The sequence below is a fragment of the Nicotiana tomentosiformis genome, chromosome 9 (genome assembly GCF_000390325.3).
Source record: "Nicotiana tomentosiformis chromosome 9, ASM39032v3, whole genome shotgun sequence".
NCBI lineage: Eukaryota > Viridiplantae > Streptophyta > Magnoliopsida > Solanales > Solanaceae > Nicotiana > Nicotiana tomentosiformis.
This window is the reverse complement of record NC_090820.1, coordinates 22,728,373-22,800,461: the sequence shown is the minus strand read 5'-3', so window position 1 is coordinate 22,800,461 and position 72,089 is coordinate 22,728,373. Positions and strand designations below refer to the sequence as shown.

The window sequence follows — 72,089 nt, the reverse complement described above, 5'->3', positions numbered from 1 at the left end:
TCCAAGATACCGCTCCTCCACCAATAGTGAATACATATCCACTCGTGGACTTAGAATCAGTTGAACCGGTGATCCAATTTGCATCACAGTATCCCTCAATCACCGCAGGAAAATTACTGTAGTGCAATTCAAAGTTCTGGGTATGTTCTAAATATCCCAAAACTCGTTTCATTGCCATCCAATGAGATTGGCCTGGATTGCTCGTATATCGACTCAGTTTACTTATAGCACAAGCTATGTCTGGTCGTGTACAATTCATGATATACATTAAGCATCCCAATACACGAGCATAATCCAATTGTGATATGCTTTGGCCTTTGTTCTTTGCTAATGCAAGATTCACGTCAATTGGAGTCTTTGCAACTTTAAAGCCCAAGTGCTTGAATTTTTCAAGTACTGTCTTAATATAATGAGATTGTGACAATGCCAGACCTTGAGGAGTCTTATTGATCTTAATTCCCAGAATTAAATCAGCAACTCCCAAGTCTTTCATATCAAACTTGCTATTGAGCATACGCTTAGTAGCATTTATGTTGGCAATGTCATTACTCATTATCAACATATCATCCACATATAGGCAAACAATGACTATGTGATTTGGAACATTTTTAATGTACACGCATTTATCACATTCATTTATCTTAAAACCATTTGACAACATTGTTTGGTCAAATTTCGCATGCCATTGTTTGGGTGCTTGTTTTAGTCCGTAAAGAGACTTAACAAGTCTACATACCTTCTTTTCTTTACCTGGAACCACAAACCCTTCAGGTTGTTCCATGTAAATTTCTTCCTCCAACTCTCCATTTAAGAAGGCCGTCTTAACATCCATTTGATGAATTTCAAGACCATACACTGCAGCTAATGCTACTAACATCCGTATGGACGTAATTCTTGTAACTGGAGAGTATGTATCAAAGTAGTCTAGACCTTCTCGTTGTCTATACCCTTTGACTACGAGCCTTGCCTTGAATTTATCAATAGTGCCATCATCTTTGATTTTTCTCTTAAAAATCCATTTAGAACCCAAAGGTTTATTTCCAGGAGGAAGATCAACCAATTCCCATGTATGGTTGTTCAATATGGATTCTATTTCACTATTGACTGCCTCTTTCCAAAACAATGATTCCGAAGAAGTCATAGCTTCTTTAAATGTTTGAGGCTCATTCTCCAATAAGAAAGTCACAAAATCTGGTCCAAATGAAGTAGACGTTCTTTGACGTTTACTACGTCTTGGATTCTCCTGATTACATGTACTTTCTTTTGTTTCTTCCCGAGGTCATTTAGATCCTTCACCAAACGACTCACATTCCTTTTTATACGGATATATATTTTCAAAAAACTCAGCATTATCTGATTCTATAACCGTATTATTATGAATGTCGGGATTTTCTGATTTATGAACCAGAAATCGATATGCTTTACTATTTGTCGCATATCCTATGAAAACACAATCAACGGTTTTCGGTCCTATCTTTACCCTTTTGGGTTTAGGAACTTGCACTTTTGCCAAACACCCCCACACTTTAAAATAATTCAAGTTGGGCTTCCTTCCTTTCCATTGTTCATAAGGAATGGATTGTGTTTTGCTATGGGGCACTCGATTTAATATTCGATTAGCCGTAAGAATGGCTTCCCCCCACAAGTTCTGTGGCAAACCAGAACTTATCAACAACGCATTCATCATCTCCTTTAATGTGCGATTCTTTCTTTCCGCAATCCCATTAGATTGGGGCGTGTAAGGGGCTGTTGTTTGATGAATAATTCCATATTCTAAACATATTTCTTCAAAAGGAGATTCATATTCACCACCCCTATCACTTCTTATCATTTTTACTTTCTTGTTAAGTTGCGTTTCAACTTCATTTTTGTATTGCCTGAATGCGTCTATTGCTTCATCTTTACTATTCAGTAAGTAAATATAGCAATATCGAGTACCATCGTCAATAAAAGTTATGAAATACTTCTTTCCACCGCGAGATGGTATTGACTTCATGTCACAAATATCTGTGTGAATTAAGTCTAAAGGATTTGAATTCCTTTCAACTGACTTATAAGGATGTTTAACATACTTAGATTCCACACATATTTGACATTTTGATTTTTCGCATTCAAACTTGGGCAGTACTTCCAAGTTAATCATTTTCCGCAAGGTTTTATAATTGACATGACCCAAACGTACATGCCATAAATCATTTGACTCAAGTAAGTAAGAAGAAGCTGAAATATTATTATTATTTTCAACAACCATTACATTTAGGTTGAAAAGGCCCTCGGTGAGGTAACCTTTTCCCACAAATATTTCATTCTTACTAATTACAACCTTGTTGGATACAAAAACGCACTTAAAACCGTGCTTAACAAGAAGTCCAGTAGAGACTAAATTCTTTCTCATTTCGGGAACATGAAGGACATTGTTCAAAGTCATGACCTTGCCAGAAGTCATTTTTAGAAATACCTTCCCATATCCTTCAACTTTTGCTGTTGAAGCATTTCCCATATAAACTGTCTCTCCGGGTTCAGCAAGAGCATAGGTAGCAAAAGCCTCTCTAACTGCACAAACATGGCGAGTGGCTCCTGAATCAAACCACCACAGTTTAGGATTTCCCACCAAGTTACATTCAGAGAGCATGGCACACAAGTTATCAACATCATCATGGTTTACTACCATGTTTGCTTGACCCCTTTTCTTGTCTTTCTTCGGAGCACGACACTCCGTAGATTTGTGTCCGGTTTTCCCACAGTTGTAGCAGTTTCCACTGAACCGCTTCTTGCTTGGGTTGTATTTCGGACCAGAAGCCTTCTTCCTCTTTTTGTTAGCTTCAACAATATTTGCTCCCATTATTGTTGAATTTCCACGGCCTCTTCTTTCAGCAGCTTTATTGTCCTCTTCGATTCTCAACCGAACAATGAGATCTTCAAGGGACATTTCCTTTCGTTTGTGTTTCAAATAATTTTTGAAGTCCTTCCACAACGGAGGCAACTTCTCAATCATTGCTGCTACTTGGAATGCTTCGTTGATTACAAGACCTTCAGCAAGTAGATCATGAATAATCACTTGCAATTCCTGGACTTGAGTAATAACAGACTTGCTATCTATCATTTTGTAGTCCAGAAATTTTGCGGCAACGAATTTCTTCATCCCGGCATCTTCAGTCTTATATTTCTTTTCAAGCGCATTCCACAATTCTTTAGATGTCTCCATGCTACTGTATACATTATACAGATTATCATCCAGTCCGCTAAGAATATAATTCTTGCATAAAAAATCAGAATGCTTCCACGCTTCAATCACGAGAAAGCGTTCATTATCTGGAGTTTTATCCGGCAGATCAGGAACATCTTCCTTGATGAACTTCTGTAGACATAACGTAGTTAAGTAGAAGAACATCTTCTGCTGCCAGCGTTTGAAATCAATCCCGGAAAATTTTCCGGGTTTTTCTGCCGGTGCCAACGCCGGTGTTCGGCTTGTCGTTGCGTTGGCAGTCGCCATCGGAACAGCTTGGTTTTCGTTTTCAGTCATCATCTTTTCTGTAAAAGAATGACACAAACAAACGTTTAATACACGTTTTCAAACTGGAGTAAAAATCACGTAGATTTTAATATCCAACAAAACGCCACGAAGGCTTAACTCTCCAAAACGGGAGTACACAAACCACAAAGGTTTTAGTTTGCAGAATAATAAGAATAACACAAGTACAGAAATAAATATTAAATTCCTTAAGATTGTTATTCCCGGTCTATATTGCTGTATTTGTAAATATTAATTCTGCAAAATATAAGTTAATGTAATGAAATAATAATAATAAATTCGAGCCCACTGAATTCACAGTGTTTCCTTAAGGAATTTAATCCCCTCCTAGTACCCAAGGTAATGGATTATTTCCTCCCAGGATAGAACGAATAACACACTGGTGTAGCGGTACTTCAAACCCCAGTGTTTCGGCGAACACAAAGTTCGGTAGCAAATCACACTTACAGTTGCTTTGTTTGAAGTTAAAAACAATGCAGAACGAAGGAGTATATACTCAGAAAAACGTATGGAAGTTCTGAGAGGAAGGAATGCAATGTATAGCCAATTTGTTGAGCGAATTGTATGTTGAGTTTTTGGTATCTTTCTTCAACATTTGCTGCTCATATATATAGCAGCCAAGAAGGAGTGCAAGACCAAACGTCCACCCTTCATGGTGGAGCAAGCATTACATGTTTGTGGAGCAAGCACTTCATGTTTGTGGAGCAAGCACTTCATGGTGGGAAGACCATTATCCGGCTGCCAAATTATCAATACACGGATTGGAAAATATCCGTTTACAAATACGAAGCCGAAGCCGAGCGAGCGACGACGACGACGGCGCGAGGCTTGCTTTCTTCTTAACTCTTTAAGAGCTACAAGAAGAGCAATTATATATATACCCACCAAAAATGTCTTCCACTTCCAATATGGGACAATGTCTCATTGTTAAGAGGGAAAAACTTAAAATTTTACTCAAAATTTCATTTTCCCTCCATTTCCCATTCACCCTCATTTTAAGAATATTACATCTTAAAAAATAAAACCTCAACATATACTACCTCAGTTTCAGTTTATGTGAACTTATTTTCTTTTTGATCCGTTCCAAAAAGAATGATCCCTTTCTAAATTTTGAAACAATTTTGCTTAAACATACAATTCAACCATTAACGAGAAGCTTTTATAACCACACAAATACTCTGAACCCCTTTTTGAATTGTTTAGGACCACAAATTCCAAAAGTCTTCATTTTTTCTTAAATTTCGTGCTCAATTAAACATGTTCATATAAATTGAATCGGAGAAAGTATACGAAATTTTACTGTCACATGATAAGGACAAATATGCTAAGTGAAGTGTTTCAACAATAAATTCTCAAGCCTATTTGTAAAAGACATAAAAGAGAAGGAAAACCCAAAATATTGAATCAATCGATAACTAACATACATGATATATACTTTAATACCCACAGATAACATCGGGGGAAACTTTCCATCGTGACAACATGTTGTATACGATTGAAATAGATTTCGATCTTTGTACATGTGATCGAGTTCGAAGGATAATCGATCGAAGTGAGATTTCGAAATGAGTTTCGAAGATGGTACAAACAAGCTTCGAACCCGAGGGACCGAACAATGTCAAGTTCGATATCATTATCATGCTGTAATTAAATTTTTAAAAGGAATAAAAAGTAATTTAACTCTTGGTTTAAGGAATTACAACTTTTAATATAATATAGATAAATGGCAAGGATTTTCCTTTTTTTCTCTCTTTTGCCGATGTTGTACCCATTGCTTCTCAGGTTTTCACTTTTCACCAAGTTAAAATGACTGTTTTAACCTCCTTTGCATATCTTTTTTTATAATTAGAAAAACAATTCCTTCCCATATCTTCAAGAACATTCTTTGATATCTACCTCGGAACCTCCGAATTCTGATAATTTTCAAGTTCTTTTTTTCTTTTTCTTTTTCTTTGCTGCTGCTATTAAATTACTTGGGGACTCGTTCTTCGTTTTTGGTATTTGAGGTACAGTAACACTTTTGTGCTGAGAAATTATGAGTTAATTACCAAAATGTCTACATTGTGATTATATTTTATTTTCTTGAATTTATATTTCCATGTTTTGTATTGAATTTATCATTACTTTCTTGTACCATCTTTGTTTAATTAGTCCATGCAATCTTTTATTTTATGTTAAATGACTATTTGATGTTTTAGCTTCTGTGATAGGCAAAAAATGGTATTTGAAAAAAGAAAAGAAGAATAAGTTTCTAATCTTTTTCAGTTGGCTATTCAATTGAAGGCTGTTTTTTCAACAACATTGTTCCTTAACAGTGACTGTAGTATTGATTTGATTAAGAATGAATGGAAAATTAGTTTTGAGCTTCTTTTTATCATTTTCATGATTTTTAGTTCATGGACCATGAACTGAAATGGGGAAATGAAGAATTCATAAAACTAACCACAAGAAAAGTTAATTTATTTAATTACTCTACTTTCAAAGTGGAGGCAAAAGACACTAGGTTATTTCGTTCTATCTGTCTAAGCTTTGGTGGGCAGAGTTATCCGGTACTTGTGAGTGGAATAGTCGAGGTGCGCAAGCTTGGACAGACACCACTGTCATAAAAAAAGAAAAAATTGGTTAATTTATTTAAGGGGCTAGCCTGACCTGTGAGTTCTTTTGTTAGCTGTTTTTGTAGTCCTAAGTAGTTATCAGGAATCTTGGTGTGATTTTCAGTTGATTCTTTGTTTAGATAACCGCGGAAAGACAGAAATCCATGGCAGCAAAAATTTGTTAGTCTTGTATTTTCGCTTCGGTTTTCCGATTGGTTTGCTTGTTGTTGCCCCTTCCTTTTATCTTTCCTGAGCCGAGGGTCTATCGGTCTATCGGAAACAACCTTTTTGCTTTCTTAATAAGGTCGGCGTAGACAATACCCTCCCCAGACCTTACTTGTGAGATAACACTGGATTTTTTGTTGTTGTTGTTGTTTGCCTCTTTGAGCTGTTAGTCCAATTAGGATTTCTGCTCAACTACAATTGGCCACTTATCTCTCTTATCTAATTGAAACATAAGGATGGACTAGGTATGTAAGTTTTATCACCCTAAAGTTCTGGATTTCATGTCAACACATAGGTTTTATAGTGGTTTGTGTGGAATGCCTTTTGGATTTGAAAGAAACACAAGCTGCAGTTAAGACGTGGTTAAAGATTTTATGAAATTATCCAAGATCTCATGATTTTGAAATGATATTCATCCTACATTGGGGTAACAAGATTAACTATTGTCGACATACTCATTAATTAGGTTTTCTAATTTTGATTCAACCAACTAGTTCTAATTGCAACACAACCGCCTTGGTCGATTTAAAGATCTTTAATTGATATAACACACTCTTGATTCAACAACTCAATTTCCAAGCTCTCTTGATCTGAGTGGAGCCAAGATGGTAAGAATATCAGATTTACTGGGTCAGAGGGTGAGTTTATTTCTACGGAGTGCAGCATTAAGTAACCAGTTTTCCAATTGTTCATTGGGTTTGCGATGAACACTAATCAATTTTCACAATATAGCAAACTGCTGAACTATTATCCTACAATATGCTTTATAATCCTGTCTTACAATGTATAGAAGAAATTGATGTCACCTATCTTTTTGCAGTGGGTGAAATGGCAGCAGCATCAGCAACTACTCTCTCAGTTGGTTCAGCTACAACCTTTGGCTCCATACTGAGCTCAAAATCACAATCAAATACCTCTGCAGTGAAATACAATACTAGGAACTACCTTAGGAATTTCAGTGGCCTCAAGGCAGAGGCATTTGTACGATGTGAATCGGAGTCATCATTTTTGGGGAGGGAAAGCGCTGCAGCTCTTCGACAATCCATTACTCCCAATGCCCAAATAGGAAAGCAGAAATCTTGGAACCATGTTTGGCCTCAAGCATCTTATAAAGTGGCTATTCTGGGAGCCGCTGGTGGGATAGGCCAGTCTCTAGCGCTGCTGATTAAGATGTCACCGCTAGTTTCATCGTTGCACCTCTACGATATTGCAAATGTCAAAGGAGTTGCAGCAGATCTTAGCCATTGCAATACTCCTGCTCAGGTTGTTGACTTTACGGGAGCTTCTGAATTGGCTAATTGTTTGAAAGGTGTAGATGTAGTTGTCATACCAGCTGGCATTCCAAGAAAGCCTGGTATGACACGGGATGACTTGTTCAACATTAATGCCAATATTGTGAAAGGCTTAGTTGAGGCTGTTGCCGACAACTGCCCGGATGCCTTTATCCACATTATCAGCAATCCAGTCAACTCCACAGTGCCGATTGCTGCTGAGGTTCTTAAGCAAAAGGGTGTTTACGATCCTAAGAAACTCTTTGGTGTTACCACCCTAGACGTTGTCAGGGCAAACACATTTATCACCCAGAAGAAAAACCTGAGACTCATAGATGTTGATGTCCCTGTGGTTGGTGGGCATGCGGGGATAACAATTCTGCCTTTGCTGTCAAAGTCAAAACCATCAACTACTTTCACTGACGAAGAAGTGCAGGAACTAACAGTGAGGATCCAAAATGCGGGGACAGAGGTTGTCGAGGCAAAGGCCGGAGCAGGATCTGCAACACTGTCAATGGCATATGCAGCGGCTAGATTTGTTGAGTCATCACTTCGTGCTATCGATGGTGATGCTGATGTTTATGAGTGTACTTATGTCGAATCTAACTTGACAGAACTTCCATTCTTTGCATCGAGAGTTAAACTAGGAAGAAATGGCGTTGAGGCTTTGATTTCGTCTGATCTCAATGGATTAACCGAGTATGAACAAAAAGCTTTGGAAGCTCTAAAGCCAGAGTTGAAAGCTAGCATTGAGGAGGGGATAGCTTATGCTCAAAAAGGAATAGTGACTGCTTAGAATGTTAGTACTATATATCATGAAGCAATGAGAAGATCTTTTCAGATTGTTATTAGGGAAGATTCTCGGCATGCAGTTTTGTATAATTCAGTTATTAGGTCCATACTTTTATTTTTTTTTGGGTGTGAACTAGTGTAAGCTGTGTTGTATTTGCTACGGAAAAATGCATCAGCATTTCCAATTTTTTTGGGTTATTTCCTCGTCCATTTTATGGTGTTACATAGCTGTTTTAATGTATTGCCAAGAGCACATGATGGCGTGACCTAATTGTCAATGAAGTGGGTTGAGAATTCGAGGTGACCTAATTGTCAATGAAGTGGGTTGAGAATTCGAGGCAGGGTGCATATGAATAGTACTAAATAAGATATATTAGTAATGCGGAGATTAGTCATACTGAAATTAGTTATGATGATGAAATTATTTTTTATCGACTATATGATTTGGTGTATTAAAAATAACACGCGTTGCATAATTTTTTTAAAACTTGTTTATTTACAAATACCGTCCATATTCTTTAGCTTTGTATTTGAAAAAGGTTTTGAAAGGGTAGTTCTATCTTTATACGTGTTTATCCATGTATTAAAAATCATGATATTGCTAATGCCATGTGTTGCTATGTATAAAGATCGTACTGAATAAGGGGTATAATTAATACAAGTAGTAGTTGTACATATGTTGAAAAACACTACCAAACAAGGATTAATATTATCAAAACTAATACATGCATTACTTTCCCTAATACATCCTACCAAACGAGCCCTATGTGATTTCTTACCATCTGTCTAAATTTGGTGGATAAAGTTACAGATACCAATTGCTGGTGCGAAGTATCCATGGAATTAATCGAGGTATGCCCAAGTTGTCCCGGACACGACGAATATAAAAAATATTATTGTCAAAAGGTAGGTGTATGAGCCAAAAATTATCTTTGATATAAGTGAGACACGTCAGCATCAAGAAAGTCTTCATTGGCTAGCACATGTTATCAATACGACTTAAAGATGTGCCCGAGTTCGAGGTGGTCCTTTAAGAGATGAAGGGTGTGGTCGAAGAGTCAGTTAAGACCAAGGTCGAGAAGCCATCATAGATCAAGGTCGAGGTCGAACATCTTAGAGAGAGTTATAACAGCTAGTTTTAGGATAAGACACAAAAGAGAATATTCTAGTGGATATTTTCTGTTCCTGTACTATTAGGGTTTTTAGGTATGTGTTCCCTATAAATAAAAATAGACATAATGATAGGGGACACACGATATTCATTTGTAAGAAAAGACAATGATTTTATAAAGAGAATCTGGCCTTATTGCAAGCATACGAAAAAACCTTTTTATTAAGATTCTTGCCTAACATTTCGCCTTGATTCAAGAACAACCTGAATGTTCGAAGGCTCATCAATCATTCATCATTGTGAGAAAGAATATCCATAGATCTCTCCCCCTTTCCGGGAGACGCATATGCTCTTATTTACGTAAATGTCATTCATTGCTATTTATTGTTAGTTAATGATATCCTCCTCCTTTCGAGTCGTTGAATATTGTTAGCATTGTGCATATTTATTGTCATTTGGTCACACACGTATATTATTCTATTATAAAATCAGTTAATATATCTTTTGGATATTAATATTGGCTAAGAGTGACTCTATTTTTTTTTTTTTAAATCTAACTGGTTGAACCCGAATCTAAATTTTGGGTCAAGTGATGGCGCATAATATCCACTTGCTAGGCAAGCCGACGTGATATAGTTATTTAGTCAAATTTTAACAGTTTAAGGCAAAGTGATGATAAATAACAAGGGATGGGTACTCAAACGGATACAACACCAGCATAAGTTATGTAATAATATCCATTCCAAAGATCTGGAGTCACGAGTACACAAACTACTAGAAGTTCTACAAATAGAGTATGAAATAAATACAATTGTTTCGAATGAAATGAATAGTAAAAGAGGAAAGCGAAATGGGACTTCAGGGTCTGCGGACATCAGCAGATCTACCTCAAGTCTCCGAATGTGATAATCCAAGCTAGTGCACCTCACGTGCAGCTGGGACAAGTACCAAAATCTGCACAAAAAATGTAGAGTGTAGTATGAGTACAACCGACCCAATATATTTTCGTAAGTGTCGAGCCTAACCTCGACGAGATAGTGACGAGACTATGACAGGACACTCATGCAATTAAACTTGTACGAACATAGATATATGTACCAAACAACAACAAAATAGAGATTTAATATGTACAGTTGGGAGGGGACATGTGAAAGGGGAAAAAGATACGATAACTACAACAGGAAAGACAACACAAACAGTCAAATAAATCATCAACCAAAGAGGACAAATAACATACGATATGAAAATAGCACGGTATCACCCATCGTGCTTTTACTCTCATCCTTACCATGAAATGATGTCATAAGAGAAATGAAATGGCACGGCATCACTCTTCGTGCTTTTACTCTCGTTCTCACCATGTAACAATGAATAACTGATATAGATTAGCACGACATCACCCTTCGTGCTTTAATTCTCTTCCTCACCATGTATTAATCAGTAAATAAGAAAATGAAATGGCACGACATCACCCTTCGTGCTTTAACACTCTCCCTTACCATGTCATAATGAATACACAAATTCGGGAGATAAATAATGCAAGGGATGTACTTTACGTCAATTATGATTCTAAGATACCAAACCTCAACTTCCAGCATACTCAACCATTACTAATTAATCCATAAATACGGAAAGAACGATCAAATAACTAATAATCTAATCTAAGCATGAATGTCATAATTAAAGAGGCAATAAATCACAAGGAAACAAGTTTTACCCGCATGCTTTAACCCCAACAACAACGCATAAGTACTCGTCACCTCACATATACATTTTGTCCACACATTAAACACGTGGAAAATAGGAAAACAAGTCCTAATCCCTCAAGTCAAGGTTAACCACGACACGTACCTCACTCCGCAACCAATTCAAAGATCAACTACGGCCTTGCCTTTCGAATAAGCCTCTGAACCAACTAAATCTAGTAAATTATCAACCAAACGATTCAAAATAAGCCTTAGAAACTACCCACGAATGAAAGAGGTTCAATTTAGATCATTATTGAAAAAGTCAAAAAAAGTCAACCCCAAGCCCGCTTGGTCGAAACCCAAGGTTCGGACCAAAATCAGATCACCCATTAACCCCCGAGCCCAGTTGTGCAATTCAATTCGAAATCCGACCTCAATTCGAGGTCTAAATTGTAATTTTACAAAAATTCCTAATTTTACTCAAATCCTTAATTTCTACCATAAAAATCCTAGATTTGATGTTGAAATCTTATGAAATATAATGGGAAATTGAAATAAAGTAGATTAGAGTTACTTACCAATGAATTGAGGAAGAAAAAGTCTTGCAAAAATTGCCTTTAAGATGTTTAGAGTTGATAATTTGAGAGAATGAGCTAAAATTCCGCTTTTCACATAAAAATCTCTCAGAGAAAGACATTGACTGTGCACGCAAATCAAGGAAGGCAAAATGGAGCCATTCGGGATTTTGAAACATAGAATTGAGGGTTAAATTTATAAATGACCTATCGGGTCATCACATTCTCTACCTCTAAAACAAACATTCGTCCTCGAACGAATATAGAAAAGTACCTAGATTGGTGAAAAGGTATGGATATCTACTCCGCATGTCCGACTAGGACTCTGATTGCCTCGATTGACTGACCTTTTCACTACACTCGAACTGAAGGATAACTCTTAGACCTCAACTGTCGGACCTGCCGGGCTAGAATAGCCACCAACTCCTCCTCATAAATCAAATCCTTGTCCATTTGGACTGAGCTAAAATCTAACACATGGGACAGATCACCGTGATATATCCGGAGCATGAACACATGGAACACCGGATGGACTGTTGAAAAATTGGGTGGCAATGCGAGCTTGTAGGACACCTCACCCACTCTCTGAAGAATCTCAAAGGGTCCGATATACCTAGGGCTCAACTTGCCCCTCTTTCTGAACCTCATCATACCCTTCATATGTAAAACCCGAAGAAACACCCTCTCTCCGACCATGAATGCAACATCATGAACTCTATGGTCGGCATAACTCTTCTGCCTAGACTGAGTGGTGCGAAGTTGATCTTGAATAATCTTGGGCTTATCTTAGGCATCCCGTACCAAATCTGTACCCAACAACTGAGACTCCCCCGCCTCGAACCATCCAATTGGAGAACGGCACCGCCTCCCGTATAATGCCTTATAGGGAGTCATCTGAATGCTTGACTGGTAGCTGTTGTTGTAGGAAAACTCTGCAAGTGGAAAGAACTGGTCCCAAGAACCCCCGAAAATCCATAACACAAGCACGAAGCATGTCCTCCAATATCTGAATAGTGCGCTCGGACTGTCCATCTGTCTGGGGATGAAATGCTATGCTCAACTTAACCTGCGTGCCCAACTCATATTGTATGACCCTCCAGAAGTGCGAGGTGAAATGCGTACCTTGATAAAAAATGATAGACATGGGCACACCGTGAAGACGGACGATCTCGCGGATGTAGATCTCAGCTAACCACTCTGAAGAATATGCAACAATCACTAGAATTAAATGTTCCGACTTGGTCAGCTTGTCCACAATGACCTATACAGCGTCGAACATCCTCTGAGTCCGTGGGAGTCCAACAACAAAATCTATAATGATACGCTCCCACTTCCACTCAGGAATCTCTAACTTCTTAAGCAAACCACCAGGCCTCTGATGCCCGTACTTAACTTGCTGACAATTTAGACACCGGGCTACATATGCAACTATATCCTTCTTCATCCTCCTCCACCAATAATGCTGTCGCAAAGCCTGATACATCTTGGCAGCACCCGGATGAATAGAATACCAAAAACTGTGGGCCTCATCAAGGATCAACTAACGAAGCCCATCCATATTGGGCATACAAATATGGCCCCGCATCCTCAAAACCCCATCATATCCAACCGTAAGCTACTTGGCACAACCGTGCCGCATCGTGTCCTTAAGGACAAGCAAATGGGGATCATCATACTGACACTCTCTAATGCGCTCATACAAGGAAGACCGAGCGACTATGCAAGCTAAAACATGACTAGGCTCTCAAACATCTAACCTCACAAACTGATTGGCCAAAGGCTAGACATCTGTTGCAAGCGATCTCTCACCAACTGAGATATACGTAAGGCTACCCATGCTCATTGCCTTCCTACTCAAGGCATCGACCACCATATTGGCCTTCCTCGGATGATACAAAATGGTGATATCATAGTCTTTCAATAGATCCAACCATCTCATATGCCTCAAATTGAGATCCTATTATTTGAACAAATATTGCAGACTCTGATGATCCGTGAACCTCACACGGCACGCCATAAAGATAGTGCCTCCAAATCTTTAGCGCATGAACAATGGATGCCAACTCCAAGTCATGAACATGGTAATTATTCTCATGAACCTTCAACTGCCATGACGCATATGCAATCACCCTGCCATCCTGCATCAATACTGCACCGAGCCCAATACGAGATGCATCATAATACACCGTGTGCTGAACCGGTGGGTAACACCAACACTGGTGTTGTAGTCAAAGCAGTCTTGAGCTTCTGAAAGCTCAACTCACACTTGTCTGACCATCTGAATGGGGCAACCTCACGACCCAAAATTCCTCCGAATGAGTCGTGATGGCACCTAGTCTCTAGAACTAGATAAGCCTAACACATACCAAAATGATAACAGATTCTACTAAACAGCTATTAAACATGAACTGGAAATCTCTATATAAGCCAGTAATTTCAACATGACATAGTATCCCAAAATCGGTAGTACAAGTCATAAACCTTTTTAAGAGTAACTATATATAATGAATACATCATTGTTCCGGAGTAATAGGAAACGATGGAAATGAATACAATAGAAGGTGACTTTGGAGCCTGTAAACTTCCAGCAGGTGTACCTTGAAGTCTCCATCTACACAAGCATAAGTCTCAAAACCAACTCGATCCGAAGTACCCGGTTCTGCACAAAACTGTGCAGAAGCGTAGCATGAGTACACCACAGTGGTACCCAATAAGTATCAAGCCTAACCTTAGTAGAGTAGTGACGAGGCCAGGTGAAGAAACATACCGGACGAGTAAACATGTGCAGGATATGGCATAAAGCTAACAAGGAAGGAATATAAATTTAAGGCCAATAGCATAAAGAATTCAAATTACAATCAAAAGTGAAGATAAGGGGAACACGAATGGCAACGAGAAATAACCAAGTAATTAAGCAACAATATAGTTGGGGTACAGATAAAGTATGAATGTGTTCAAGTAGGGAAAATGATGACAACTCAACCAATCAAATCATTCCTAATACATGAATCTCAACAATCCCACTTCTCGTAATCTCATATCATAAATCACAACTTCCAAACCTTTAACACATATGGCACCTTGTGCCCACATTTTTCATATCACTTCGCACGGGAAAATCTACGTACTACTAGGTACATAGTATCCTTGTCAAATGCTATAAATATTATTCCAGGGATCTATTCATATATAATAAAGTAAAATTACAGTTTCTGGACCAAACAAGAAATCAATGAGAGATGAGTTTATTTTGAAAAACATTTGAGTGAGGAGAATAACATTTTCAAATAAAATAAGGCATCAGATAATCTACTGGTTTGAATACATAATTTAAATAAATTAAAACATAATAGCAATTCCTTTTTAAGTAAAGTAGAAACATCATATATGGTAAGGAGATTAAGCTGAGAAATCGATTAAAGTGAAATATGACGACTATTAAAATAGTAAGGTACCGAATGAAATGCCGAGTTTTAACTTAAGAGTCACATAAGGTAAGCATGTTATTAATTATTTTATTTAAAACTATTGTGTTACTAACAACTCAATAGGGTATGAGATAATGACTCAGTGTAGAAAATTCATCTTGAAAATCAATTCACCAAAATAATAGTAATAAGAAAGGAAAACAGGAAATGACGGTAAATAAGTAAACTAATGAAAATAACTCAATTCACGAAAAACCCAGAAATACCAATCCTCAAAGTCTCGTACGAATGAATCGAAGCCAACACAATACAACAAGGAATACAAAACACATAAATTGTTGCGCCGCGCAACCCGGTCCCACCGTACAACACTATCCTCCCTTATTCCACCATGTAAATATCAATAACGATAAATAAATATATGTTTTGGTGCGCAACCCGATCCCACCGTACAATACTATCCTCTCTTATTCCACCATGTAAATACCAATAATAATAATTAAATATATGTTGTATGATGACCCGATAGGTCATCTAGAGTTTTACACCTTAATTCTCTGTTTCGAAGCCTCCAATAGCTTCCTTAAGCCTTCCTCGATTTTCGTACACAGTCCTGGTGTTTTTCCAAAAGGCTTTTATGTTAAAAATTGATAAAATATAAAATTTTTTCTTAAAAACTAATTTGAGTTGACTTCGGTCAATATTTTGAGCAAATAGACCCGGATCTATATTTTGACGGTCTTAGTGCATCCGTATCGTGATTTGGGACCTGGGCGTATGCCCGAAATCAAATTCGGAGGTCCCTAGCTCGAGTTATCACTTTTTGTTGACATTTTGAAATTTAAAGGCTTAATGACTTTAAAGAATTGACCAGTGTTTGAATATTTTGATACCAGGTCCGTATTTTAGTTCTGGAACTAGGTATAGGTTCATTAATATATTTATGACTTTTCTATCAAATTTGGTGAGAAACGGAGTTGGTTTGACGTGATTCGGACGTCCGGTTGTTAAAATAGGAATTCTAAAGCTTCATTGAAAATTTCATTTGATTTTGTGTTTGATTCATAGTTCTAGGTATTATTTTGGCAATATGACCACGCGAGCAAGTTCGTATGATGTTATTTGACTTGTGTGCATATTTGATTTGGAGCCCCGAGGGCTCGGGTGAGTTTCGGATAGGCTACGAGTGGATTTGGACTTAGAATTCATAGCTGATGCATTGGGTTTCTGGTGTCCGCTGCAGACTTCGCAATTGCGATTTATGGCTCGCAAATGCGAGCCTCGCATTTGCGAAGAAGACTTCGCATTTGCGAGCAGGGGCATGGGGGTGGACTTTCACATTTGCAAGATCTGGGGTCGCGTTTGCGATCCCCTTAGTTTCGTATTTGCGAACATATGGTTCGCATTTGCTATGGCAGCAGGAATGTGAAGGCTTCGCATTTGCGATAGTTTATTCACCTTTTCGGGGTTCTCATTTGCGAGGTTCGCAATCGCAAACCCCAGGTCGCAATTGCGACATCTGCGCCTGATCAAAATCTGAGTTACACGGGATTTTCTCTAATTCTTCAAATTTTCAAACTTAGAAACCCTAGAGGCGATTTTACCAAGCGTTCTTCTTCCCCAATTAATTGGTAAGTGAATCTAACATATTTTCTTTCAATTTTCCATTTCATTTCATAAGATTTAAACCTAAAATCTAGGATTTTTATGGTGGAAATTGGGGGTTTGGGAAGAATTAGGGATATTTGTAAAAATTGGAATTTAGACTTCAAATTGAGGTCGGATTTCAAAATAAATTACATAACCGGGCTCGGGGGTTAATGGGTAATCAATATTTGGTCCAAATTTTGGGTTTGGACCAAGCGAGTCTGGGAGTTGACTTTTGTTGACTTTTTCAATAATGACCTAAATTGAACCCTTTTCATTTGTGGGTAGTTCCTAAGGCTTATTTTGAATTGTTTGGTTGATAATTTGCTATATTTGGTTGTTTCAGAGGCCTGTTTGAAAGGAAAAGTCGTGGTTGAGCTTTGAGTTGATCTTTGGGAGCGAGGTAAGTGTTGTGGTTAACCTTGACTTGAGGGATTAAGACTTGTTTGATATGTGCTACTTGTTTAAAAGTTGGATTCAACGTATATATGAGGTGAAGAGTACTTATGCGTTTTTGTTGGGTCAAAGCATGCGGGTGGGACTTGTTTCTTGTCATTTCTTTCTTTCTTTGAATATGATATCCATGCTTAGACTAGTTAATTACTAAATTGATCATTCTTTCCGCATTTATGGGCTATCTGTGATAATTAAATATTGTTTCTGAAGAAGATATTGGGGCTGTGAAATCATTGTTGACATAAGACTTGATCTTGCTTATTCTATCTCCCTGTTGTTATATGTTAATTGTTACATGGTAAGGGATAGTGTTAATGCACAAAGGTTGATGTCGTCCCATATTTGAGAGTTAATGCATGAAGGGTAATGTCGTGTCGTATCTATTGTTCATGATGAAATTGAGAGTAAAAGCAGGAAGGGTGATGACGTTCCGTATTTATCATTTTATGGTGAGATTGAGAGTAAAAGAACGAAGGGTGATGCTGTGCCATTATTATTGTTTCATGGTGAGGCTGAGAGTAAAATCACAAAGGGTGATGCGGTGCAGTTTTATTCATTATGTTTGTTCATTTTGTTGGTTGAAGGTTTATTTACTGTTTCTTATTATCATTCCCTATTGTAGTTATCAGATCTTGTACCCCTTATGCATGTCCCCTCCCAATTGTACTTGTTAATTCTTTATTTGTTGTTATTTTGTACTTATATTTCATATTGTATAGGTTTATTTACATGGGTGTCCTGTCATAGTCTCATCACTACCTCGTCGAGGTTAGGCTCGACACTTTCGGAGTACATTGGGTCGGTTGTACTCATACTACACTCTGCACTTCTTGTGCAGATTTTCGTATTGGTTCCAGCTGTCCGTGAGGCATACCATCTCAGACTAACATTTGGAGACTCGAGCTAGATCTACTGGCGTCTGCAGACCTTGATGTCCCATTCCATTTCCCCTATTTACAGTTCTTTTCATTCGAGACAGTTGTATTTATTTCAAACCATATTTTGTAGAGATTCTAGAAGCTCGTGAACTTGTGACTCCAGATCCAGGTTGTACTTAGATATTATTAGTTTTATGTCATTTGTATTCCATTTTAGTTTATTTTTGGCTTAATTGGTTTTTCTTAATTGAATTGATTAAAAATTGGCGTAAAGATCCTCTAACATTGGCTTGCCTAGCAAGTGAAATGTTAGGCCTCATCACGGCCCTGAAGGTTGAAATTTCGGGTCGTTTCAAGTTGTTATAAGAGCACTAGGTTACTTAGGTCTCACGAGTCACGAGCAAGCTTAGTAGAGTCTAAAGGATCGGTATGGAGACGTCTGTACTTATCTTCCAGAGGCTATAAAGTTTAGGAAAACATTTCACTGCTATTCTTCTCTGTCGTGCAGATTTATTCTATCATTGCTGATTGAACTCTTCTATTCTTGTCTTCCCGCGGATGGAGAGAACACATGCAACATCTTTAACTGGACAACATCTGGATCCCCCAGTGGCTGCTCCTACTAGGGGAAGAGGACGAGGCAGAGGTCGTGCCAGAGGCTGAGGCCAAGGTCGCGCCAGAGGACGAGGCAGAGGCAGAGCTCAGCCTAGAGCTCGAGCACCAGCAGTGGAGCCACAGGTAGATTTTGATTAGGAGGTTCCAGCTCATATTGTACATGTTCGACCAGCTCAGGTCCCGGATGGGTTCATCGCCACCCCAATGCTTCAGGACGCTCTAATCCGTTTGGTGGTCCTTATGGAGAGTGTGACTTAGGCCGATGCATTTTCTGTGGCACCAGCCGTCTCTCAGGCTGGGAGAGGAGCACAGACTCCCACTACTCACACTCCGGAGCAGATGGCTCCCCGGTATCAGTCTCCAGCAGCCCCTCCACTTGGGGTAGTTCAGCCAATTGTTGCAGTACATGTCGGTGATAGGCCCGCCATGTGTTCTGAGGGCTTATTAAGATTGGACAAGTTCACAAAGCTCTTCCCAATTCACTTCAGTGGTGCACCTTCTGAGGACCTATATGTTTATCTTGACCGCTGCCATAAGGTGCTACGGAACATGGGTATAGTTGAGACCAATGGGGTCGATTTTGCTGTATTTCAGATGACGGGTTCTACCAAGAGGTGGTGGAGAGATTACATGTTGACCAGACCAGCTGGGTCACCTACACTTACTTGGGAGCAGTTATCACAGTTATTTCTAGAGAAGTTTCTTCCTATCACTTTGAGAGAGGATTACTGTAGGCAGTTTGAGCGTCTCCATTAGGGCAGTATGACAATTACTTAGTACGAGACTCGTTTTGTAGATCTAGCCCATCATGCTCTCCTTATGCTTCCTACTGAGAGAGAGAGAGAGAGAGAGAGAGAGAGAGAGAGAGAGAGAGAGAGAGAGAGAGAAGAGAGGTTTATTGATGGACTCGCTCACCCTATCAGGCTACAGATGGCCAAGGAGACTGGGGGTGAGATATCTTTTCAGGTTGCTGCCAATGTCACAAGGAGGATCCATGTGGTTCTTGCTCAGGAGAGAGGGCAGGGGTCTGATAAGAGGCCCTGTCATTCCTGTGGGTTTAGTGGCTCCTCGTCTAGAGGCAGGGGTACTTTTGGTAGAGGCCATCCTCCCAGGCCGTCTGACCCGTGCCTCTAGCTGGCTCATCCCAGAGATGTGGTTCAGAGTGGTGGGGCCTAGCCCCGATGTTATGCTTTCCCAGCCAGGCCTGAGGCTGAGTCATCTGACGTTGTTATCACAGGTATTATTTTAGTTTGTCATAGGGATGCTTCAGTTCTTTTTTATCCGAGCTCTACTTATTCCTATGTGTAATCCTACTTTGTTTCATATCTGGTTGTGCCTCGTGATTCTTTGAGTGCTCTTGTGTATGTGTCCACAACTGTGGGACATTATATTGTTGTAGATTGTGTGTTTCGTTCGTGTGAGGTTATGATTGAGAGTCTTGAGACTAGTGTAGATCTCCTACTTCTATATATGATAGATTTTGATGTCATCTTAGGTATGGATTGGCTGTGACCTTGGCCTTGCCAGGGTTGACTCAATTAGAGTGGAGGGGGACTCCTGGATATTCTACCAGCAGGGTTATCTCTTATGTGAAGGCTCGACATATGGTCGAGAAGGGGTGTCTAGATTATTTGGCTTATGTCCGCGATTCTAGTGCGGAGGTTACTTCCATGGGTTCAGTACCAGTTGTTCGTGAGTTTCCAGAGGTATTTCCTACAGATCTGCCAGGGATGTTACCCAACAGAGATACTGACTTATGTATTGATTTGGCTCCGGGCACTCAGTCTATTTCTATTTCGACGTACCGTATGTCCAGTTAGAGTTGAAAGAATTGAAGGAGAATTTGCAATATTTACTTAATAAGGGATTCATTAGACCTAGTGTCTCTCCCTGGGGTGTGCATGTGTTGGTCGTGAAGAAGAGGGATGGGTCGATGAGGATGTACATATATTATCAATAGTTGAACAAAGTCACCATCAAGAAGAAGTATCCATTGCCGAGGATTGATGACTTATTTGATCAGCTTCAGGGTGCCAAGGTGTTTTCAAAGATTGATTTGAGGTCTGTCTATCATTAATTGAGGATTAGGTCATTCGATGTCCCTAAGATAGCTTTTCGAACTCGATATGGGCATCATGAGTTTCTAGTGATGTTATTTGGGCTGATAAATGCCCCAGCAATATTTATGTATTTGATGAGATAGGTATTCAAGCCCTATATGAATTATTTCGTGATTGTGTTTATTGATGATATCTTGATCTACTCCCGTAATTGAGAGAAGCATGAACATTATCTTTAGATTGTACTTCAGACTCCGAGGGATAGCAAGTTGTATGCCAAGTTTTCAAAGTGCGAGTTTTGGCCGGACTCGGTCGCTTTCTTGGGGCACGTAGTATCGGCATAGGGCATTCAAGTGGATCCTAAGAAAATTGAGGCAGTTCAGAACTGGCCTAGACCCACTTCAGCTATGGAGATCCAGAGTTTTTTGGATTTGGCGGGTTATTACCATTGGTTTGTTGAGGGGTTTTTGTCTATAGCAGCCCCATTGATCAGATTGACCCAAAAAGGTGCCCCATTCAGATGGTCAGACGAGTGTGAGGTGATCTTCCATAAGCTCAAGACTGCTTTGACTAAAACGCCAGTGTTGGTGTTGCCCACATGTTCAGGATCTTATACGGTATATTATGATGATCTCATGTTGGGCTCAAAGCAGTATTGATGCAAGATGGCAGGGTGACCGCATATGCGTCGCGACAGTTGAAGGTCCATGAGAATAATTACCCTGTTCACGATCTAGAGCTGGCATCCATTGTTCATGCACTGAAGATATAGAGGCATTACCTTTACGGCGTGTCATGCAAGGTTTTCATGGATCATCGGAGTCTATAGTATTTGTTCAAACAAAAAGATCTCAATTTGAGGCAGAAAAGGTGGTTGGAGCTATTGAAAGACTATGATATCACCATCTTGTATCATCCCGGGAAGGCGTATGTGGTGGCTGATGCCTTGAGTAGAAAGGTAACGAGTATGGGCTGCCTTGCATACATTCCAGTTAGGGAGAGACCGTTTGCGTCTGATGTTCAAGCTTTGGGCAATCAGTTCGTGTGGTTGGATATTTCAGAGCCCAGCCATGCTCTTGCTTATACATTCACTCGATCTTATTTGTTTGAGTACATCAGGGAGCGGTAGTATGATTACCCTAATTTGCTTGTCCTTAGGGACATAGTGTGGCACGGTGGTGCCAAGCAGGTTACTTTTGGAGATGATGGAGTTTTGAGGATACATGGTCGTATTTGTGTGCCCAATGTATATGAACTTCGTGAGTTGATTCTTGAGGAGGCCCACAGTTTCCAGTATTCTATTCATCCAGGTGCCGCCAAAATGTATCAAGAGTTGAGGCAACATTATTAGTGGAGGAGAATGAAGGACATAGTTGCTTATGTAGCTTGGTGTTTAAATTGTCAGCAAGTAAAGTGTGAGCATCAGAGACTTGGTGGTTTGCTTCAGAAGTTAGAGATTCCTGAGTGGAAGTGGGAGTGTATCACTATGGATTTTGTTGTTGGACTTCCACAGACTCAGAGGAAGTTCGATACGGTATGGGTTATTATGGACATGTTGACCAAGTCAGTATATTTCATTCTTGTGGCGGTTACCTATTCGTCACAATAGTTGGATGAGATTTACATCCGCAAGATCGTTCGTCTTCACGGTGTACCCATGTCTATCATTTCGGATCGAGGTACGTAGTTCACCTCACACTTCTGGAGAGCTGTACAATGTGAGTTGGGCACACAGGTTGAGTTGAGCATAATATTTCATCCTCAGACGGACGGACAGTCCGAGCGCACTATTCAGATATTGGAGGATATGCTCCGTGCTTGTGTTATAGACTTCGGGGGTTCTTGGGATCAGTTCTTGCCACTTGTGGAGTTTGCCTACAACAACATCTACCAGTCGAGCATTCAGATGGCTTCCTATGAGGCATTAAACGGGAGGCAGTGCCGATCGCTAGTTGGATGGTTCGAGCCCGGGGAGGCTCAATTGTTGGGTATAGATTTAGTACAGGATGCCTTGGATAAGTTAAAGATTATTTAGGATTGACTTCGCAAAGCTCAGTCTAGGCAGAAGAGTTATGCCGACCGTAGAGTATTTCTTTGGGTTTCACCCATGAATGGTGTGAAGATGTTCAGAAAGAAGGGCAAGTTGAGCCCTAGGTACATCGGACCCTTTAAGATTATGGAGAGAGTGGGTGAGGTGGCGTAGAGGCTCGCATTGCCACCTAGTTTATCAGCAGTCCATCCGGTGTTCCATGTGTCCATGCTCCGAAATTATCACAGTGATCCATCCCATGTGTTAGACTTCAGCTAAGTCCAATTGGACAAGGATTTGACTTATGAAGAAGAGCTGGTGGCTATTCTAGCTCGGCAGGTTTGACAGTTGAGGTTTAAGAGTTATCCTTCAGCTCGAGTGTAGTAGAGAGGTCAGCCGGTCGAGGCAGCTACTTGGGAGTTTGAGTCGGACATGCGGAGTAGATATCCACACATTTTCACCAGCCCAGGTACGTTTCTATGTTCGTTCGAGGACGAACGGTTGTTTAGAGGTAGAGAATTTGATGACCTGATAGGTCATCTAGAGTTTAAAAGCTTAATTCTATGTTTTAAAGCCTCCAATAGAATCCTTAAGACTTCATCGATTTGTGTGCGCAGTTCGGGTGTTTTTCGGGAAAGCTTTTATGTCAAAATTTGATAAAATATGAAATTTTGCCTTAGAAATCCATTTGAGTTGACTTCAGTCAAAATTTTGAGAAAACGGACCCAGATCCGTGTTTGGACGATCCTGGTGGGTCCGTATCATGATTTAAGACCTGGGTGTATGCCCGGAATCGAAATCGAAGGTCCCTATCTCGAGTTATCGCTTTTTGTCGAAAGTTTTTTAAGTTTAAAGGCTTAATGACCTTAAAGAATTAACCAATATTTGACTTTGTTGATACCGGGTCCGTATTTTGGATTCAGAACTCGGTATAGTTTCATTACTATATTTATGACTTGTGTGTCAAATTTGGTGAGAAACGGAGTTGGTTTGACGTGATTCGGACATCCGGTTGTTAAAATAGGAATTCTAAAGCTTCATTGAAAATTTCATTTGATTTGATATTCTATTCATAGTTCTAGGTGTTATTTTGGTGATTTAATCGCGCGATCAAGTTCGAATGATATTATTATACTTGTGTGCATATTTGGTTTGGAGCCCTAAGGGCTCGGGTGAGTTTCAGATAGGCTACAGGTGGATTTGGACTTAGAATTCATAGATGATGCATTGGGTTTCTGGTGTCTGCTGCAGACTTCGCAATTACGAGGTCTGGCTCGCAAATGCGAGCCTTGCATTTGCGAAAAAGACTTTGCATTTGCGAGCAAGGGCATGGGGGTGGATTTTCGCATTAGCGAGATCTGGGGTCGCATTTGCGATCCCCTCAGTTTCGCATTTGCGATGGTAGCAGGAATGTGAAGGCTTCGCATTTGCGGGGTTCGCAATTGCGAACTCCGGTTCGCAATTGCGACATCTGCGCCTGATCAAAATCTAAGTTAAACAGGATTTTCTCTCATTCTTCAAATTTTCAAACTTAGAAACCCTAGAGACGATTTTCCTAGGAGTTATTCTTCCCCAATTCATTGGTAAGTGATTCTAACCTATTTTCTTTCAATTTTCCATTTCATTCCATAAGATTTCCACCTAAAATCTAGGATTTGCATGGTGGAAATTGGGGGTTTTGGAAGAATTAGGGTTTTTTTGGTAAAAATTGGAATTTAGACCTCAAATTGAGGCCGGATTTCAAAATAAATTACATAACCGGGATCGGGGGTTAATGGGTAATCGGTATTTGGTCCAAATTTTGGGTTTGGACCAAGCGGGTCCGGGAGTTGACTCTTTCAATAATGACCTAAATTGAACCTTTTTCATTTGTGGGTAGTTCCTAATGCTTATTTTGAATTGTTTGGTTGATAATTTGCTAGATTTGGTTGGTTTGGAGGCTTGTTTGAAAGGAAAAGTCGTGGTTGAGATTTGAGTTGATCTTTAGGAGCGAAGTAAGTATTGTGGTTAACCTTGACTTGAGGGATTAGGACTTGTTTGATATGTGCTACTTGTTTAAATGTTCGGTTCAACGTATATATGAGGTGACGAGTACTTTTGCGTTGTTGTTGGGTCAAAGAATGCGGGTGGGACTCGTTTCTTGTCATTTCTTTCTTTCTTTGAATACGATATCCATGCTTAGGCTAGTTAATTACTAAATTGATCATTCTTTCCGCATTTATGGGCTACTGTAATAATTGAATATTGTTTCTGAAGAAGAGATTGGGGCTGTGAAATCATTGTTGACATAAGACTTGATCTTGCTTATTCTATCTCCTTGTTTTTATATGTTAATTGTTACATGGTAAGGGAGACTGTTAATACACGAAGGGTGATGTCGAGCCGTATCTATTGTTCATGATGAAATTGAGAGTAAAAGCACGAAGGGTGATGACGTGCCGTATTTATCATTTTATGGTGAGATTGAGAGTAAAAGCACGAAGGGTGATACCGTGCCATTATTACTCTTTCATGGTGAGGCTGAGAGTAAAAGCACGAAGGGTGATGCAGTGCAGTTTTATTCATTATGTTTGTTCATTTTGTTGGTTGAAGGTTTATTGACTGTTTCTTATTATCATTCCCTATTGTAGTTATCGTATCTTGTACCCCTTTCGCATGTCCCCTCCCAATTGTACTTGTTAATTCTTTATCTGTTGTTATTTTGTACTTATATTTCCGTCTGTACAAGTTTATTTATGTGGGTGTCCTGTCATAGACTCGTCACTACCTCGTCGAGGTTAGGCTCTACACTTACGGAGTACATTGGATCGGTTGTACTCATACTACACTCTGCACTTCTTGTGCAGATTTTGGTACTAGTCCCAGCTGTCCGTGAGGCTTACCAGCTCGGACTGGCATTTGGAGACTCGAGGTAGATCTGCTGGCGTCCCCAGATCTTGAAGTTCCCTTCCATTTCCCTTACTTACTGTTCTTTTCATTCGAGAAAATTATATTCATTTCAAACCTTATTTTGTAGAGATTCTATCTCTAGTAGCTTGTGAACCTGTGACTCCAGATCCGGGTTGTACTTAGATATTGTTGGTTTTATGTCATTTGTATTCCGTCTTAGTTTCTTTTCGTCTTAATTGGTTTTACTTAATTGGATTGATTAAAAATTGGCTTAAATATCCTCTAACGTTGGCTTGCCTAGCAAGTGAAATGTTAGGCGCCATCACGGCCCCGAAGGTAAAAATTTTGGGTCATGATATGTTGCGGCACGCAACCCGATCCCACCATATTATCAGAGTCAATATCATAATCCTCCCTTGTTTCATCATATCAATCCACCCTTATTTCACCTGTTGTGGCGCGCAACCCGATCCCACCGTATAATATAAATCCTCCCCAACCTGATCCATAAATAAATCAATAACATCAACAATCCAATACTCAATTTACAAGAATTTCTACAATCATAGGGTATGAGTACACGGCAATGAAGGAATCACGTAAAAATCAAGGAATGTAACAAATATTACAAAAGCAACAGGACAAATGAAGCACGAGACAACTAAGGCGTGCAATTAGTAACGACCTAACCGGTCGTTTTGAGTATTACAACCCCGTTTACCCATTTACTGCTCAATTTGTGCTTTACAATTTTTATATAACTTGTCGGGGTAATTGGTTTGGATCCAGTGAGGTTTTGAAATGAATTGGAATACTTAGTTCCAAGGTTTAGAACTTAAGTTGAAATGGTTGACCGGATGTGGACTTATGTGTAATGACCCCGGAGATTTTTTGCTAAGGAAATTAAGGTTTTGTGGTGCCAAGGTAGATCAATTAGTAAAAAGGCTCGGACCTTTTGGGTTGAACAATACACTGAGGAGTAAAGGAAAATTTTCGGCAGAAGAGGACATTTCTGCGGCCCACTATGCGGTCGTAGAATCACTCTGCGGACCGCATAATGGCCGTAGAGTGAAGCAGATGTGAGGAAAGATTTGGGGAAGCTTGCGGTGCATTATGCAACTGCAGACCTATTCTGCGGTGCATTATGCGACCGTAGAACAGGTATGCGGGCCGCATAATCACCGCAGACCTATCCAGGCGACCCTCGTTTTGGAGCTTCAATTATGCGGTCAGTTTGCGGACCGCATACGTGTTATGCGATCGCAAATCCGCGTCAGGGCTTCAATTCTTTCTAATTGTTTACCAGACCCAAATTCGATTTATAGCCCTTGAAGCTCATTTTGGAGCAAAATTTGACATTGTTAGAGAGAAGGGAGAGTATTCTAGAGAGAGGAAGAAGCTCAAGTGCTTTGTTCATCAAGATCTTGTTCAAGCTTTGAAATCCAACAAGGAAATATCACAAGATCTTCACCTAAGAAGTAAGGTTCTAACCCCTAGTATTCAATTTCGAGTTTGGGTAAAGATGAGTGATTAAGAGTATGATTCTTGGGTGTAAGAGTATTATTTATACGTATTAATAAGGTTTATGGAAAGATTGTTGAGTTCAAATGGGTAAAGATTGGGTTGAAAATGGTAGAAATCTTCAAAGATTTTAATTGAAGATTTGAGGGTCGAGTTGATGTCAGAATTTGGTAAAATTTATATGGTTGGATTTGTAGTTGGATGGGTGTTAATATTTTATAACTTTTGTCGGGTTCCGAGATGCGGGCCCCACGGACAATTTTGAGTTAATTTTGGATTTTTATTGGAAAATTAGTATTTCCTTATGGAATTAATTACAATAATTTTTATTGACTAAATCGAATTAATTGTTGCTAGATACGAGGCTTTCGGAGACCAATTCTCGTACAAGGCATTGTAGAATAAAGAATTACATGATTTGAGGTAGGTAACTCTTCTAATCTTGGAGCTGAGGGTATGAACCCTGAAAATACATATTATGTGTATTTGGTGTTGAGGTGACGCACATGCTAGGTGACGGGCGTGTGGGTGTGCACAATGTGAATTGTGACAGTTATTTCTGTGGCACTGTGTAGTTATCTAAACTTGTCTGAAATCATGAAATCTTTACGTACTAGAGTTATTAAAATGTGATTCATGTTATAAACTATGTTTAGACTACATGTTTATCCTGTTGGTACCCACCGAGGTCATTTATGCTATTAAGTTATCTGCTTTCATTGCATTACATACTCAGTCATACGCATTCATATGCATATCATACCTCAGTCTCTATTGTTATTTATTGATACATCATATCATCATTTTCTGTCTATTTTCATGACATTGTGAGCCCATGAGAGAGACTGGAGAGATTGATGACTGAGTGAGATCGAGGGCCTAATTGATTCTGATATTGATACTGATTTATGATAGTGTTTGGGCTGAAGGAGCCCCTCCAGATTCTGCACGCAATCCCAGTGAGCGCGATTGATATTATTGAGGGATGGATCTTTCCTGGACATGGATCTTGTTCGAAGTATTATATACCTGGAGGTGGATCTTCTCCACGGGCTGGATTGGCCCTACTCGGTACTGAGTGATTGATGATCAGTTGATGTGTATATTCCACGATGGATCTTTCCTAGGCCGGATTGGCCATATACAGTACCGAGTGATTGAGCATGATGAGTGGAATGTGTGAGAAAGTGAGATTGAGTACTTTGAGAGTGTGAGTACAAGAGTTCATCTCGAAGATACATTGCATTGACATGCACACATGACATACAGGCATAGAAATGTATTTTCCTCATGTTGTACGGTATCATGTCATTCATGACTTCTCACATATTTGCATATGGGCATAGTGATGCATTTTTCACTGGATATCTGGAAAGAAAATGAAACATCTTATTTATTGTGGAAAGTATTTTTGGGAAAAATTACGGTTTTCAAACTTACCCATATTTTTGGCAACAACGGTAAACGATTTGAGTTTTTCACTGATATACTTGAAACACAGAACTATTTTTCAAAAATCATGATTTTGTTGAGCATTTTATTTCTAAGTTACTTCTGGTATTACTTGTTTTATATTGTTATGAACTATTGTTGGTTATGGATGTTGGACTCTGACCTTGGTACAAGCTCCTCACTACTTTCAACCTAAGGTTATGTTTGTTACTTATTGAGTACATGGGGTCGGTTGTACTCATACTACACTTCTGCACCTTGCGTGTAGATGTTGGCTGATGATGTTGTTGTGCTCGTTGGGAGCTGGATCTTAAGATGTACCTGTGTTCCGGTTATTGCTGCCTCTTGTTCATGGTAGCCTTAGATTCATAAAACTCTATTTATGTACTTTTCGAACAGATGATGTATTTACTTTATACCAGCTTTGTATACTCCATTCTTAGAAGCTCATGATTTATACTTCCAGTTCTTGGGGAATGTATAAGATTAAGATTTTTCTTTACTTAAATTGTTTCAATAATTGTTATTGGAATTGGATATTTGATAATTAGCTTACTTAGCGGGTTGGGTTAGGTGCCATCACGACTAGTTAGATTTTGGGTCATGACACAGATAAGAACGGAGTCATTGAAGGAACGCAACAATTAAGAGGTCACAAGACAATAAGGAAGGCAATAACTTCAACGAAAACATGTAAGTGCAAAATGTCAAGTAAGAAGTACAATGAGTGCTAACTATGTCAAATAAAGTATAAGAGTAGATTAACGATGAGAGACATAACACATCATGACAATTCACATAAAGGTACGGAAAGAATCTAGATAACCAGTCAAATACCACATTTAGTATGTGTACCCACTCGTCACCTTGCGTACACGGCTTTCACATAACACAATTAGCACAAGCAACTCAAATCCTAAGGGGCAGTTTTCCCCACACAAAGTTAGGCAAGACATTCACCTCAATTCAGACAAATCAATACTCAAATTAGCTATTCCCTTTACAAATTCACCTCTACTCGGCTCAATCTAGCCAAAGACGACTTAAATACATCAAACAATGCAAGAGAAAATAATTTTAATTAATAAATCTATGATCTTTATACCATTTCTAAAAATGTCAATCTCCGGCGCACTCGGTCAAAACCCGGGTCCAAGGGTAGGTCTTGACTACCCATAACCCCACGAGTCCATATACATGTTTTTTTTCCAATCCGAGTCCAATTCGACTCTCAAATCCCAAATTTTCTTTTTTCAAAACTTTGACAAAATTCCCAAATTGTTCCTTTAGATTTTTATGAATTTGATGTTAACTCTAATGTATATTCATATAATATAATTGAAAATTGATTAGAGGCAATTACCAAATGGTTTGGTATGAAAAGCATTCCACAAAATTGGCTCCCATCGAGGTTAGGGGTTCAAAACATGATAAAATATAGCGAAGTTTCGGAATACTCACTTATAAGAAAGCTGCAGATGTCGCATTTGCGACACTAGGTTTGCAAATGAGAACTCGCAAAAGCGAAGCTTGAACAATTCTGACGCCTTCACAAACGCGACAGAAAATGTCGCAAATACGGACACTCGTCTTCGCAAAAGCGACCAGTTTGTCGCAAAAGTGACCCTACCTAGTCCAGGCCTTCATCGCAAATACGATACTGAGTTCACAAATGCGAACTCTACAGGCTTCGCAAAACGATCATTTCTTTGCAAATGCGATCCCTTCCCCGGTAGCCCAGGTTCGCAAATGCGGTAGTCGCATTTGGGACAAAAACATCGCAAATGCGATGGAACTAGTACCAGCACTCAACAATTTAACAAAATCAATCTGAAACCAATCTGAAACTCACCCGAGCCCCCGAGGCTCCAAACCAAACAACCAAACCAGTCCAAAAACATAACACGAACTTGCTTGCACGATCGAAACACCAAAATAACCTCTAGAAGCACGAATCGGAAATCAAAACGCATTAGAATCACAATGAACTTCAAAAACCTATAGAATCGCAACCAAGTGTCCGGACCATATCAAATCAATTCTAAATGACACCGAATTTTTTAGGCAATTTTCATATGACGAAACATACCTATTCCAAGTCCCGAAACCAAAATCTGAACCCGATAGGCTTAAAGTAAAACTATGATCAAACTTAGGAACACTTTAAACCTTTAAATTGCCAAATGATGCTGAAACCCTCTAAAAACATCCAAATGCAAATCCGGGCATACACCCAAGTCCAAAATCACCATCTGGACCTACCAAAACCATAAAATCTCTGATCCGAGGTCAAATACCCAAAAAGTCAAACTTGGTCAATTCTTTCAACTTTGAGCTTCTCAAATGAGAGTCACCACTTAAAATCATTTCTAAACCACTCAAAAACTTGAGACGATGATGCACGCAAGTCATAGTACACTAGGTGAAGATACTCATGATCTCAAATGGCTGAACCAGACGTAACTTCTCTAAATGACCGGCCAAATCACTATATCCTCCCCCACTTAAATATGCGTTCGTCCTCGAACGTGCCGGGAGTCATTCCAAATCTATCATATCAGTGTATAAGCTCACCATACATACACCCGGGGGTGATTCCTTATCACCCCATCCATGTATGCCTGACAACGCAACTTAACTGAAGATCTCACTTCATCTTTAGTCCATAACCTTAGGACAAAACTCGATCTTCAACGTCTGAAACTCATCATAGAACCCAAATCTCGCATCAATACACTGTATAAACCTTACCAAGCTGAATCGAGCAATAATCCCAACTCAGGGTACAATTACATGATGTTCAACACAACTCAAATTCCCCCAACTATAACTTCCGACCACCATAGTTGTCCAATAGCAATCTTGGAACCGGTAATATATGTCATATCGAATAAATATTTGTTCCAGACCACCACAACGCTTCCCATGATAAAAGAACATGCAGAAACTCATAACCACCAATGAAGTTAGCAAGCCAAAAATCTCCCTCGTCCATCAAGGGCTATTGCCCAATTCTGAGAGAAAATAGTATCATCCTCCCAAACACTCATCACCCCGATACGATAGTGCAAATCTCAGGTCTAGAAACCTCGTCTCAGCCAATACAAGTAGCCCAACTAACAACTCATCACGGAATCACGCGGATTCTTCCATTACACGGTTCGTACACCAAACCAGCAATAATTCAGACATGCAACAAAATAAAAGGAAAGCAAGGTGCGAGGATTATCTAACAAGTACAACAGATATAACAACAAAGTACAATTTCATCAGTTTATCTCATAGAGGGGAAATAGAACATAAAATAAAGACGAGGAAGAGTATCCCGCATAACATTCATTGCGGCATGCAAATTGCTCCCAAATATATCAATCCACATAGGGATACCCATCGAGCCAAAGTGCTCGGGCTCACTGATCACATGTATGCCAACATCAAGTACGATAAAGTGCACAAATATAAATGTGAGAAAGTAAATATAAATAATACAACATGGAGGAAAACAAGCACAACTGAGGTAAAATGAGCAAATCAACATCACGAGGGCTATCTTGCCCATATCACCATAACGCCTGAACGACATTACCACATGTGTGAGAACAATCATACCACCTCACAATCTGTCATAACATAAGAGATAAACACATAACATAGGTCAGGGGCACAAATAATATCCATTTCGCCTGGTAGCATGACCATGATATCAACTTCACAAGAGTACCCAAACCTGATCTGATATAGACAAATTCTGCTTGGGCTTTCAAATAACCCCCAAACCAATTTCGATAATTCCTAAACAGGTAAATATCCTTCCAAAAGTCCATAGCAACCTATCGATAATTTATGCCGTCAGTGATCCCATTCTCAACATTTCTTCATACTCCGAAAATAAGAAATATTCCGCCTATGAGGACACCCAGCCCCAAAACTTCATAAATACCATAACTCAAATACTCGATCTCAACTACGCTACTCAAATGGCTCATTCCCACTACATCATCTTCTGAAAACATCCACACAGATCTTCCATATCGTGTAACAAAACCTGAACTTCAGAAGCTCCTAGAACACGGTAGTCATTGTACCACTAGTCAAGCACTCGCAACTCTAATCACATGGTGCCTTCCTAAAATGCACGCTCTTCACATGTGATATCCAATAATGCCAACATTCTATTAACTTTTGATATCCATCCATGAGAAAAATCATAATGCACAACATAATACTTATGCCCGCAGCAGACATCCAACTCAAGTTGTGGTCTATACCATCGAGAAATCTCTGAGACCCGTCCACACATAACTAAGCCATCAAGACTGAATCTTCCCAACTCAAGCGAGTCACACAAATTGTCTCACCCAAGAGTACTACCACAAACACCGGTAGAGAATTAACACCCCAAAAAGGACCAATTACCTCTATTACCATGCTGGCCCAACACCACCGAGCTGACCCATTTCTTCGGATCCTCCTCGACTTTCCTTTAGGGTAACACTCCTCCCTGCTGATACACAACGATCTCAAAACCAATGCTCAATGTAGAAGACCCTATCATGAACCACGTAGCCCAGAAGCTTACAAACCACTGTATTTCCTCTAAAGCACCCCATAATGCCGCAATCGAGATGCCCACGCTCAATAGACCTTTTGTGAATCTGAAATTGTTTCTCTGACCACTTTGATATTAAAATGTATATTCATTAATGATGTAAAAATATCGCAAGTCCCAACATCATCCCATGCAAATCTCAGATCTTAACCATATACAAATTTTGGGGAAACATTTCAATACTATATACATACACCATCAATCATGAGATACCTCAAATCATCTACTAAGCGCATGTCCTTTCTCGTGACAGTCGAACTCGCTTTCTCTAGTGCCTTGAATTATAATAGATACCTTTCACTGAGTATAAATCCTATACGAACCACATAGTATCTAATACCACTAACTATCCTCCAATCAACTTCCACCTCGTGGCCCATCCGTAGCATCCCGAACCGTTGGCGCATAGCTGATACCGAGTGCGTAATATCTTACACAAGTGGAAGCAAAGGAATATAAGATATATGTTTCAAGCTGAATCAATGTCGCACGACAAGGAATGAAAGAAGTGGAATTTCCTACTAGTTTCCGTAGCCTCTCGAAGATAAGTACAGATGTCTCCGTACTGATCCGCAGGTCTCTACTAAACCTGCTTATGACTCGTAGCACCTATGAACCTAGAGCTCTGATACCAACTTGTCACGACCCAAAATTCCTCCAAAAAAGTCATGATGGTACCTAGTCTCTAAAACTAGGTAAGCCTAATATATACCAAAATGATAATAGATTCAACTAAACAATTATTAAACATGAACCAAAAATCTCTGTATAAGCCATTAATCTTAACATGACACAGTATCATAAAACTAGTAATACAAGTCATAAGCCTTTTAAGAGTAACTATATATAATGAATACATCATTGTTCTGGAGTAATAGGAAATAATGGAAATGAATACAACATAAGTCTTTAAACCAACTCGATCCGAAGTACCTGGTTTTGCACAAAAATATGCAGAAGCGTAGCATGCGTACACCATAGTGGTAGAGTAGTGACGAGGCCAAGTCAAGACATATACCAGACAAGTAAACCTGTGAAGGATATGACATAAAGATAACAAGGAAAGAATATCAATGTAAGGCCAATAGCAGAAAGAATTCAAATTACAATCAATAATGAAGATAAGGGGAACACAAATGGCAACGAGAAACAACATAGTCGGGGTGCGGATGAAGTATGAATATGTTCAAGTAGGGAAAACTATGACAACTCAACCAATAAAATCATTCCTAATACACGAATCTAAACAATCCCATTTCTCGTAATCTCCGATCATAAATCATAACTTTCAAACCTTTAACACACATGGAACTTTGTGCCCACATTTTCCATATCACTTCGCACGACAAAATCGACGTACTACCAGGTACATAATATCTGTGTCAAATGCTATAAATAATATTCCAGGGATCTATTCATATATAATAAAGTAAAATTATAGTTTCTAGACCAAACAGAAAATCAATAAGAGATGAGTTTATTTTGGAAAACATTTGGGTGAGGAGAATAATATTTTCAAATAAAATAAGGCATCAGATAAGCTACTGATTTGAATACAGAATTTAAATAAATTAAAACATAATAGCAACTCCTTTTTAAGTAAAGTAGAAACATCATATAGGGTAAGGAGATTAAGTTGAGAAATCGATTAAAGTGAAATATGACGACTATTAAAATAGTAAGGTACCGAATGAAATGGCGAGTTTTAACATAAGAGTCACATAAGGTAAGCATGTTATTAATTATTTTATTTAAAACTGTTGTATTACTAACAACTCAACATGGTATGAGATAATGACTCAGCGTAGAAAATTCATCTTTTAAATCAATTCACCAAAATAATAGTAATAGGAAAGGAAGACAGGATATGACAGAAAAGAAGTAAACTAATGAAAACAACTCAATCCTCAAAAAACCAGTAAAAACCAAAAATATAATTCCTCAAAGTCTCGTACGAAATAACCGAAGCCAACACAATACAACAAGGAATACAAAACACATAAATTATTGCGGCGTGCAACCCGATCCCACAGTACAACACTATCCTTCCTTATTCTACCATGTAAATATCAATAACAATAAATAAATATATGTTGCGGCGTGCAACCTGATCCCACCGTACAATACTATCCTCCTTTATTCCACCATGTAAATATCAATAATAATAATTAAATATATGTTATGGCGCGCAACCCGATCCCACCATATAATTAGAGTCAATATCATAATCCTCCCTTATTTTACCATATCAATCCACCCTTATTTCACATATTGCGGCATGCAACCCGATCCCACCATACAATATAAATCCTCCCTTATTCCTCATGTTGCAGCGTGCAACCCGATCCATAAATAAATCTATAACATCAACAATCCAATACTCAATTTACAAGAATTCCTACAATCATAGGGTATGAGTACACGACAATGAAGGAATCACGTAAAAATCAAGGAAAGAAAAAAATATTACAAAAGCAACAGGACAAATGAAGAACGAGACAACTAAGGTGTGCAATTACAACAAATAAAATAAGTAGCAGATAAGCACAGAGTCATGAAAGGAGCGCAACAATTAAGAGGTCACAAGACAATAAGTGTCACGACCCAAAATCTTACCTGTCGTGATGGCACCTATCTTAATACTAGGCAAGCCGACAACCTCAATAAACCACAATTTCTTTTAAGTTTGAAAATACAATAAATAAATTTAAGAGTAAAATCCCTCAAACTTTTGATACAAAATACGGTCTTTATACAATACACTCCCAAAACCCGATGTCACTGAGTACATGAGCGTCTAAATGACAATACAATCTGACTGATAAAAATACTGTATGAAAATATAGAACAACACAAATAACTGAAAGGGAAAAAAGACAAGGTCTGCGGACGCCGAGAAGCTACCTCGATAGTCTCCAACAGATAAATCCACAAATCTAGCAACCGCCATATCCGGAAGTACCTGGATCTGCACACGAAGTGTAGATTGTAGTATGAGTACAACCTACCCCATGTACTGAATAAGTAACAAGACTAACATTTGGGATGAAAGAAGTGATGAGCTCAATAGGTACAATCCAGTATAGAAATAACAGTACCGAAATGTAGGCATGCTTTCAAATTCAATAGTTAAACTCAGTACAAGTAAAATAGATCAATTCTGAATGATATAAAGAATATGACATCTCTATATCTACATGCCAATGTACATGTTGTATGTGATGCACTTAAGTGAAAACCTTGTGTACCCACAATCTCAAAATACTCAGTCACTCAGTACTGTATATGTCCAATCCAGCCTAGGGAAGATCCATCCCATATATATATATACACATCAACTGACAGTCAGTCACTCAATATTGTATAAGGCCAATCCAGCCCAGGGGAAGATCTATCCCCAAATATATATATCATTAGGCAGGATCCATGCCAGGGAAGATCCATCCCTAATATAAATAAATAAATAGGGAAACTCCATGCCCTGGGAAGTCCATCCCAAATATAAATATCAATTGCGCTCACTATGGGGGGTGCAGACTCCGGAGGGGCTCCTTCAGCCCAAGCGCTATATAAAGGCAATATGGCCTACTGCGGCGTGCAATCCGATCCCATAATAATAAAGCCTATAAGGCCTGCTGCGGCGTGCAACCTCGATCCATATAATAATAATAAATATAAAGCCAAAATGGCCTGATGCGGCGTGCGACTCGATCCTATAAATATCCTCACAATAGATGAACATGACTGAGTATGAAATTTACATTTTAAAACAATTAATTCAATAGTAACACGACCCTGTGGGTCCCAAAATATCAGCATGTAGCCTAAACATGATCTTTAATAGGAGCCTCAACTCAATTTCTCTAACACGTGAGGAATATGTGAATAATGACATGATTCTTTGATTATGCAACTCTACAGAATTTAATTAAGTCATAGTTTCTATGGTGCACGCCCACACGCCCATCACCTAGCATGTGCGTCACCTCCAAACAATTCATATAACACATAATTCAGGGATTCATACCCTCAGAACCAAATTTAGAAGTGTCACCTCAAACCGTGCAAGTTCTTTATTCCAATATGCCTTTGCCTCGCGAATCGGCCTCTAAACGTCTCGAATCTAGTCACAATTAATTCGATACAGTCAACATAAATTATAGGAATTAATTCCATATGCAAATACTAATTTTCCAATAAAATCCAAAATTTAACTCAAAAATCGTCAGTGAGGCCCACGTCTCGGAACCTGACAAAAGTTACAAAATATGAACGCTCATTCAACCACGAGTCCAACCATACCAAATTTACCAAATTCTGACATCAACTCGACCTTTAAATCCTCAAATTTTTTTTTCAAATTCCTAGACCCAAATCCTCGAATTTCACCTCAAAAACACGTAATCTAGCTGAAATACTCAACGATAATTCAATATTATTGACTAACAATGATCATAAGTGACTTACCTCAAGATTTTCCAAGAATTCTCTCTGAAAAATCGCCATACCCCGTGTTTGAAATGTCCAAGAATGAGAAAATATCGGTCCCTTCTGTTTTTGTACATTGCATGGTGCTTTCGCTTATGCGGAAAATTTAACCGCATCTGCAGTTCTGCTTTTACAGTGAAGCTTCCGCTTCTGCGGACTCGCTAATGCGAAGCAACTCCCCCTCCCCCATTCTCTGCTTCTACGGTCCAACCTTTGCAGATGCGCGTCCGCTTCTACGATCAGCCATGCACATATGCGATCCCTGCCTTTGCCAAGACAAATTTTGCTTCCGCGAGCTCACACCTGCGAGAATAGTTCCGCAGGTGCAATTGCATCAGTAGGCAGCAAGTTTCCAGCTTTGTTCTAAGTCCAAATTTTTGATTTGTTAACCATCCGAAACTCAGAGGCCCATGGGACCTCAACCAAATATACCAACAAGTCCTAAAACATTATACGAACTTAGTCGAGGTCTCAAATCACATCAAATAAAGCTAAAACAATGAATCGCAAGCCAATTCAAGCCTAATGAAAATTAACAAATTTCCAATTTCTACATTCGATGCCGAAACCTATCAAATCAAGTCCGATTGACCTCAAATTTTGCACACAAGTCATACATGACATAACGGACCTATGAAAAGTTTTAGAACTGGATTCCAGCCCCGATATCAAAAAGTCAACTCCCGGTCAAACTTCCAAACATAAATTCCTGTTTTCGCCATTTCAAGCCTAATTTAACTACGGACTTCCAAATAATTATCCAGACACACTCCTAAGTCCAAAATCACCATACGGAGCTATTGGAATCATCAGAACTCTATTCCGGAGTCGTTTACACATAAGTCACCATCCGGTTAACTATTTCAACTTAAGCTTTAAATTTTGGAACTAATTATTCCAATTCATTCTGAAACCTCCCCGACAAGTCACATAATCACAATTGAGCATAAACTATTCAGCAAATGGGAAAACGGGGCTGTAATACTTAAAATGATCGGTCGGGTCGTTACATTCTCCCTCTCTCAAACAAACGGGTTTAGAATCATACCTGGAGTCTCAAATAGGTATGGATATTTTCTCCGCATCTCCAGCTCAGTCTCCCATGTAGGTTCTCCGACTGGCTGGCCTCTCCACTGCACTTTCACTGAAGGTATATTATTTGACCTCAACTATCGAACATGCCGGTCCAAAATGGCCACCGACTCCACATCATAAGTCAAATTACCATCCAACTGAACCATACTGAAATCTAAAACATGAGACGGATCTCCGACATACTTCCGGAGCATAGATACATGAAACACTGGATGAACACTCGATAGACTAGGCGGCAATGCAAGTTCATAAGCCACCTCTCCAATCTTCTTAAGTATTTCAAAAGGCCCAATATACCTAGGACTCAACTTGCCCTTCTTTCTGAACCCCATAACACCCTTCATAGGAGAAACTCAGAGTAGTACCTTCTCTCTTACCATGTAAGCAACTTCGTGAACTTTCCGGTTGGCATAACTCTTTTGTCTAGACTGCGCCATGCGAAGTCAATCCTGAATCAATTTAATCTTTTCCAAAGCATCCTAAACTAAATCAGTACCCAATAGCCTAGCCTCACCCGGTTCAAACCAACCCACCGGAGATCGACACCGTATCCCATATAAAGCCTCATAAAGAGCCATATGAATGCTCTATTAGTAGTTGTTGTTATAGGCAAACTCTACAAGTGGCAGAAACGGATCCCAAGAACCCCTGAAATCTATAACACAAGCACGTAGCATTTTTTCTAATATCAGAATAGTGCGCTCAGACTGTCTGTCCGTCCGTCTGAGGGTGAAATGATGTACTCAACTGAACCTGCATGCCTAATTCTCGCTGCACTGCTCTCCAAAACTGTGATATAAATTGCGTGCCCCGATATGAAATGATGGGCACTGGCATACCATGAAGGCGAACAATATCGAGGATATAAATCTCAGCCAACCGCTCCGAAGAGTAAGTAGTCCCAACTGGAATAAAGTGTGCGGACTTGGTTAACCGATACACAATCACCCAAATAGCATCAAACATTTTTGAAGTCCATGAGAGTCCAACTACGAAGTCCATGTTAATACGCTCCTATTTCCACTCTAGAATTTCAAGTCTCTGAAGCAATCCGACCGGTCTCTGATGCTCATACTTTACCTGTTGACAAGTTAAACACCGGGCTACAAACCCAACTTTATCTTTCTTTATCCTTTTCCGCCAATAATGTTTCCTGAGGTCCTGGTACATTTTAGCAGCACCTAGATGAATGGAATACCATAAACTATGGGTTTCTTCAAGAATCAACTCACGCAGTCTATCTATATTTGGCATACAAATATGACCTTGCATTCTCAACGTCTCATCATCTCCAATAGTAACATCTTTAGCATCACCATGTTATTGTGTCCTTCAGGAAAAGCAAATGGGGATCATCAAACTAGGGCTCTCTGATGCGGGCATATAAGTAAGATCGAGAAATCATACAAGCTAGAACCCGACTGAACTCCGAAATATCTAATCTCACGAACTGGTTAGCCGAGGCCTAAAAATAAACTGCAAGAGGTCTCTCACCAAAAGGAATGAATGCAAGCCTACCCATACTCATTGCCTTTCTACTCAAGGCATCGGCCACCACATTAGCCTAACCGGGATGATACATAATGGTAATATTATAGTCCTTTAGTAGCTCCAACCATCTTCGCTGCCTCAAATTTAGATCATATTTTTTGAAAAAGTGTTGGAGACTCCGATGATCTATAAATACCTCAAAAGACACACCATAGAGATAGTGCCCCCAAATCTTTAATGCATGAACGATAGCTGCCAACTCTAAATCATGAACATGGTAGTTCTTCTCATGTGGCTTCAACTGGCATGAAGCATAAGTAATCGCTCTACTCTCCTGCATTAAGACACACCCAATACCGATATGAGAAGCATCACAATACACTGTATAAGAGCCTGAAGCTGAACGCAAAACTAGAACTGAAGTTATGGTCAAGGTAGTCTTAAGTTTCTGAAAGCTCTCTTCACACTCATCCGACCACCTGAATATGGCACCTTTCTGGGCCAATTAAGTCAAGGGAGATGCAATAGATGAGAAGACCTCCACAAAACGACGATAATAATCATCCAAGCCGAGAAAATTCTGAATCTAAGTAGTTGAAAATGGTCTGGGCCAACTCTGAACTGCCTCTATCTTCTTCGGATCCACCTTAATTTCTTTACTAGACACTATGTGTCCCAAGAATGCCACTGAACTAAGCCAGAACTCACACTTAGAGAACTTGGCATAAAGTTTCTCCTCTCTTAGCCTCTGTAGTGCAATACTCAAATGTTGTGCATGCTTCTCCTGGCTACGTGAGTACATTAGGATATCATCAATAAATAATACGACAAATGAATCAAGATATGGCTGAAATATACTGTTCATCAAGTGCATGAATGTTGTTAGGGCGTTGGTCATCCCCAAAATACATCACGAGAAATTCATAGTGACCATAGCGGGTCCTGAATGCCGTCTGTTGAATATCTGAATCCCGAATATTCAACTGATGATACCCAGACCTTAAACCAAACTTAGAGAACACCCTCGCTCCCTGAAGCTGGTCAAATAAATCATCAATACGAGGCAAAAGATACTTGTTCTTAATTGTTTGTTCAACTACCTATAGTCGATGCACATCTGCATAGTACCGTCTTTCTTTTTCACAAATAAAAGTGGTGCACCCCAAGGAGACACACTAGGCCTAATAAAACCCTTATCAAGAAGTTCCTAAAGTTGCTCTTTTAATTCTTTAATTCTTTCAATTCAGCTAGTGACATATGATACAGAGGAATAGAAATGGGCCGAGTGTCAGGCACTAAGTCAATACCTAAATCAATATCCCTGTCGAGTGGCATACCCGGCAGGTCTGCAAGAAATACATCTGGAAAGTCTTGCACTACCGGTACATACGCAATAGTAAGAGTGTCTGCATCAACATCTCTCACAAAGGCCAAATATAACAAACACCCCTTCCCAACCATCCGTTGGGCCTTCAAATAAGAAATTACTCTGTTAGGAACATAATATAGAGAACCTCTCCATTCGATCCTAGGAAACCCCGGCATCGTCAATGTCACAATTTTTGCGTGATGGTCTAGAATAGCATGACATGGAGACAACCAATTCATACCCAAGATCACATTGAACTCAACCATACTAAGCAATAAGAGATCAACTCTAGTCTCCAATCCCCAAATAGTTACCACACACGACCGATACATATGGTCCACAATAATAGTATCGCCTACGGGAGTTAAAACATAAATATATGAGACTAAGGACTCACGGGGCATATTCAGATAACTAGCAAAATATGATAATGCATACGAATATGTGGAACCAGAGTCAAATAATATAGAACCTTCCATGTGGCACACTGAGACAATACATGTGATCACTGCATCGGAAGCAAAGACATCTGGCCTAGCAGGAATAACATAGAATCGGGCCTGACCGCCACCTGATCAACCTCCCCCTCTAGGATGACCTCTGGCTGCCTGAGCCCCACCCCGCACTGGCTGGGCCGGTGGCGTAGCAGCTAGTGCAGGAGTCATAGCTTGAATTCTCTCCTGAACTGGACCTCGCGAAAGACGGGGACAATATTTCCTCACATAACCCAACTCTCCACACTCATAGCAATCTCTCTCAAATAATGGTGGCTAGTTCTGAGACGGATCTCGAGAACCAGAATAACTACCAGAAGAACCTGGTACAGATGAATCCTGAACCGATGGTGCACGAGATGAACTCTGAGATGGAAGTGTACTAAGAGAATACTGACTCGGTCAAGCACTGTATGAACCATGGCTAGCTGATACGCCACGATGAGTTGGACGAGCCATCTTTGCGGGCCTATAAGGTGAACCTCTGTTGTGATAAGGTTGTCCCCCAGAAGGAACACCGCTGGAATTACCCGGACCACGAGACCTCTTGGCCTCCCTCTCCTCACGCTCCTAAGTACAGACCCTTTCTAGTCATCAAGCATTGTCCACCACCTCGTCGAATTTATCACCTGCTACATTTCCCAGATTTATAACAAAACAAAACTATGATTGAGGCTATTAATGAACCTCATGATCTTCTCCCTCTCAGTGGGAACCAACCAAACTGCATGACAGGCCAATTTTGAAATCCATGTCTCATACTAGGTCACAGACAGGTCCTCCTGACGTAAATACTCGAACTCCCTCCGCAGTTCCTCTCAGCGGGTTTGTGGCATAAACTTCTCCAGAAATAATGCGGGGAACTCATGCCATGAAAGTCGTGTTGCATCAACTGGCCTGCTCCTCTCATAAGTCTCCTACCATCTGAAGGCTGCTCCGGTCAGCTGAAAAGTAGTAAATGAGACCCCACTGGTCTCCGGCATACCCGTTGTATGAAGCATCCATTGGCATCTGTCCAAGAAATCCTGAGTATCATCTGACTCAGTTCCACTGAAAGTTAGAGGATGGAGTCTCCCAAACCTCTCTAATCTCTTCTACTCCTCGTTTGTAACGACCCGACCGATCGTTTTTGTTACACCCCATGTTTTCGTACGTATGAGTACGTCGTAAGTCAATTGATGTAAGCTCAGAAATGAAATCATCTTTGAAAAGTTTACAAAGTTAGTTAATCATGCTAACGTGGAGGTTACAAATATTTAAGATCATGAATACCAAGAACCAAGAGGGTTTGAATGCTTAGAAGCTAAACGAATTGAAGAAAATAAGTTTCGTTGAAAGTCGAGAAGTTGGGAATGTTATAACATGTACTTTTGGGATGAGACTAAGGTGCTTAACATTATAAGGAGATTATTTTACGAGTTATTTTAGTCATATGATAGTCATGTGTTGGAGAAGGATATCAAAAAAGTTGCATTCATAAATGTGTTGAAACTTAGGTCAAATGTAGATGAGATTTTCTCCCAATATACTTAGAATTAGGGGATGATCTACCTACCACATTTCAGATCTACGAGTATAGTTTCTAACTCATTAAACCGTTAATCGATACAACATTTAAGTAGAGATATATTCACGTTTTTGTGAGACCGCGCAAGCATCTCTCAATTGGACCCACTTAGGCGATGGACGACCCTTGAACATTTTAAAGGGCTTGGACAGCTTATTTTTTGTCATTTTCGACCAAGGACAGTTCCCAAACTCTATCAACACCTCTCTAACAGTTCTCAATGGTTCCAAGTCGAATCCAATGGTGTTTTACCTAAACCTAACCTCAAAGGTTAGCCTAAGTAAAGAAGAGAGTCTTTATGGTGTTGTGATGTGATTAAGGGTGCTTATAAGCTAAGGGAATCTTTGGTTCGAGTTTTCCAAATTATTTAAGGTATATATAATACCCTATTTCTTGGGATTAATCTTATCTATGCGTTGGTTAAGTTATTTGGATGAAGAATTATAAGATAGAACTTTAAGTTGTAAAGAAATTGTTGTCTCTTATTGGCCTACTTTAAACTTGTATATATGACTTCATATGGATGGAAATCGGGGGGAATAGCCTGATAATAATGTTCTTATTGTTTTTATGCTTGTCAATATTTTGAGTATGTTGATGATGTCGTAAATAGGAGAAGAAGCAACCACACATTACCTAGAAGTTGTTCGTGTCGTTATTTTATCTTGTGGGGCTGTTTGATGTTACTTTTATGATGGATATAAGGTTGGAATGTCATGTCAATATATATGTTTATATGCTGGACCTATTTTTGGTTTTGTAAGTACAGGGAAGATGGGAAAAAGAGTTGGGGTTTGGTTCCAATCCAAGCTTGCCGCTCGTCGTGTTAAATAACAGTTTTGTGTGCGACGTTTGTGCACTTATTGTTGTGTAGATTTATTGGTGTTGTTGGGATTTTGGTATATGATATTAGAGAAGTCCCTTCTTACAGGGGATATTCTACCCAAATTTACATAAATGAGATACTAGCTTAAGTTATGAACTTAGCCTTTACTCAGCACCGATTTTGAATCTCCTTATGCTATGGTAGACTGAGTTGAGTTGCTTGGAAGATATTAAGGACTCAACTAGGTTAAGGTATATTAAGGCTAAACCCTTCCTTCATTTTGGCATGATCCCATAACTTCATGTGTTTGGTAACGAGACATAAAGAGAAGTTCATATTCTTGAACTTGTGTACATTATCATAGTCTCATAAGTTATAGTATCCTTCCTTATAAAGACTTTATATTCAGTTAAGTATTGTCTTCTTCCAGTCAAGAGAGAAGAGTCTCTCTCTCTCTCTCTCTCTCTCTCTCATATATATATATATATATATATATATATATATATATATATATATATATATATATATATATATATATATATAGTATTATCACCACCATCGAGCTATAATCGGTGGGCAGGCCCCTATTGAGCAACCTCTGATCAGATGATAAGTTATATACCGAGCTAACTGTGGCCGAGCGCCTATAGCGAGCCCAGAATGGCCAAGATACCGAGCCTAGTATGGTTGAGCGCCTATGAGCGATCCAACTATAGCAGAGCAGTTATATGTACCGAGACTTATAGTGCGGGACATCTATTTTATTTACCATTTTGAGAGAGTTGAGTTAGTATCAACAGCTAAGCATATCTTCAGATCATTTTTGACTCCTAGTTACTTTCAGTTATTATATTATCAGTTTCGTTTCAGCTTTCAGTTATTTTGCTGTCTTACATACTCGGTATATTAATTCGTACTAACGTCCCTTTTATTGGGGATGCTGCATCTCATGCCTGCAGGACCTGATAGACAACTAGATAAACCTTCCCAGCAGACAGAGTCAAATATCAGCTTGGTTGGTAAGGACCTCATAGACAGCTGGATAGACCTTCCCAAGAGACAGAGTCAAAAATCAGCTTGGTTGGTAAGCTCCACTCACTCGGAGTTATCATGTCTAGACCTTGGAGTCCATTTTATATATACATGTTTGATGGGTACGTCGAGGCCCTGTCCCAACCATGGTACATTTTAGTTATCTCTAGAGGCTTGTAGATGAGTCCTGTATATTTTCTATATCAGTATATGTTCATGGCAGCCTCATCAGCCTACACAGTTATATATATATATATATATATATATATATATATATATATATATATATATATATATATATATATATATATATATATAGATTTGGAGTTAAAATAAAAAAATGATAAAATAAAATTATGGAGTAATAAGTAAGGGCATAATTGGAAAAGAAAATAAGAAACGATCCGACCGCACTTTCAAATATCAAAGTTTTATTTACTGGAGTAGTATTTCTTTTAATTTTTTGTTTTTGCTAAAAACTTTGTAGGCATGAATCAAAGTTTATTGAAAACATTATACAGCAAAGTCCTACAAGAGGTCAACCAGACACCTCTAGATGTTGCTTGGCACCCAGTTGAAATAGATTCTCGTGTCAAAGATATAGAGTTGTTATTGCAAAATGAATGTGTAGATGAAGTTCGCATGATTGGTATTCACGGAGTTGGTGGCATAGGGAAAACAACTCTGGCAAAAGCTATCTACAATCGAATGTTTCGACTCTTCGATGGTAATTGCTTCCTTTCCGATGTTAGATCAGAAGCTGAAGAATTTGGCCTTGTCAAGCTACAAGAGAAACTTCTTCAACAATTACTCAAAAATAAGGACATCAAAGTTGGCAGTATTGCTCAAGGCATCAATCTAATCAAAGCAAGACTCGAGTCAAAGAAGGTTCTAATTGTTCTTGATGACGTGGACCACAAAAACCAATTAGAATCATTAACAAGAGAAAGAAGTTGGTTGGGTTCGGGTGCTATTATCAGGTTTCTAGATGCAATTTGTTATCTTTATTCATTTTTTTCCCTTTGATATTATCATGTGAACTTAGTGAATGATGCTAGCCAGTTTTGAAAGGCTCTCATCTTAGCTTTTTGAGCAATTTTAAATTTGTTTAACATCCTCTAATGTGTAAGTTCATTTTTGTTGATACATGGTGTATTCTCTTTGTTTGTCCACCAATTTGTATAAAGCATTTTTCTCGCTTAATTTCTGGGACTTAACATGAGCTTAAGTTACTTTTCTTTTTACTGAGTTGCAGGGTTCCGAAAATGTAGAAGTACTGAAGGTAGATCCAGGGACATTAAAGGGAGTGAACTTGAGCACCAAAGCATTTGAGCAAATGAAGAATCTTAGGGTTCTTATAATGGATGAGTTACATATTAGTGGAGATTTTGGGCTGTTGTCCAAGAAGCTCAAATGGTTGTCTTGGCAAAACTGTCCTTTAAAATATATACCATCAAATTTTCCTGCTGAGAATCTTGTAGTTTTAGATATGAGCGGCAGTAATATGCAAGAATTTCGATTGAATTTGCAGGTTTGTTACTCAATTTTACAATTTCATGTGTACTGTTATTGCAACTGAGTGAAAGAAAATGTTAATTGAAACTATATTTGATTTACTTTTAGTGTTTTAGAAGTTTGAAGAAGCTGAATCTCTCTTATTGCGAGCAACTCAGAAGTCTTGAGACTTTGCTGCTTGGTGGTTGCACAAGTTTGACAGAGATCCATCCATCAATAGGAAATTTGGACAGACTAATTAAACTAGATATGTCTCGTTGCGAAAAACTTGGGGATCTTCCAAGCAGTATATGCCAGCTAATATCCCTTGAAGAATTGTTCATTCATCACTGCTCTTCTATAAAAACACTGCCAGATAACCTTGGAGATATGAAAAGTCTAACATTTCTTTATGCAGATGATACAGGTATAAAACAATTGCCTAGATCTGTTGAAATGCTAAGAAATCTTGTAACTTTGAGAGTGGGAGGTCAAGAGTTAGAGGCCAAAAGGAGTATTTCTGGAAGAGGTGTCCATCGGATACAATATTCCTTGCTAACTTTTGTAGCCGAATTGAGCCTTAGATATTGTAATTTGTCCGATGCTGATATTCCTAGGGATATTGGAATACTTGATGGACACAGATAACTGACATGTGTATATTACTTAAGTGAACTTTATTATGGCCAGATGATTAAAGGCGGGGAAAGGATAGAAGTGTGGTCTGACGACATTACAGTAAAGAAGATAGGGATCCATCTGTTATATTTAGACCAACATGATAAAGTTATATCTTTACCTGGAGATGTGGATCATTCTTATTCTTGAGTACCCAAAAAGAGTTTCAACAGGAGCAAAGTTCTGAGTCAAGATAACTTTCCTTTAGAGCTAATCAAATTGTTCTTCCTCTGTTTCTGTCTTTGCTAAAATTAAAACTAACGTCCGAAGGCGTTGCAAAGCTAACCCTGCAAAATTGTTCTCAACTACTAGCATATGATACTTTTTTATGTTTATGTCTATCCCAGAATATATGAACAAATACGGAGTTTTAGAGAGTAGCCAACTTCTTTGGGATGAACTTGTGACCTTGTCTGCTAAAATTTACAGTATTTGTTTTGGTTTATGTTTTTTTATTATAAAAAATTACATCTTATTAATGTCTTTTGTGTAGGAAGCATAACGAACAAAAGCGTCATTTCTACAAAGCTGTTTTCCTATGATTTACATAGTAAAGGTGCCAACGTTTTAGAGCTATATTTAGTATCAAATCCCGTTTTGTCCAATAATTAGAGGCAGATTCACAACTTGAAATTTATGGGTTTATATGACGACCTCAAGTTAATAGTACAATAATTGTTCATAGTCAAATATTTATAGATATTTAGAGTTTTAGTGGATTTCTTAAATGTAGGTTCGGATGAAAAGCAACCCGTAGCCAAGTTGGAGCCTCATTGTTTTTTTAAAAAAAATTAAAATTTTAATTTGGCTTCCATTGATCATTGATGTTCAAAATGTTATATACAATATGAGTTTGGCATCCCAAATTTGTTTGTCTGCCTTTTTGTAGGGGCGGATCCCGCCCTACAGTACTGGATTTATCTGAACTCATTACTTTTGTCACAGAGCATAAAATTATGTTTAAAAATTCACTAGAATTGTAATAAATAATAGATATGAATCGATAACTTCAAATATATTATGGGTTCAATGCTAAAACCTTAAAGATTGAACTCATGAAATTTAAATCTTGAATATACCTTTGCGTTTTTGCATGTAAATTCAACAAATGTTTAATGTTATTTTCCATATTGGTGACACCTTTTTTTTTAGATAAATAAAATCCACCTTGTTGGTGCTGTTAGGCCCAGAGGCAAATCTAGCCTTATTATTATATCGGGTTCAACTGAATCTATAACTTTCGACGTGGAATATAAATTTAATGGGTTCGTGTAATGTCTCTTAAGAAATGATATTACATGCAACTTTTCTTTCTCATAGCGAATAATCTTGTACAAGTTTTCTTATCCTTTAAAGATGTGTTATATCAACAGGGGCGGATCTACGTAGAGGAGAGATGGTGGTACGCTACACAATCGCTCAAGTTGAATTTCTTGTACCTTGAAGATGAGGGTATATGTAATTACAAAAAGAATAAAAAACGATTTATTTGTCAATTACCATAGAAAATAATTGGTCTTGTGCGGAGTTAAAATTTTGAGTAAGGATATTCAAAGTATAAAGAAGTAAATAGATGGAAAAACTTAAGAGAATTCAACATCTATTATATATACATACAAAAATAATTTTAACATTATATATACAATATAATTTCTGGCAAAATGAACCCCCTTGTGCCCCTTAGCTCCGCCCCTAAATGTGAATTCTACTTATATGGATGGTTGATTCACAAAAATGAATAGTTGATGAGATTACTTGGTAAAAAAAAACTCAGCCCTTTTACTGCTTAAAAAAGATGACATTTGGTGGATGTCACATTTTTTTTTTAATTTTTAAATTCCCTCACAAATTAGGAGGATTTATAGTGTTTTCAAACTTTTCCTCCAGCGTGACTCGAACCCAGGACCTAACGGTCGTGGGTACTCTGACTTAGAAAAAAATACTAGGAAAAGCTGTAGATGTGATAATTTTTTCATTTATATTAATCCATTGTATTAGCTTGGAATAATGCTGTTTAATTCAGCATTACATTTCTAAGGAGTAAAATAGTTCTTTTTCCAATCTTTTCTACAATGTAAGTACTCAACCGCCCCCATAAAAAGGAAAACAGAAAAGAAGAAAAACAGAAGCTTTTGCAGATGATGCTTAGACAAATGTTAAGTAGTGTAAAAGTTCTGAAAACAAGAAATGAACCAACAAGATAGGGAGCCATTTGTAATGAAAAGATGTAAAGATGAGGAAAGAGAGGAGGAAAGATGTAAAGATGAGGAAAGAGAGGAGGAAATTTAAAAGTACAAGTGCAAGCTAAAATTATTGAAGTGTTGTTTTAAGGTAGACAGGGGCGGCCCAAGAAGATTGGTGGCCTAAAGCCAATTTTTAATTTGAGGCCTTTTAGAAGGAAATTTTTTTTTATCATAATATCGATGATTCATTTCGATGTTCCTACACATAGAACAACACAATTTAGCGCAATTGTCGCACAATAATTCACTTAAACCAACAAAATATAGGGTGAGTAATGTGCTAAAAGTATAAAATTTTGGCCTAACATCAGTTGTTAATAGTTTCTTTTATAAATAATTTAGTCTCTCCTAAGATATTGTTGATCTTAGATAATAGAACCAAATTCATATAGATACCTCACTAATGATGTCACTCGTAAAATTTAAATAATGAAAAGTTTTATATTCGCGACAAGGATTTAGGGGGAGTGCTTCTCTTTCTCCATTTTTTGCTCAAACGGTTATATCACTACTAAATTAAAAGTTATCTTGACTTTTTATAAAATATTTTATTTTTTATTTTAACATACCCAATATATTTAGACCCTACCTCTAAAGATTGTTGTGAGATGTATTTGATCCAACTTACCTTAATTAAATATATTGGGTTCGAGTCCTGCGGTTAAAAAAATTCTGTTAAAACGTGTTCTCTCTTTTACTAGGCCTTACGCGATACGAATCTAGATTAGTCGGGGTCTCAATACAAATACGAGAAGAAAAACAAAAGAAAAATTTAGAAGCCTAAAGCCTTTGCTTTAGTGGCTTGACCCTTGGGCCGCCCCTGAGTACAGACATTTGTTTCACTAACAGAATACATTGGATATTCAGTAGCTAATGTAACAACATGGGATCAGAGTCACCAGACTTTATTCTTGATCAGATTTTAACCACTTTATGTCCAAATATCAGAAGTGCAGTCACCACCAGGATACCTCATTTCATGAGCCAAGGATGGACCATCAGGTTCTGCTCCAAAATCAACGAAAAATCTCGGGTTTATAGCAAGGCCACCTTTCTCAGTGTCAACATCGATTTGTAATATGTGACCTCCTTTCTCCAATAGCTCGGGGTAGAATTGGCGGTCCCATGTACTAAACAGTGAGTTTGTGGCGTACAAACGCTTTCCATCTAGACTCAACTGTATCATCTGAGGTCCCCCTCTCAATCGATGTCCCTGGAAGTAATGCAGAAGGTCGTTTATAGTGATTGTGCACATGAATCTAAAACAACAGTCGGGACAAAGGGGTAGATATAAACAATCTAAGTTAATAATATCAACCTTATTTGAGTTCCGCACCACAGATGAGACTTGAGAAGTAAACAAAATGCTAAAACTTGACTAAATGAATTCATATTTTCCAGATATAAGCAGTGAATTTGGAAGCAACATATCATTTTTTTTTTTTGAGCAAGGTGAAAACCTACAACTTGTCATTTCCTACAGCATTACTAAAATTATTGAGATGTTAATTTTCAATTAAGAAAAAGAAATTCAAAAAAAAAAAGAGATTGCTGTTGTGACTCGTTCACTATAAAAGCCAAGTTTTTCTCGGAACTGATTTTTATGTTATGTTATAGAGTAATATATATCCTCTATAAACAACACTTCACTATAGAATCAAAAAAATATCGAAACAAATGAGTTGTTATAGAAAGGGTTTGTACCTGGACTTCTGGGACATCCACTTGGTATGTTGAACCATCTTCAGCTTCAGCGAGTACAGAGTTTCCTTTTTGAAACACTCCTCCAACAAATACTTGGCTAGTCAACTTAGGATTGGCAGGATCTTCGATATTGTACTGTCTAATGTCACCATGTAGCCAGTTTGCTAGGTATAGAAAACGATCGTCAAGAGAGATCAGAAAGTCAGTAATAAGACCAGGCATTTCTGGAAGAATCCAGTTCTGCACCTTCACCGGTTTTACAGCGATTGCTATCTCATGACCCCACGAGCCATCTGGATTCTTGAAAAATCGCACCATGTTACTGGTCAAAGCACACCCCACATATCCAAATGCTTCAGATGGATTATGCAAGAACCTTACCTATAAATCAAAAGAGGAAAACGAATATATTAATGTATTCAGCAGGATAAATCATGGCGCGAAGTTACAAAGGGAGAACATGGGAGTTTGATTACCTCTAGCGGCAGGAGCCCTGTGTTGCCAAGATCCAATGTCTGTTTTAGTTCACCACCAGGCCATGTGTAGACATGCAAATGCCGACCATAAAGCCCATCAGTAACATGCTGGAGGTTGAAACCTTTTGTGAAAGCGGATGGAGCTCCCCAAGAGGAACTGATCATGGTGTTATGTCGAGGCTGGTACCAGAAGTCATAACCAAAGAGCGGACTATGCCCTGGTTTTTCCCATCTAAGATATAAGAAAAGCGTCAAAATCTGCTTTCGCTTAGGCATTGAGCATAGTCTACTTTCACTAAAACTACAGAACTTCAGATTTCCTTAATAAACCGTCAAGAGGACAGGAACTGAAAGTTAAGGACAAAATAGCATCGTTTCTGTTCCTCCTTAGATGTAGAGACTCTTGTAATTTTCTTGTTCTTAACTACTAGGTTGGTTTTTAAAGATAACCATCAGCGAGAGACCAAGGCGAGTGAATAAACAAAACCGATAGAGGTAATTCAGCTAGCAAGACAGTACAAACTATACAGTACCTTCCTTTCACGTTAAAGTCTGAATCAAGAAGAAGAAATCCGCTCCCCTCAGCGTTTCCATCTTTGTCTCCAAGATATGACACCAGTATCTCACCAGAAGCAAGACAGTGAGCGGTGTGAGGGAATGCTAATCCTGTCTTTTGGATCACATCATCTGGCTGAACAACTTTGTACAAACTGGGAGCCCTTGGATCCTTTTGCGTGTCGATTGCATAAATGCGTCCTGATCTGCAACAGTTAAATTTATCGAAAAGCTTGAATATCATATAAGTTGTTGCATATAGTCATCAAAATCAATGCTTTTTTTCTAATGAACATTATAGGCGAGTCGAAAAGCTAAATTTTCCCTGCCTTCACATTAATACTCACATGGAATAGAAGGATCAAACAAAGACTCACATTGGTGATGATATAACAACAGCTCAGTCCCAAACATTGACAAAAACAACTCACATTATTGATGATACAACAACAACAACTATGCCTCAGTCCCAAACATTGACAAAAACAACTCACATTGATGATACAAGAGGGTTATTATAAAAACATAGCACCATCCACAAGTTCAAATTTTATAATCACGGAAATTGTTTTGAGCTAAATTTCGCACAACTTGAGACCTTGGAACTGATGACTAAAGATCAATCACAAAACATAACAGCAGAGATATTGTTCTTACATAAGTGAAGGCAGGACGAGATATCGTCGAGCAGCTGAAGGATCACGATAACAAGAACTGCAAGAATTCCAACCAGAATGATGCAATTCATCACCCTCATAAGGCATAGACAGCCTATGGATTACTTTGGAATAAGATGGTGAATTAGGATCTACATCAACTGTAGCTAAGTAGTCAGGTTTTCCCCTTCCTGTTCCTGTAGAAATTAACCATGTAGAAATTAACCATATAATCAGAGGTGAATTAACGATTTAAACTTTATAGGTTCTAACATGTAACGTCTTTAACCTCTAGTAGTATAATTTAGTGGAGTGTGAAGACCACTTAATGATTTTTAAAAGAATATCACAATAACACTCGGTTTCCCTTTGGCCCACAAAAGACAGATTTTTTATAGCAATCATAATCTTACAATAAATTTCCAGAGCAAAGTTTATCTCTTCCCCTGTACCCACTCACCCCTCCCAACCTCCCCCCTCCAAAACCCCCAAAAGGGTATCAGAAAAACAAAGAAAGAACCATACTTTATCAGCAAAAGAAAAGATAAAGATTTCAATTTTCAACTAGTTTTACTTCAAAAATAAATCAAAGAAAGTGAAAACACCTCAAATTTATCCACTTTACAGAAAAGCATCCACCCCTCGAAGCAAAAAAAACTCATTTTTCATTAACTAATTTCATGAAAAGAATACAAAATTGCCTCTACGTCTGGCTTTGGACTAGTAGTAAGATTATAGTTTCTATGTATGGATTAGGCGCACGTCAAATTCCAAACTAAAATTGTTATTTGAGCGGAGAAGATTAAAGGAACAAGTTAATCATTATCTCGAGTTTCGAACCACGAGCCACTAGCCTTCGTAAATTTCTCGTTATCTGAAAAAACAAAATCCATTAAAAAAAGAGAAGCAAATATTTACCAGTATAAATACAGGTGACATAAATTAAAGGTTCTTTAGGACCAGCCATAGCTTCAAGTGGAGAAGCATAACCAGGTCCTTTTTTGCAACATCCATTAATCTCTACCGTGCCGTGCTGCACCACCTCCACATCCGTCGCCATTTTCTCGCCGGAAAAATTTGAATAATACAAAAATATTTAGATCAGAAAAAGACGACAAATAATGTGATAAAAAGCCTTTTGGCTTCTAACTACAAAGGTTATACATATATAGAGGGAAACCAAACACGTTGGAGTCTTAGGACTAGTTACTATGTTCACGGCTTTTATCATGCAGCGTTTTTGTCTGTATATAGACGAGATAATATTCTATATACATACTGAAATTGCCAGATTTTTATTTTCCAGTAAATTGTTTGCATGTTTGGTTGAAGAGTGAAAAACATTTTTAGACAAAAATATGGATAAATATATTAGCAATTTTTAATATTGTTTTGGTGAAATTTTATGGTATTAAGTGGGCGTTTGGACATAAAAATTATAAAATTCAGAAAAAAGTGAAAATTATTTTCAAGTGAAAATAGTATTTGAAATTAGAGTTGTGTTTGGATATGAACATTAATTTGAGTTGTTTTTGAATTTTTGTGAGTGATTTGAATGAAAATTTTGAAAAACTTTCTTTTGGAGTTTTTCTAATTTTCGAAAAATTCTAAAATGTATCGTCAAGTGAAAATTGAATATTTTATGTTCAAACACTAATTTCGAAAACAAGTGAAATTTTTTTTTAAAAAAGTAAAAAAGTTTTCAGGGCCAAACGGGCTCTTATGATATCTCTGCATGTTGATTAAGTAGGCGTTTGGACATAAGAATTGTATAATTCGAAAAAATGGTGAAAATATTTTTTGAGTGAAAATGGTATTTGAAATTTAGAGTTGTGTTTGGACATAAATTTAAGTTTGAGTTGTTTTTGAAGTTTTGTGAGTGAAAATTTTGAAAAAAAACTTTTTGCAGTTTTTTAAATTTTCGAAAATTTTCAAAATGTATCTTCAAGTGAAAATTGGAAATTTTATGAACAAACGCGGATTTCGAAAAAAAGTAAAAATTTTTTGGAAAAATCTTCCATCAAATTTTATGTCCAAATATAGTAGTAATTATTTCTCTTGAAATATAGTAATTTTTGTCAATCAAATATCAGAAAATAAACTTATTTTCTAAAAAAAAAAAAAATTCATCCTATCAATTATGAACCAAACACACCCTTAGGATGACATGCTTGTATATGGCATTTTCACTTTTTGAATGTTGTGACTGATACATGTCTAGGTGGAAGTGGAACGAATCAAATAGTATCGTGCTTATTTTTCTTTTCAAGTTTAGATGGATTTTCGAATTTATTCTAGGTTAATAAAAAATCAGAATTTTTGCTATCCTTAGATTTGTGTTGATTTCGGCGTGAATAATAGCGGAGCCAGAATTTTCAAAATACAGACATAAACAAATAAATATTTACACACAAAAATTAAAGGCATCTAACATATTATAAATACACATTAAAATTGACTAATCGACACGATATACTTCTTACAACAAAAATGTGTCAATTGATTCCCTCGAACAAGGGTAGCTTCGCCGTGTGAGTATGAGTAGACTTGTTGCAATGTGTTATTGAATTATAATTAAGCATTTATTGTTTTTATGTACTTTATTTAATTAGTGACGAAAACAGAATTTTTATCAAAGAAATTCACACACAAAAAAAGAGTAAACACACGAAGAAATTAAAGGGATTCAACAACTTATAGTGTCGTACTTATATAACTTTTAACCTAATATACACAATGTAATTTTTCAGTAAAAAGGGTCTGAAATGCCCTTCTGCCACCCTGGCTCCGCCTATGATACTTATATTAGGATACTAAATTGATAAATTAATTCTTGCACATCTTTTGCTTTTGAATATATACAACTTAATGTGTATTATGTAATTTTCATGTCTTAATTTATCTTTATTTTTTGTTTTTAAAGTAAAAATAATAAATCATGGGACACACTCTCTGTGCCTTGATGGGTAATCGTCATTATAGATGAATGTCCTACTCATTGCATTCGTACTTTCGTAGTTTAATACTATTGCATTAACATTACCAGCAAAGGAGGAGCCAGAATTTAAAGATTATCAGTTCGATATTCTAATCATTTTAAATTAGTGGTTCTATACTAATGACTTTTATATTTTTAATAAATTTTTTAAGATAAATACAGGGTTTGAACCAAAATTACTGGATTCAGCCGAATCTGTATGCGACATGCTAGCTCCTCCCCGACTACCAGATGTAACATCGAGATTTAGACAAATGGATTAACTCCACAATTAAATTAATATATAAAATCCTCTCCACTTAAATAATGAGCGGTATCCAACGAGGGAGGGTGGAGTTCGCATAGGTTAAGAGTATAAATTCTATGTACAACGTAGAAAAGATTAAACTCCATTTGATTACTTAAACGGCGTTTGCAGATAAATTTCTAAAGAAACATTAATTGATAGCCCTAAAGATATAAAAAGTAATTTTATATAACAAATTAAATGTATTAATAAAATAAAAATATTTATATTTTCCATCTATATAATTTAAATATTTTAATATTTAGGTTGAGATTTTCACATGATTTCCCTCTGGGTCCACGTGCTAGATAGTCATTATCCTGACAACTCAACCTCGTATCATATAATAAGGTAGTAGATCGAAAATGATATTTGACAAATTAAGAAGTGTTACGAATATATTATATTATAGATGTTCATTTAGTACTCCGTTGTAAATAAACTTTCTGAAGAAGTTTATCCATATGAGATTCCGCCATAAATATGTTTATCTATTTAGTACTCTATTGGAAATAAGCCTCCTGAAGAAACTTATCCTTTTGGTACTCCGTTATGGATAAATATTACCCATGATAGAAGATTATCTATATCTGGCACAACAGTTTAGAGCAGCAGCTTACAAGCAGCTTACACAGCAGTTTGTAGCAGTAGCTTACAAGCAGCTTACACAGCAGCTTGCAGTAGCAGCTTACACAACAGCTTCTTTTCTTCTATAAATAGAGGAGAATTCAGTTCATTATGTACATAAGTTTGAAGTTTGAATAATATATCAGTTTCTCTCTATACTTGTCTTTACTTTACAATCTTTATTTTATAACACGTTATCAGTACGAGACTCTGCCATCTCGAGCAAATACTTTGAAAGTATCAGAGGTACGAACTTTCTTTTTCTAAATAATCTCAAATCTTTCTAAACTTGAGTTTGTAGCCCTGGATATATCGGGCAAAAGCTACATGTCTTGGGTGCTTGATGCCGAAATTCATCTTGATACGATGGGTCTGGCAGACACCATCAAAGATAAAAATCAAGCATCAAACCAAGACCGTGCCAAAGCAATGATATTCCTACGCCATCACCTTGATGAGGGCCTGAAAATGAAATATCTTACTGTTAAAGATCCAGTCATACTGTGGAGTAATTTGAAAGATAGATATGACCACCTGAAGATGGTTGTTCTTCCACAGGCACGTTATGATTGGACTCATCTAAGGCTACAAGATTTTAAATCTATCAGTGAGTATAATTCTGCTATGTTCAGAATTATTTTCCAATTGAAACTATGTGGTGATAATATTACTGATCATGATATGTTGGAGAAAACTTTCACCACTTTTCATGCCTCGAATATGCTCCTGCAGCAGCAATATCGAGAGATGGGATTCAAAAAGTATTCTGAACTTATCTCACATCTTCTTGTAGCCGAGCAACATAATGGGCTATTAATGAAAAATCATGAAAGCCGACCTACTGGTTCTTGTCCATTCCCTGAAGTGAATGAGACGAACTTCCACCAAGCTAAACGTGGAAGAGGACGTGGCCCCAGTCGTGGTCATGGCCGTAGTCGGGGAGGAAACTCTAATCGTGGTAATAATAATGCACCAAAGAACCCTCCTCACCACCAGCAGTGGAAAAGGAAGGAACAAAAGCATGAAGCGGTGCAAGCAGCAAAGCCAGAAAATGCATGCTATAGATGTGGAGGAAAAGGGCACTGGTCACGTACATGCCGTACGCCAAAGCATCTAGTTGAGCTATATCAAGCTTCCCTGAAGAAGACAGAGAAAAATGCTGAAGCAAATTTTATTTCTGAAGATAATTTAGACTTCATACATTTGGATGTAGCTGATTACTTTGCACTCCCAGAAGGAGAAACAAGTCATGTGATCGGTAGTGAATCTGTAGAGATGTAAATATTTTAATTTCTGTTATTTGTAGTAGATAGTATAGTTATGTAATTGTTGTACATAAATAAAAGTTATAATGTTTACTATCATATTTATTTTGTTTATGTCATTTTGAAGAATATGGATAATCCTCAAATTATGTTTGGATCAAAGACCAATCATGAAGATATTTGTGTAGTTGATAGTGGAACAACTCATGCCATATTCAAAGATCAGAAATACTTTTCTTATTTGCATATGGAAAAAGCAAATGTTTCTACAATTTCTGGTAATATAAGTTTGATTGAAGGTTCCGGAAGAGCTATTGTATTTCTGTCTAAGGGAATAAAACTTATTATCGACAATGCATTGTACTCCTCCAAGTCCCGAAGAAACTTGTTGAGTTTTATAGATATCCGCCGAAATGGGTATCATATTGAGACAATAGATGAAATGAATGTGGAATATCTTTGTATTACAATGAATATTTCTGGCTAGAAATGCATTGTAGAAAAGTTACCAACTTTATCTTCTGGCTTATATTATTCAAAAATTAGTACAATTGAAGCACACTCTATCGTAAACCAGAAGTTTACTGATTCAAATACTTTTGTGCTTTGGTATGGCCGTTTGGGCCATCCTGGATCAATAATGATGAGACGAATTATTGAAAATTCGAGTGGGCATCCATTAAAGAACCTGAAGATTCTTACAAATAATGAATTCTCTTGTGATGCTTGTTATCAAGGCAAAATGATCACTAGACCATCACCAATGAAGGTTGGCATTGAGTCCCCTACCTTCTTAGAACGTATACATGGGGATATATGTGGACCTATTCACCCACCAAGTGGGCTATTTAGATATTTTATGGTCCTAATAGATGCATCTTCAAGATGGTCTCATGTGTGCCTATTATCATCTCGCAACCTGGCGTTTGCAAAGTTATTAGCCCAAATAATTCGATTAAGGGCACAATTCCCAGATTATCATATAAAGGCTATTCGCCTTGATAATGCTGGAGAATTCTCATCTCAAGCTTTTGATGATTACTATCTATCAGTTGGGATAAAAGTTGAACATCCGGTAGCTTATGTTCATACTCAAAATGGCCTTGCAGAGTCATTTATTAAACGACTGCAATTGATAGCAAGACCACTACTTATGAAAATAAAATTGCCCACTACTGTTTGGGGCCATGCTATCTTGCACGCAGCGTCACTTATCCATCTCAGACCAACACATTATAATAAATATTCTCCGTCACAATTAGTTTTTGGTCATGAACCAAATATTGCCCATCTACGAATTTTTGGATGTGCTGTATATGTGCCAGTAGCACCACCACAGCGCAGTAAGATGGGCCCCCAAAGAAGGTTAGGAGTATATATTGGGTTTGAATCACCCTCTATTATTCGCTATCTTGAACCATTGACGGGAGATTTATTTACTGCTCGATTTGCAGATTGTCGATTTGATGAAATAAATTTCCCACAATTAGGGGGAGAGAAAAAGGAAATCAAAAGAGAAATTGTGTGGAAAGTTTCATCATTATCTCACTTTGATCCACGTACCCCTATATGTAATCAGGAGATCCAGAAGATCATCCATTTACAGAATATAGCAAATCAAATGCCAGACGCATTTACTGATTTGAAAAGGATAACTAAGTCACATATCCCTGCAGAGAATGTGCCTATCCGAATTGATGTCCCAGCAGGACCATCTATTAGCATGAGAACTAGTGAACCTAAAGCACGCCTGAAGCGTGGTAGGCCTATGGGTTCTAAGGATCGAAATCCTAGAAAAAGAAAATTGACAAATGATCAAAATGATATTATGAAGGGATCTCCTGAAGAGACCCAAGATCTGATTAGTTATGAGATTCCTGAACAAATCAATAAACCTAAGACTCAAGTGAGCGAGGAACTTTTAATAAGTTTTACTGGTGATGGAATTAGTTTAAATCGATCTGAAATAGTGGTGGATAATATTTTTACATATAATGTTGCACTTAACATTATGCAAGATAGTGAGGATTTTGAACCCCGATCTATCGAAGAATGTCAATAAAGATCTTATTGGCCAAAATGGCAAGGGGCAATTCAATCAACGCACTTGCTAAAAGAGAGGTCTTTGGACCAGTAGTCCAAACACCTGCTGGTATAAAATCAGTTGGTCATAAATGGGTTTTTGTGCGAAAAAGGAATGAGCAAAATGAAGTTGAAAGATATAAGGCTCGCCTTGTCGCACAAGGATTCTCACAACGACCTGGAGTCGATTATGAAGAAACATATTCACCCATTATGGATGCCATAACATTTCGATATCTCATCAGTTTAGCCTTACGTGAAAGGCTTGAAATACATCTAATGGATGTGGTTACAGCTTATCTGTACGGGTTACTTGATAATGAAATTTACATGAAAATCCCTGAAGGATTTAAAATGCCTGAAGCATATTCAAAATCTCGAGAAATGTACTCAATCAGATTACAAAGATCTTTGTACGGTTTAAAGCAATCTGGGCGCATGTGGTATAATTGCCTCAGTGAATATTTGCTAAAAAAGGGTTACATAAATGATGTTATTTGTCCATATATTTTTATAAAGAAAATGGCTTCAGAATTTGTTATACTTGCTATTTATGTTGATGACATAAATCTTGTTGGAACTTTAGAAAAGCTCCAAAAGGCAATTGAATATCTTAAGAAAGAATTTGAGATGAAAGATCTTGGGAAGATAAAACTTTGTCTTGGTCTGCAAATTGAACATTTAGCAGACGGGATCTTTATCCATCAATCTGCCTATACAGAAAGGGTCTTAAAACGCTTTTACATGGACAAAGCGCACCCATTGAGTACACCAATGGTTGTTCGATCACTTGAAGTGAATAAGGACCCATTCCGACCTTCAGAAGAGGATGAGGAACTCCTGGGTCCTGAAACACCCTATCTCAGTGCAATTAGTGCACTTATATATCTTGCTAATGCTACAAGGCCTGACATAGCATTTTCTGTTAATTTACTAGCAAGATATAGCTCTTCTCCTATACAGAGACATTGGAATGGGATTAAGCATATATTGCGATATTTAAAGGGAACTCTTGATATGGGTTTATTTTATGCTAACAAAGATAGTGCAGATCTTGTTGGTTATGCAGATGCAGGTTATTTATCTGATCCCCATAAAGCTAGATATCAAACCGGGTACGTGTTTATATGTGGAGGTACTATCATATCATGGCGCTCCACAAAATAATCTATTGTTGCTACTTCTTCAAATCATGCTGAAATAATAGCTATTCATGAAGCAAGTAGGGAATGCGTATGGTTGAGATCAATAATTCATTTTATTCGAGAAAAATGTGGTTTGGAATGTGAGAAAAGACCCACAATTTTATACGAAGACAATGCTGCATGAATAGCCCAATTGAAGGGAGGATTTATAAAAGAAGATAGAACGAAGCACATTTCACCAAAATTATTCTACACACACGATCTTCAGAAAAATGGTGACATTGATGTGCAACAAATCCGTTCAAGTGACAATCTGGCAGATTTATTCACCAAATCTTTACCAACTTCAACTTTTGAGAAGATGGTATACAAGATTGGAATGCGGAGACTTAAATATTTGAAACAAGGTTTTCATCAGGGGGAGTAAAATACGCGATGTACTCTTTTTTCCTTATTAAGATTTTTTCCCACACGGTTTTCCTTATAAGATTTTTAATGAGGCAGTTAGCAATGCGTATTACTAAATATGTGTACTCTTTTTCCTTCACTAGGATTTTTTCCCACTGGGTTTTTTCTAGTAAGGTTTTAACGAGGCACATTATCTTTTAATGAACATCCAAGGGGGAGTGTTATGAATATATTATATTATGGATGTTCATTTAGTACTCCGTTGTAAATAAGCTTCCTGAAGAAGTTTATCCATATGAGACTCCGCCATAAATATGTTTATCTATTTAGTACTCTATTGGAAATAAGCCCCCTGAAGAAGCTTATCCTTTTGGTACTCTGTTATGGATAAATATTACCCATGATAGAAGATTATCTATATCTAGCACAACAGTTTAGATTACAAGCAGCTTACACAGCAGCTTACAAGCAGCTTACACAGCAGCTTGTAGCAGCAGCTTACACAGCAGCTTGTAGTAGCAGCCTACACAACAGCTTCCTTTCTTCTATAAATAGAGGAGAATTCAGTTTATTATGTACATAAGTTTGAAGTTTGAATAATATATCAGTTTCTCTCTATACTTGTCTTTACTTTACAGTCTTTATTTTATAACAAGAAGAAATATATGGTTATAAGGTTAGATATTTATTTGATTATCTCAAAGGTGTAGCTTTACGAGACATTTTCCTTTTATAGTATTTTCAAGAATATTAAACTATTTAGTTGAATATTTAAGTAGTGCTAACTACTCCCACTATTAGCCTATATTAAAATAAAAATATTTCTTAGATACATCTCTTGTATTTTTTAAAGGAATTATAACCGTCTTTTTAGCTTAATTCAAGATTTAAATTTATAGGATCATGTGTAAATTGAAAAAAGAGTTACAAAAAAATAAAGAAATGAATAAAATAAAATTAAGATGCATATGATGAGGCGGTGCGTGTAAAACATTGGCCACCACAAGATAAATTCTTCATTTTTAGGAGAGTAATAGACAAATACGGATCCAGGATTTGAAAGCGACGGGGTATAAGAGCGAACTGCTCAACCAGTGCCCTCCTCGGGCTTTTGATTTTAAGTTTGCAAGCAAAATATATGATCGTCTTTAATTATATATAAACTTATATATTAAAAAATATTTGCGGAAGTTAACAGGGTTCGATAATTTGTATTCCCGAAGCATAGGTTCGCCTCTGATAATGGGTAAATTTCACAAATGGTCATATAACTATGATTCTTTTCCCCACTAAAGTTATATAACTTTGATTTCTCACACAAAAATCATATAACTAAGATTTTTTTTACCAAAGTCATATAACTATATTTTCTCACACAAACATCATAAAATTTTTACTAACTCACACAAAAATCATAGTGATTGAAAAATATAATTTTGCAGTAGTATTTTCTTATTTTGTGGTTTTTTATTTTCTTATTTTCAGTTTAATAAATAATAATCTAATTAAAATAGGGATGAGCCAACCCAACCTAGCCCACCCGACCCAATACTCATATATAAAATTTAAAATAATACTAAAAGTGAATAGTAAATCCTTCAAAATATGATACTTCTATCTTTTATTTTTCTTTTCAAGATTTTTATTCAAATCGATAGTATTTTTATTTCAAGTGCTCTTTATTTATGCCTTTTATTTCCTTGTTTTTTGTCAAAATCTCATGCATTCTGAACTAAGTTTCTAATGGGGGAAGAATTCACTTCTAGTATTATTTTAACTTACGTATATGAGTATTATGTCAGGCTCGGTTGGGTTAATACTATTTTAAGGGAAAAATATAAAATTAATCGGCCGGTCGAAACTAATTACATTTGATAGCCAAAATTTATATATAGAATGTGTATATTATATGTTTATAACACACACACACACACACACACACATACACACACACACACACACACACACATATATATATATATATATATATATATATATATATATATATATATATTTCTATCGGCTATTATTTTTGAGAACAACTAAAAATATACTCATATTTCTCCTATTTTAATTGGATAATTATTTAGTAGATTGAAAATAAAAAATAAAAAAACATAAAATAAGAAAATACTATCGAAAAACTTGTTTTTCGACCACTATGATTTTTGTGTGAGTTAGTGAAAATTTTATGATTTTTCTGTTAGAAAACAAAGTTATATGACTTTGAAAGTCATAATTATATGATTTTTGGGTGAGAAAACAAAGTTATATGACTTTGGTGAAAAAAAATCATAATTATATGACAATTTGTAAAATTTACTCCTCTGATAATGGATATGACCTGAACAAGAATAGGGGTAGAGGAACCCTGCAAAGTTAAAGTGGGTAAATAACTTTTTGGCCAAAATCTTAGATAGCCCCTTAAACTTGGCACCTTTTGTAAAATAAACATATAAACTTATGGGGTAACAAAATAGATACTTAAACTCGTCCAAAGTGTAATTTTTAAACACCTCCCTATGTTAGACTTTGCGCGTGAGGTCCAAACGCCACTTACATGGCAAATGAATGAATAATATGTTAACACGTGTATTTTCTTTTTCATGTAAGCAAATAATAGTCTAAAGCCAAATAATACCTCTCATTTGTTCATCTTTTCTTTCTCTTCGCTTTATGAGACCCAACTCCCATATCATTCCATATCTAATTTGCATCATAGTTCTTTTAATTCTAAAGTTAAATTTCATCCAAACTTCAGCAAAATCAAGAGGAAATCATGTAAAGGTGGAGATTTTATTTTATGACGGGAGATTGATGGGTTGACCGCAGATTCCGTGTTCAAGGGTTTTGATGAATTCTTTTGTAGATTTTAATTGATTGTCTCTTCAGTGACATAAATCAGTAAAAGGTACTTCTGTTTGCATGCATTTATAGTTTAAATGAGTTAGGGTTTTGTTGTTAATTTTGGTTAAAAGTTGGGGCATTTGTCTAGGGTTTTGGGGAATATTTCAATTTTTTATTCTGCTACAATTCTACATGGATAGTGTTATACATGTATGATTTCACTATAGGGGAAGAGTTATCGAGAGAGAATTTTCCAAATACGAGGCAGAGTTAGGGGTTAGACAGTGGGGTATCGACTTAGATCACTTTTCTTTGATTGAACTCGATTATTATTCACGTGAAATTGGGTAATATATAGTTGAAGGATTTTATTACCAAGACACAAAAACAAAACAGTTTCAAAAACAAGACTCTGAACTTTTGGGCCTTGTCTCGAACTTGAAGCATGGGGATTTTCTAGATTTTCATCAAGCATGTTGTTGATAATGATATTGTAGTGGAAAATATGGTCCCTACAAATTTTATAACCGGTTCACATGTTTTAGAAAATGAATTTGGGTCTACGGTTTTACCTAATTTTACTGTGGCCAAAATGAATTTTTGTAAAAATATTTAGTATTGTTATAAAAATAAAGACTATAAAAGAAATAAACTGAAGACAAGTAGAGGGAGATTGATATTTTATTCAACTTTCAAAGTTATGTATATAATGAACTGAAAACTCCTCTATTTATAGAAGAAAGGAAGCAGCTGCGAGGCTTTTCAGGAAGCAGCTGCGAGGCTTTTCTTTAGCTGCTTGTAAGCTGTCAGCATGAGCTGCTTGCAACCTGCCTGTTTAATAAGAAGCTGCTGCAAATTATTTCATTGAGCTGCTTGCAACCTGCCTGTTTAATAAGAAGCTGCTGCAAATCATTTCATTGAGCTGCTTGCAACCTGCCTGTATCAGCTGCTTGTAGATAAACTTCAACAGAGTACTAAATGGATAATCTTCTTCAGAAAAATTATCTATAGCGGAGTAATAAATGAACATCCATAATATAATTATTTTCATAACACTCCCCCTTGGATGTTCATTAAAAGATAATATGCCTCATTAAAACCTTACTAGAAAAAAATCCTGTGGAAAAAAATTCTAGTGAAGGAAAAAGAGTACACATATTTAGTAATACGCATTGCTAGCTGCCTCATTAAAAACCTTATAAGAAAAACCCCATGGAAAAAAACCTTAGTAAGGAAAAAAGAGTACAGTGCGTATTTCACTCCCCCTGATGAAAACTTTATTTCAAATATTTGAGTCTCCGCTTCCAATCTTATATACCATCTTCTCAAAAGTTAAAGTTGGCAAAGACTTAGTGAACAAATCTGCGGGATTGTCACTTGGATGGATTTGTTGCACATCAATGTCACCATTTTTCGGAAGATCATGTGTGTAGAATAATTTTGGTGAAATGTGCTTCGTTCTATCTCCTTTTATAAATCCTCCCTTTCATTGGGCTATGCATGCAGCATTGTCTTCGTATAAAATTGTGGATCTTTTATCATATTCCAAACCACATTTTTCTCGAATGAAATGAATCACTGATCTTAACTATACGCATTCCCTACTTGCTTCATGAATAGCTATTATCTCAGCGTGATTAGAAGAAGTAGCAACAATAGATTGCTTTGTGGAGCGCCATGATATGATAGTACCTCCACATGTAAAAACATACCCGGTTTGAGATCTAGCTTTATGGGGATCAGATAAATAACCTACATCTGCATAACCAACAAGATCTGTACTACCTTTGTTAGCATAAAACAAACCGATATCAAGAGTTCCCTTTAAATATCCAAATATATGTTTAATCACATTCCAATGTCTCAGTGTAGGAGAAGAGCTATATCTTGTTAGTAAATTAACAGAAAATGATATGTCAGGCCTTGTAGCATTAGTAAGATACATAAGTGCACCAATTGCACTAAGATAGGGTGTTTCGGGACCAAGGAGTTCCTCATCCTCTTCTGGAGGTCGGAACGAGTCCTTATTCACTTCAAGTGATCGAACAATCATTGGTGTACTCAATGGGTGCGCTTTGTCCATGTAAAGGCGTTTTAAGACCCTTTCTGTATAGGCAGATTGATGGATAAAAGATCTCGTCTGCTAAATATTCAATTTGTAGACTAATACAAAGTTTTTCCCTTTGGAGCTCTTCTGGAGTTCCTATGATATTTATGCCGTTAACATAAACAATAAGTATAACAAGCTATGATGTTGTGTTCTTTGTAAAAATGCATGGACAAATGCCTTCATTTACATAACCTCCATTCATCAATTCAGTGAGGCGATTATATCACATGCGCCCAGATTGATTTAAACCGTACAAAGATCTTTGTACTCTGATTGAATGCATTTCACGATGCTTTAAACTATATGCTTCAGGCATTTTAAATCCTTCAGGGATCTTCATATAGACTTAGTCAAATGAGTCATATAGGTTATGCCTTGCATTTAGATGGCATGACATCTTCAGGTGTCTGGACTACAGGTCCGATCCTCACAATCTTTTACAATATTGTGCACTATATTGTATCAAATATATTGTCGACGATCATTTCATATCCGTTTGCAAGTGACATAACTTTCTTTATTTTCAGGTACCTGAGCTTCTTCCGGAGTTTCATGAAATGTTATGTCGTGGGCTCTTCCAGAGCTTATTTCCTCCTTATTATGATCATCTGCTCCTATTCTTTTCAAGGATTGTTACCTTTGAAACCGATTGATCTACCACGCTTCATGCGTACAGTAAACTCTATCCTTCATTTGAAATATGATATTTAATTTTGGATCAGCAAATGCTTCTGGCATTTGACTTGAATTATCTTCTAAGCGAGGATCATATTAATGATAATTCGATTCGTATAGCATATTTTTTAGCTGTTTTATTCCATCCCCCAAATATTAGAAAAACTAACTCATATCCTCAATCTTCTTTGGAAAACCTATCTTTGTGCATTGTGGTAGAGAAATTAATCATATACCACACATCAAAAGTAATTAGATAGTAAAAATATTTGGTTTCTGATCCTAAACCAATTATGAGGGGAGGACTTATCATATTTTGTTGGTCTGATGCATACAAGTACTACTGTATGCAATTTAGAAAATCTTAGACCAACACATGAGGCTTTGTTCTCATAAGCAATAGTTTAGCCATTAATAGGAGGTATTCAATGCTAAACTAGCTTGGATATAAACCAGCATCATCAAGATGAACTATCTTGATTTCATAATCTGAAAATTATGTTCTTAATTGAGAAAGATAATTTCAAATGCCAAACTACAGGTTGACAATAAACATACATGTAACCATCTTATATATGCATCTATAAGTGGTTCACATGATAGGTGAATGGGCCCATATTCACCTTTTATATATTCCAGAATTCGGGAATTTTAGTCCCAACTTTAGCTGGTATAATCAAGTTATTATGAGAACAAGCAACACAAGAGAATTCTTGAAGAATCTTCTAGCTCTTTAGTATATGCTTATCTGAATTCTCAAATAGCTTATTTAAAGATGGCAAATGAAAACTTCAAGTTTATCATAGCATGTGCTATCTCTAAGTAAACCTCTGATTTACTATGGCATAATCTTTTGCATCAGTAAACTTTTGATTTACTGCGACTACTTTTGTATGTGTAAATTTCTGATTTACTGTAGCTACTTTTGCCTCAGTAAAACTTCTAATTTACTGTGACTGATTTTGCATTAGTAAACTTCTGGTTTACTGTGATACATGATATAGTACAACTTGAAGAATAAGGCGGGTAACTTATCACATACATATTATTTTACCCCATATGATTGTGGAAACAAGGAGATTTTCAGTCTTCCAATCCTTTGTGGTCTCAATATAATAGTCATTTGTATCAGTAAACTTCAGGTTTACTACAACATATGTTTTGACCATAATCATATAATATGAATGACATATTTGTATATAAGCTCTTCGAGAGCCTTTCTTTATTATCCACAATCTAATATTTACCAGACACTACTGGTGTCATGTGTCTTCTAGACAACAATTAGCTCTTCAGGAGTTGTTGATACATTTTGTACTATCAAATATTGCTCAGACACTTCTGGTATCATGAGAGAAAATCATAATCAAATGAACAATATAAAACTAATTCTAAATTTGTAAATGACGAAAATTAAGAATTTTAATATTTCTACCACTAACTTTGTGACAAATATCTCCTTCAAGGAGAAATATCATTAACATCTGAATATTTTGTATCAATACGGCAATCACATAGACATTGCATCTTTTAAGGAAAGATACACGAGTTGTTATTTCCTTCGGGGAATTCAATAACTAACCATAATATATTAATGTGGTTGTAGTAGAAAATATTTTACAAGAATGCTTTTGCCTTAGAATGATACTTAATAAAATTATCCAAGATGTTTTACGTACAACAGGTACGTGCGACAATGATCTTTATGCCACAAAAATAATATTTATATCATTTGTTATTCTAGCTCTTCCGGAGGTGAGTTGTGGTATTTCTTCATTCACTACAGGGAATGAAAATGTGCTTCAAAAATAACTTTGAATAGCTTATTATTTTATTTACGCACAGAAAGACACAATTTCATAATATTTTCCTGCTTCGGGAGAAAATTTCAATTGTGTTACTTCTTTAGGAGCAAATTAAAATATGAAAAATTGAGTATATATTCTCTCAATCATATTACCTCTTCTGGAGGTGAATTATAATATATTTACATTAAGAGCACGTTCATATTTACGACTTTATTAATATAATCACATTCACTTCAGGGAATGGATTAATATTTATCAAAAATTCTCATCCTTCAGGAAATCGAATATAATTATCTGAACGCACATTAATCACATCAATTGTGATGCTTCAACCTTTTTTAAAATATTTACTACTTCAGGAGCAAATCGAGGCGTGCATGTAATATAAAAAATATTTCTCTAGCTTATCTTTAATTGTAACCACAGAAAGCCTAAATTATCACTTCTGGTGGTCATAGGCATATACCACTTCTGGTGGTTAACAAAATTTAGTTACAATGAGATATACGAAACATAACCACTTCTGGTGGTTGTATATTTCTTGCAAACTCTGTTGGAGTTTAAGTGGATCTAACAATGATATCCACTTTGTAATCCATTATTAAGATAATTAGGATGACAATAAGCACAAAATTACTATTGTATACATGTACGTAGACCGCAATCGTTTGCCATATAAAAACTGGTGTGTCTCGCTACCATATAACAACTTAAGTAAAATCAATTGTTTTTTTCAATTTCACGAGACCACATCCAAGTAAAACGGCATCGGCATCATTAGTTGGCTAGAAAGACAGTAATTAACATATATGATAAACATATATTTATTCAAGCTCAAAAGATATAAAGAACATAATTTAATAGTAGTACTTATCTTAAGAATACCAGTAGGATTGTATCTCAGGTGTTCAGAGAAATAAAATTTATAACAAAGACTCACCAATTACGTCACGAGAGAAGAAGCACTCCACCTTTATTTGCCGAGTTGCCTACATTTTCATTCTGATAAAAATACTTTCAGACCGATGACAAGATTAAAAACTCGTGCTGATAACGTGTTATAAAAATAAATACTATAAAAGAAATAAACTGAAGACAAGTATAGAGGGAGATTGATATTTTATTCAACTTTCAAAGTTATGTATATAATGAACTGAAAACTCCTCTATTTATAGAAGAAAGGAAGCAGCTACGAGGCTTTTCAGGAAGCAGCTGCAAGGCTTTTCTTTAGCTGCTTGTAAGCTGTCAGCATGAGCTGCTTGCAACCTGCCTGTTTAATAAGAAGCTGCTGCAAATCATTTCATTGAGCTGCTTGCAACCTGCCTGCATCAGCTGCTTGTAGATAAACTTCAACAGAGTACTAAATGGATAATGTTCTTCAGGAAAATTATCTATAGCAGAGTAATAAATGAACATCCACAATATAATTACTTTCATAACAAGTATGAAATTTATGTATTTTTCCAACTTCTCACTTAATCCCATATATTAGCTCAACAAACGGTTTTAGGAAAAAAGGAAAAGAAGAAAAGGAAGAAGATATTTTTATGTTATGACAATGACACTGTGGCTCTAATATTTCGACACCTCCACTCCCATAATAAGTCGTAATCTACCTAGATAGCATTAATCATTTACTAAAAGTTAGAATGTATTTAACAAAACAATATTATCGTAAAGAAACTTGATGTAGATATATAGGACGTGCCAACGTTGGATTGCATTGGATTGGAGAGTAAAAGGAATACCAAATTATGAAATTTTAATTGCAACATTTTTAATTTTAATTATTACTGTGTACGGCCAAAACTGATTTGAGTCAGTCGTACGGACTGGTCGAGACGATAATGTTTCGATCAAATTATAACTGCATGACAAGCTCGGTCAAGGTCCGAAGTAGGGGCGACGAGCTTCGAGCTCTAAGACCGATCAATGACGAGCTCGATATCATTATCGAGCTCATATCCAAATCGAACTACGAGGTAAAGCGGAGATTATCGAAGATGCATGGACCGACCAACACTCACCCCGAATACGGAGACTCCAAGTCAGAATCGAGTTCGGACCAAGGCCGAGGGCTCGATCCAATACCGAGCTCGAGCCAGTATCGAGCTCGCAGACTAGGGCCGTTGCAACCGCACTATGGGAGAGAATCTTGGCGGAAATCGAGGAGAAGACAATACATCATAGGCTCTCCACTACATATTTTTTATTGTATATAAAGTAGGATCCCTCTACTATAAGAGAGACATGGATTGTAAGCAAGCAGAGGACATTAGGACAAAAGATTACTTCTCA

General features: G+C 37.3%; 3 protein-coding genes across 4 annotated transcripts; 2 read left to right on the top strand and 1 right to left on the bottom strand.

The window, feature by feature from the left end:
* Window positions 1-5,398: 5,398 nt before the first annotated feature.
* On the top strand, window positions 5,399-8,612 carry LOC104100236 (malate dehydrogenase, chloroplastic-like). Its single transcript, XM_009607421.4, has 2 exons — window positions 5,399-5,538; window positions 7,172-8,612. The coding sequence occupies exon 2, from the start codon at window positions 7,180-7,182 to the stop codon at window positions 8,416-8,418; it is 1,239 nt and encodes a 412-aa protein (XP_009605716.1). The 5' UTR covers window positions 5,399-5,538; window positions 7,172-7,179; the 3' UTR covers window positions 8,419-8,612.
* A 37,685-nt stretch (window positions 8,613-46,297) lies between these two features.
* On the top strand, window positions 46,298-48,137 carry LOC104100234 (disease resistance protein RUN1-like). Of its 2 annotated transcripts, XM_070186074.1 has the most exons (3): window positions 46,298-46,714; window positions 46,990-47,265; window positions 47,358-48,137. In XM_070186074.1, exons 2-3 carry the CDS (start codon window positions 47,071-47,073, stop codon window positions 47,874-47,876), a joined length of 714 nt encoding a protein of 237 aa, XP_070042175.1. In that variant the 5' UTR covers window positions 46,298-46,714; window positions 46,990-47,070; the 3' UTR covers window positions 47,877-48,137. The 2 variants fall into 2 exon arrangements, with proteins under 2 accessions (XP_070042175.1, XP_009605714.1); XM_009607419.4 differs by lacking the exon at window positions 46,298-46,714 and having other exon boundaries at window positions 46,929-47,265; window positions 47,358-48,030.
* Window positions 48,138-50,920: 2,783 nt separating this feature from the next.
* Window positions 50,921-54,786, bottom strand: LOC104100233 (selenium-binding protein 1-like). The gene is made up of 6 exons (XM_009607416.4): window positions 54,459-54,786; window positions 53,542-53,737; window positions 52,863-53,090; window positions 52,330-52,561; window positions 51,854-52,234; window positions 50,921-51,362 (listed from the first exon to the last, which is right to left on the bottom strand). The coding sequence occupies exons 1-6, from the start codon at window positions 54,598-54,600 to the stop codon at window positions 51,081-51,083; spliced, it is 1,461 nt and encodes a 486-aa protein (XP_009605711.2). The 5' UTR covers window positions 54,601-54,786; the 3' UTR covers window positions 50,921-51,080.
* Window positions 54,787-72,089: the final 17,303 nt, after the last annotated feature.

What these genes read in the sequence shown, in the direction of transcription:
- LOC104100236 (XM_009607421.4), top strand. Translation starts at nt 7,180, where the DNA reads ATGGCAGCAGCATCAGCAACTACTCTCTCAGTTGGTTCAGCTACAACC.
- LOC104100234 (XM_070186074.1), top strand. Translation starts at nt 47,071, where the DNA reads ATGAAGAATCTTAGGGTTCTTATAATGGATGAGTTACATATTAGTGGA. An exon ending in AATTTCGATTGAATTTGCAG is followed by an intron (nt 47,266 to 47,357) that starts GTTTGTTACTCA and finishes ATTTACTTTTAG; the next exon opens with TGTTTTAGAAGTTTGAAGAA.
- LOC104100233 (XM_009607416.4), bottom strand. Translation starts at nt 54,600, where the DNA reads ATGGCGACGGATGTGGAGGTGGTGCAGCACGGCACGGTAGAGATTAAT. An exon ending in GACTTTAACGTGAAAGGAAG is followed by an intron (nt 52,562 to 52,862) that starts GTACTGTATAGT and finishes CTTATATCTTAG; the next exon opens with ATGGGAAAAACCAGGGCATA. An exon ending in TGGATGTCCCAGAAGTCCAG is followed by an intron (nt 51,363 to 51,853) that starts GTACAAACCCTT and finishes CATTACTTCCAG; the next exon opens with GGACATCGATTGAGAGGGGG.